This window comes from Lytechinus pictus, chromosome 15 (genome assembly GCF_037042905.1).
Source record: "Lytechinus pictus isolate F3 Inbred chromosome 15, Lp3.0, whole genome shotgun sequence".
NCBI lineage: Eukaryota > Metazoa > Echinodermata > Echinoidea > Temnopleuroida > Toxopneustidae > Lytechinus > Lytechinus pictus.
The window spans coordinates 24,254,827-24,326,915 of record NC_087259.1 but is presented as its reverse complement, the minus strand read 5'-3'; the positions used below and the strand labels follow the sequence as shown (position 1 = coordinate 24,326,915).

Here is a 72,089-nt window from a genome sequence, read left to right as displayed (position 1 = left end):
AAAACTTTTTTTTTTCTTATTCTAACATCCTTGCTTCTGATTGGCTGTATGTGGATTTGTAAGTGAAAAAAATCATCTGAAGAAGCTTCATGACACACCCCGTTAAAAGGGAACGATGTCAAGACGGTCACGTCTTTCGGATGGTGACGTTAAAGGTCTGTCCCAGACGTAAATAATCATGTCTTACCCCCCCCCCCCCCGCGGGCACACGTACACAACAAACAGACTGGTGTGATCGGCAGCGAGAGAAGAGCTGGAGAAAAGCGCAAGGTTATATCAAAATTTCTTTTTAAATTGAAAAAAAAATTATTTGCTTATATGATTATAAATCGTCGATTATGAAGATTTCCTTCACAATAAAATGATATTTGTAATGGAATGTGCAGATAGCCTCGTTGCAGTTTGGATTAACACCAACACTAGCTTCTAGATAAGTGGGGCTTTGGGCTCTAGACCCCCCCCCCCTTCTCCAAGTGATGACCAAGATAGAAGAGGAGAAAGGTGACAGATGAGGATGGGGAAAATGTGAAATATATATAATTTTTGGAATACTATCACAAAATTAGATTTTCTTTCAAAGTGAAAACAATTAACTTCGATTGGATGTAATCTTAATTGCATTTGCTGTTTCTCCAATATAGAAATATCTACCAAATAGCTACCAAAGTTTGCGTTCCTTAAATGATAACTATTATTATCTGATCAAACAAACAGTGCACACAGATATTAATTAAACAAAACTTTGATGCCTGGAGTATGTCGGAATCCACGTCTAGATAATTATTGTAAACTATTTAAGTCATTTACCGATATACATCCAGAAGAGCAATGTGTTTCCTGGGTGAAAATAACAAGAAATATACCTGAAAATACTCGACGTTAATAATGGAGGTGGAGAATAGAAAGTTGTTTTTATCAGTTTTGGTTACTGTCCTTTTTATCACTTCTGGTAAGTTTAATTTTCTTTATCAGCACAAAGATTTATTCTCTTATCGCAAATGGGGAAGCATTTACTGTTTTCAACTCGATTTTTAAATAAAACGTATATGGACGCATGACTACAATTATTATAGTAGTCTTGCTAATTTTCTTTTAGTCCCACTTCCTTCAAAATTTCTACCATCAAAGATTATATGTTTTACATTCCGTTGAATTTATATGCATTCAAATATTGTCATATTTTATTAAGGGTACATTAGATAAAGTGAACTTAACTGATTTAATTAGGAGGTGAGGACATGAAGAAAAAGGAGGAGGAGAAGGAAGAAGAAGAATAAAAAGAATGATTAGGAGGAGAAAGATGAGGAGAACAAGACGTTTGTTTGTCTTCTTATTGTTGTTTTAGTTTTGTCTTTGTTTTTTTTTTAGGGGGGCCGGGTGTTTTGTTCGATCTTGAGCAAGCTTTAATTTCATATCAGAAAAGCTAAGATTTCAAGATCGTATTTCTAATAACCACTGAATGAAGATCGGGTATTTTATTTGAACCAATGAGTTTGATAGTTTCCAAATGTTGCTTTTTGAAAGGATCCTCTATGATACATATTTTGTTAAGTTTCTCACCATTATTACTATTTCATTTGATCAACATTGTGGCAGGGCGACCGCCGCCCCTGTGAGTTTTCATGTGGTGACTGGTGAGAAAATAGGGGCAAAGAGGAGAATAAGAGGGAAAAGGAAATAGGAAGAAAGGTGGAAACAGAGTATAAAGTGAGAAAAGATGAAGTCATCCTTAGGTTACCTCCCCAATCAAAATATCCTGACCCCTGTTTTTTTTTGTCACCGTGTTTAACCAATAACATGTTTATCTTTTGTGATACTAGTTCATTAAAACAGTTACTTTGTGGAATGTAAAACCAAAATTAAAGCTAAGTTTGCCACAGTTCTGTGTGCGTCGTGGAGAATTTTACGGTAGAAGATTAGCACATGATTGTATATCGCTTCCATTCCCAAATCAGGGCTTTGACCCCCCACCCCTCGGCCCTCTACTCCCAGCAAAACAGGGTGAGTATAATAAGGGAAACAAAACCTCTCGAAATGAAAGAGAAGCAAAAGAATCTGCTAAAATATGCCACGTTACAAATATTGTGCTATAGGCCTGTAGAGTTAGGAACAAGGCCCAAAACACATTGACTTCAATTGGGCTAATTATGTATTCATGGGGTCATATCTCAGGCTCCCATGGACAGATTCGCACGAAATTTTGGTAGTGGTGGTATTTCGTCATGCTCTTCCAAAATATAGTATCATTGATGCTGAAATTAAAAAAAAAAATGAAAAATTGATGACGTCACACTTCGCTAATTTAATATAGCGAAATGAAGGATCTGGGAAACATAAGCTTCTGTGTGATTATAAAGTCTAAAGGTGTATGCAGGGCATTTCACAAAACTTTTTTTTTTCTTATTCTAACATCCTTGCTTCTGATTGGCTGTATGTGGATTTGTAAGTGAAAAAAATCATCTGAAGAAGCTTCATGACACACCCCGTTAAAAGGGAACGATGTCAAGACGGTCACGTCTTTCGGATGGTGACGTTAAAGGTCTGTCCCAGACGTAAATAATCATGTCTTACCCCCCCCCCCCCCCGCGGGCACACGTACACAACAAACAGACTGGTGTGATCGGCAGCGAGAGAAGAGCTGGAGAAAAGCGCAAGGTTATATCAAAATTTCTTTTTAAATTGAAAAAAAAATTATTTGCTTATATGATTATAAATCGTCGATTATGAAGATTTCCTTCACAATAAAATGATATTTGTAATGGAATGTGCAGATAGCCTCGTTGCAGTTTGGATTAACACCAACACTAGCTTCTAGATAAGTGGGGCTTTGGGCTCTAGACCCCCCCCCCCTTCTCCAAGTGATGACCAAGATAGAAGAGGAGAAAGGTGACAGATGAGGATGGGGAAAATGTGAAATATATATAATTTTTGGAATACTATCACAAAATTAGATTTTCTTTCAAAGTGAAAACAATTAACTTCGATTGGATGTAATCTTAATTGCATTTGCTGTTTCTCCAATATAGAAATATCTACCAAATAGCTACCAAAGTTTGCGTTCCTTAAATGATAACTATTATTATCTGATCAAACAAACAGTGCACACAGATATTAATTAAACAAAACTTTGATGCCTGGAGTATGTCGGAATCCACGTCTAGATAATTATTGTAAACTATTTAAGTCATTTACCGATATACATCCAGAAGAGCAATGTGTTTCCTGGGTGAAAATAACAAGAAATATACCTGAAAATACTCGACGTTAATAATGGAGGTGGAGAATAGAAAGTTGTTTTTATCAGTTTTGGTTACTGTCCTTTTTATCACTTCTGGTAAGTTTAATTTTCTTTATCAGCACAAAGATTTATTCTCTTATCGCAAATGGGGAAGCATTTACTGTTTTCAACTCGATTTTTAAATAAAACGTATATGGACGCATGACTACAATTATTATAGTAGTCTTGCTAATTTTCTTTTAGTCCCACTTCCTTCAAAATTTCTACCATCAAAGATTATATGTTTTACATTCCGTTGAATTTATATGCATTCAAATATTGTCATATTTTATTAAGGGTACATTAGATAAAGTGAACTTAACTGATTTAATTAGGAGGTGAGGACATGAAGAAAAAGGAGGAGGAGAAGGAAGAAGAAGAATAAAAAGAATGATTAGGAGGAGAAAGATGAGGAGAACAAGACGTTTGTTTGTCTTCTTATTGTTGTTTTAGTTTTGTCTTTGTTTTTTTTTTAGGGGGGCCGGGTGTTTTGTTCGATCTTGAGCAAGCTTTAATTTCATATCAGAAAAGCTAAGATTTCAAGATCGTATTTCTAATAACCACTGAATGAAGATCGGGTATTTTATTTGAACCAATGAGTTTGATAGTTTCCAAATGTTGCTTTTTGAAAGGATCCTCTATGATACATATTTTGTTAAGTTTCTCACCATTATTACTATTTCATTTGATCAACATTGTGGCAGGGCGACCGCCGCCCCTGTGAGTTTTCATGTGGTGACTGGTGAGAAAATAGGGGCAAAGAGGAGAATAAGAGGGAAAAGGAAATAGGAAGAAAGGTGGAAACAGAGTATAAAGTGAGAAAAGATGAAGTCATCCTTAGGTTACCTCCCCAATCAAAATATCCTGACCCCTGTTTTTTTTTGTCACCGTGTTTAACCAATAACATGTTTATCTTTTGTGATACTAGTTCATTAAAACAGTTACTTTGTGGAATGTAAAACCAAAATTAAAGCTAAGTTTGCCACAGTTCTGTGTGCGTCGTGGAGAATTTTACGGTAGAAGATTAGCACATGATTGTATATCGCTTCCATTCCCAAATCAGGGCTTTGACCCCCCACCCCTCGGCCCTCTACTCCCAGCAAAACAGGGTGAGTATAATAAGGGAAACAAAACCTCTCGAAATGAAAGAGAAGCAAAAGAATCTGCTAAAATATGCCACGTTACAAATATTGTGCTATAGGCCTGTAGAGTTAGGAACAAGGCCCAAAACACATTGACTTCAATTGGGCTAATTATGTATTCATGGGGTCATATCTCAGGCTCCCATGGACAGATTCGCACGAAATTTTGGTAGTGGTGGTATTTCGTCATGCTCTTCCAAAATATAGTATCATTGATGCTGAAATTAAAAAAAAAAATGAAAAATTGATGACGTCACACTTCGCTAATTTAATATAGCGAAATGAAGGATCTGGGAAACATAAGCTTCTGTGTGATTATAAAGTCTAAAGGTGTATGCAGGGCATTTCACAAAACTTTTTTTTTTCTTATTCTAACATCCTTGCTTCTGATTGGCTGTATGTGGATTTGTAAGTGAAAAAAATCATCTGAAGAAGCTTCATGACACACCCCGTTAAAAGGGAACGATGTCAAGACGGTCACGTCTTTCGGATGGTGACGTTAAAGGTCTGTCCCAGACGTAAATAATCATGTCTTACCCCCCCCCCCCCCGCGGGCACACGTACACAACAAACAGACTGGTGTGATCGGCAGCGAGAGAAGAGCTGGAGAAAAGCGCAAGGTTATATCAAAATTTCTTTTTAAATTGAAAAAAAAATTATTTGCTTATATGATTATAAATCGTCGATTATGAAGATTTCCTTCACAATAAAATGATATTTGTAATGGAATGTGCAGATAGCCTCGTTGCAGTTTGGATTAACACCAACACTAGCTTCTAGATAAGTGGGGCTTTGGGCTCTAGACCCCCCCCCCCTTCTCCAAGTGATGACCAAGATAGAAGAGGAGAAAGGTGACAGATGAGGATGGGGAAAATGTGAAATATATATAATTTTTGGAATACTATCACAAAATTAGATTTTCTTTCAAAGTGAAAACAATTAACTTCGATTGGATGTAATCTTAATTGCATTTGCTGTTTCTCCAATATAGAAATATCTACCAAATAGCTACCAAAGTTTGCGTTCCTTAAATGATAACTATTATTATCTGATCAAACAAACAGTGCACACAGATATTAATTAAACAAAACTTTGATGCCTGGAGTATGTCGGAATCCACGTCTAGATAATTATTGTAAACTATTTAAGTCATTTACCGATATACATCCAGAAGAGCAATGTGTTTCCTGGGTGAAAATAACAAGAAATATACCTGAAAATACTCGACGTTAATAATGGAGGTGGAGAATAGAAAGTTGTTTTTATCAGTTTTGGTTACTGTCCTTTTTATCACTTCTGGTAAGTTTAATTTTCTTTATCAGCACAAAGATTTATTCTCTTATCGCAAATGGGGAAGCATTTACTGTTTTCAACTCGATTTTTAAATAAAACGTATATGGACGCATGACTACAATTATTATAGTAGTCTTGCTAATTTTCTTTTAGTCCCACTTCCTTCAAAATTTCTACCATCAAAGATTATATGTTTTACATTCCGTTGAATTTATATGCATTCAAATATTGTCATATTTTATTAAGGGTACATTAGATAAAGTGAACTTAACTGATTTAATTAGGAGGTGAGGACATGAAGAAAAAGGAGGAGGAGAAGGAAGAAGAAGAATAAAAAGAATGATTAGGAGGAGAAAGATGAGGAGAACAAGACGTTTGTTTGTCTTCTTATTGTTGTTTTAGTTTTGTCTTTGTTTTTTTTTTAGGGGGGCCGGGTGTTTTGTTCGATCTTGAGCAAGCTTTAATTTCATATCAGAAAAGCTAAGATTTCAAGATCGTATTTCTAATAACCACTGAATGAAGATCGGGTATTTTATTTGAACCAATGAGTTTGATAGTTTCCAAATGTTGCTTTTTGAAAGGATCCTCTATGATACATATTTTGTTAAGTTTCTCACCATTATTACTATTTCATTTGATCAACATTGTGGCAGGGCGACCGCCGCCCCTGTGAGTTTTCATGTGGTGACTGGTGAGAAAATAGGGGCAAAGAGGAGAATAAGAGGGAAAAGGAAATAGGAAGAAAGGTGGAAACAGAGTATAAAGTGAGAAAAGATGAAGTCATCCTTAGGTTACCTCCCCAATCAAAATATCCTGACCCCTGTTTTTTTTTGTCACCGTGTTTAACCAATAACATGTTTATCTTTTGTGATACTAGTTCATTAAAACAGTTACTTTGTGGAATGTAAAACCAAAATTAAAGCTAAGTTTGCCACAGTTCTGTGTGCGTCGTGGAGAATTTTACGGTAGAAGATTAGCACATGATTGTATATCGCTTCCATTCCCAAATCAGGGCTTTGACCCCCCACCCCTCGGCCCTCTACTCCCAGCAAAACAGGGTGAGTATAATAAGGGAAACAAAACCTCTCGAAATGAAAGAGAAGCAAAAGAATCTGCTAAAATATGCCACGTTACAAATATTGTGCTATAGGCCTGTAGAGTTAGGAACAAGGCCCAAAACACATTGACTTCAATTGGGCTAATTATGTATTCATGGGGTCATATCTCAGGCTCCCATGGACAGATTCGCACGAAATTTTGGTAGTGGTGGTATTTCGTCATGCTCTTCCAAAATATAGTATCATTGATGCTGAAATTAAAAAAAAAAATGAAAAATTGATGACGTCACACTTCGCTAATTTAATATAGCGAAATGAAGGATCTGGGAAACATAAGCTTCTGTGTGATTATAAAGTCTAAAGGTGTATGCAGGGCATTTCACAAAACTTTTTTTTTTCTTATTCTAACATCCTTGCTTCTGATTGGCTGTATGTGGATTTGTAAGTGAAAAAAATCATCTGAAGAAGCTTCATGACACACCCCGTTAAAAGGGAACGATGTCAAGACGGTCACGTCTTTCGGATGGTGACGTTAAAGGTCTGTCCCAGACGTAAATAATCATGTCTTACCCCCCCCCCCCCCCCGCGGGCACACGTACACAACAAACAGACTGGTGTGATCGGCAGCGAGAGAAGAGCTGGAGAAAAGCGCAAGGTTATATCAAAATTTCTTTTTAAATTGAAAAAAAAATTATTTGCTTATATGATTATAAATCGTCGATTATGAAGATTTCCTTCACAATAAAATGATATTTGTAATGGAATGTGCAGATAGCCTCGTTGCAGTTTGGATTAACACCAACACTAGCTTCTAGATAAGTGGGGCTTTGGGCTCTAGACCCCCCCCCCCTTCTCCAAGTGATGACCAAGATAGAAGAGGAGAAAGGTGACAGATGAGGATGGGGAAAATGTGAAATATATATAATTTTTGGAATACTATCACAAAATTAGATTTTCTTTCAAAGTGAAAACAATTAACTTCGATTGGATGTAATCTTAATTGCATTTGCTGTTTCTCCAATATAGAAATATCTACCAAATAGCTACCAAAGTTTGCGTTCCTTAAATGATAACTATTATTATCTGATCAAACAAACAGTGCACACAGATATTAATTAAACAAAACTTTGATGCCTGGAGTATGTCGGAATCCACGTCTAGATAATTATTGTAAACTATTTAAGTCATTTACCGATATACATCCAGAAGAGCAATGTGTTTCCTGGGTGAAAATAACAAGAAATATACCTGAAAATACTCGACGTTAATAATGGAGGTGGAGAATAGAAAGTTGTTTTTATCAGTTTTGGTTACTGTCCTTTTTATCACTTCTGGTAAGTTTAATTTTCTTTATCAGCACAAAGATTTATTCTCTTATCGCAAATGGGGAAGCATTTACTGTTTTCAACTCGATTTTTAAATAAAACGTATATGGACGCATGACTACAATTATTATAGTAGTCTTGCTAATTTTCTTTTAGTCCCACTTCCTTCAAAATTTCTACCATCAAAGATTATATGTTTTACATTCCGTTGAATTTATATGCATTCAAATATTGTCATATTTTATTAAGGGTACATTAGATAAAGTGAACTTAACTGATTTAATTAGGAGGTGAGGACATGAAGAAAAAGGAGGAGGAGAAGGAAGAAGAAGAATAAAAAGAATGATTAGGAGGAGAAAGATGAGGAGAACAAGACGTTTGTTTGTCTTCTTATTGTTGTTTTAGTTTTGTCTTTGTTTTTTTTTTAGGGGGGCCGGGTGTTTTGTTCGATCTTGAGCAAGCTTTAATTTCATATCAGAAAAGCTAAGATTTCAAGATCGTATTTCTAATAACCACTGAATGAAGATCGGGTATTTTATTTGAACCAATGAGTTTGATAGTTTCCAAATGTTGCTTTTTGAAAGGATCCTCTATGATACATATTTTGTTAAGTTTCTCACCATTATTACTATTTCATTTGATCAACATTGTGGCAGGGCGACCGCCGCCCCTGTGAGTTTTCATGTGGTGACTGGTGAGAAAATAGGGGCAAAGAGGAGAATAAGAGGGAAAAGGAAATAGGAAGAAAGGTGGAAACAGAGTATAAAGTGAGAAAAGATGAAGTCATCCTTAGGTTACCTCCCCAATCAAAATATCCTGACCCCTGTTTTTTTTTGTCACCGTGTTTAACCAATAACATGTTTATCTTTTGTGATACTAGTTCATTAAAACAGTTACTTTGTGGAATGTAAAACCAAAATTAAAGCTAAGTTTGCCACAGTTCTGTGTGCGTCGTGGAGAATTTTACGGTAGAAGATTAGCACATGATTGTATATCGCTTCCATTCCCAAATCAGGGCTTTGACCCCCCACCCCTCGGCCCTCTACTCCCAGCAAAACAGGGTGAGTATAATAAGGGAAACAAAACCTCTCGAAATGAAAGAGAAGCAAAAGAATCTGCTAAAATATGCCACGTTACAAATATTGTGCTATAGGCCTGTAGAGTTAGGAACAAGGCCCAAAACACATTGACTTCAATTGGGCTAATTATGTATTCATGGGGTCATATCTCAGGCTCCCATGGACAGATTCGCACGAAATTTTGGTAGTGGTGGTATTTCGTCATGCTCTTCCAAAATATAGTATCATTGATGCTGAAATTAAAAAAAAAAATGAAAAATTGATGACGTCACACTTCGCTAATTTAATATAGCGAAATGAAGGATCTGGGAAACATAAGCTTCTGTGTGATTATAAAGTCTAAAGGTGTATGCAGGGCATTTCACAAAACTTTTTTTTTTCTTATTCTAACATCCTTGCTTCTGATTGGCTGTATGTGGATTTGTAAGTGAAAAAAATCATCTGAAGAAGCTTCATGACACACCCCGTTAAAAGGGAACGATGTCAAGACGGTCACGTCTTTCGGATGGTGACGTTAAAGGTCTGTCCCAGACGTAAATAATCATGTCTTACCCCCCCCCCCCCCCCCCCCCGCGGGCACACGTACACAACAAACAGACTGGTGTGATCGGCAGCGAGAGAAGAGCTGGAGAAAAGCGCAAGGTTATATCAAAATTTCTTTTTAAATTGAAAAAAAAATTATTTGCTTATATGATTATAAATCGTCGATTATGAAGATTTCCTTCACAATAAAATGATATTTGTAATGGAATGTGCAGATAGCCTCGTTGCAGTTTGGATTAACACCAACACTAGCTTCTAGATAAGTGGGGCTTTGGGCTCTAGACCCCCCCCCCCCTTCTCCAAGTGATGACCAAGATAGAAGAGGAGAAAGGTGACAGATGAGGATGGGGAAAATGTGAAATATATATAATTTTTGGAATACTATCACAAAATTAGATTTTCTTTCAAAGTGAAAACAATTAACTTCGATTGGATGTAATCTTAATTGCATTTGCTGTTTCTCCAATATAGAAATATCTACCAAATAGCTACCAAAGTTTGCGTTCCTTAAATGATAACTATTATTATCTGATCAAACAAACAGTGCACACAGATATTAATTAAACAAAACTTTGATGCCTGGAGTATGTCGGAATCCACGTCTAGATAATTATTGTAAACTATTTAAGTCATTTACCGATATACATCCAGAAGAGCAATGTGTTTCCTGGGTGAAAATAACAAGAAATATACCTGAAAATACTCGACGTTAATAATGGAGGTGGAGAATAGAAAGTTGTTTTTATCAGTTTTGGTTACTGTCCTTTTTATCACTTCTGGTAAGTTTAATTTTCTTTATCAGCACAAAGATTTATTCTCTTATCGCAAATGGGGAAGCATTTACTGTTTTCAACTCGATTTTTAAATAAAACGTATATGGACGCATGACTACAATTATTATAGTAGTCTTGCTAATTTTCTTTTAGTCCCACTTCCTTCAAAATTTCTACCATCAAAGATTATATGTTTTACATTCCGTTGAATTTATATGCATTCAAATATTGTCATATTTTATTAAGGGTACATTAGATAAAGTGAACTTAACTGATTTAATTAGGAGGTGAGGACATGAAGAAAAAGGAGGAGGAGAAGGAAGAAGAAGAATAAAAAGAATGATTAGGAGGAGAAAGATGAGGAGAACAAGACGTTTGTTTGTCTTCTTATTGTTGTTTTAGTTTTGTCTTTGTTTTTTTTTTAGGGGGGCCGGGTGTTTTGTTCGATCTTGAGCAAGCTTTAATTTCATATCAGAAAAGCTAAGATTTCAAGATCGTATTTCTAATAACCACTGAATGAAGATCGGGTATTTTATTTGAACCAATGAGTTTGATAGTTTCCAAATGTTGCTTTTTGAAAGGATCCTCTATGATACATATTTTGTTAAGTTTCTCACCATTATTACTATTTCATTTGATCAACATTGTGGCAGGGCGACCGCCGCCCCTGTGAGTTTTCATGTGGTGACTGGTGAGAAAATAGGGGCAAAGAGGAGAATAAGAGGGAAAAGGAAATAGGAAGAAAGGTGGAAACAGAGTATAAAGTGAGAAAAGATGAAGTCATCCTTAGGTTACCTCCCCAATCAAAATATCCTGACCCCTGTTTTTTTTTGTCACCGTGTTTAACCAATAACATGTTTATCTTTTGTGATACTAGTTCATTAAAACAGTTACTTTGTGGAATGTAAAACCAAAATTAAAGCTAAGTTTGCCACAGTTCTGTGTGCGTCGTGGAGAATTTTACGGTAGAAGATTAGCACATGATTGTATATCGCTTCCATTCCCAAATCAGGGCTTTGACCCCCCACCCCTCGGCCCTCTACTCCCAGCAAAACAGGGTGAGTATAATAAGGGAAACAAAACCTCTCGAAATGAAAGAGAAGCAAAAGAATCTGCTAAAATATGCCACGTTACAAATATTGTGCTATAGGCCTGTAGAGTTAGGAACAAGGCCCAAAACACATTGACTTCAATTGGGCTAATTATGTATTCATGGGGTCATATCTCAGGCTCCCATGGACAGATTCGCACGAAATTTTGGTAGTGGTGGTATTTCGTCATGCTCTTCCAAAATATAGTATCATTGATGCTGAAATTAAAAAAAAAAATGAAAAATTGATGACGTCACACTTCGCTAATTTAATATAGCGAAATGAAGGATCTGGGAAACATAAGCATTATCTCGTTCTAGAAACATTTATTTATGGTAACTTTGCCATCCAAAGGTTACTATATACATAGCAACGCTCAATACCCAATCAGAATCAAGGATCCGATGGTAGAAACCATTGGATGGTAAAAATTATAATGCACCCTTTTTACATGAACTAGATCCCATGATTCAGCCTTTGACATAAAAAATGATAAGGAACATACCAAAAGACGCTCCTGTTTTTTTTTATTTTTAATGAATAAATTGAATTAAAAAGCTCACAATTTTCTGGATTTTATCAAATCAAAACGATCAGTCATAAGAAGAAATCACTTTAAAAATCATGTAAATGAAAATGAAGGATGGATAAGTTCGATTGCATGGTATAACCTACATTTAAAGGGGTACTCTGGGCTGAAAATGTTTATATCTAAATAAATATAGTAAAATTCACAAAGCAAAATACTGAAAATTTCATCAAAATCGGATAACATCTGATGTCACATCCCCACTCTCCTTTTTCTTATGTTATTACATGAAATCATAATTGTTTCATTTCCATGCATGTGTGAATAATGTGTCTCCTCTATAATGAAATAAGTTGCAGCAATGAATATCTAATGCACTAAATCAGTTGTCAATCCAATTTTTTCACTTCTTGGTAGAAAAAAATTTGAATAAACCTAATTTCATATAATAAAATACAAAAGAGCAAGTGGGGAAATGACATCAATTCGCTCATTGAATTGCAGACATGCCTAGCACTGTTTCACCGGAATAATGCAAATCTTTAAAATGCCATAACTTTGTTATTCGTTGTCCGATTTTTGATCAAATTTTCAGTGTTTTGTGTGTCTGATTTTTCTTTATCTGTTTAAATCATATTATTTTGAGCCCGGAGCATCCCTTTAAGAGTCTACATGTGATATTCATAATTTTCATAATCAAAGTTAGTATTTGAAGTTTTCCTTCTTTTGATTACCAGTACAAAGCTTCATGTGTGACAATGGGGAGGTAATTGACGATGAGAACGTGTGCGACTTCAGGGAAGACTGTTCAGACAGCAGTGATGAAAGCACATGCCGTAAGTATTGCACACTTTCATAACAGACCCTAAAATATATCTGTAGAATTTAACGTTAATGTCCAGAGTTGGACAAATTGAATTTTACGAATTAATGGTGAATCATACATAATATTGCTTCATGATGTTCAATAAATAACAAATATGGATAAATGCTTTTTCCCCTCAACTTAGTATTGTATCACGTGGAAGAAAAATGACAGAATTATCGAGGTAACTTTAAAAGCTGAATTGCAAAGGTCCGCAAAGAAGCCCCTGTGGAACGCCAGAATGGAAAATACGAGTATTGAAGTATCCAGAGACTATTAAACTTCGTAATTGAACATTACTTGAATACAAAGGAACACATCATTGACATTTGATTGATACCATACGTGCCTTAGTACGTTTAGAAGTACCTCTGGTACTGATTCAATCAAGGGTTCTAGCTCAATGATATATTGATGTTAAAGACAAGTGCCAATGCCATATTTGCATGTTCTTTTTTATGAAAGTTTCACCGATACCAATGCTTTGAAGGTTAAACGACTTTTTTTTCCTCATTTATGAACATGGTCCCCATGGTCCCGTAAATAACTTCAAAATGTTCCTTTATATGTTCTTCATTTTTCGTAACATTTATATGTATGTATTTGATATTCATTCCCCTGCCCCTCTCTCTCTCTTCATACCTTTCACCCTCTTTATTTTTCTCCTGTCCACACCAAATCTATTGTAGCTTCGACATGTGATTTTGAGGATGGTCTGTGTCTTTGGTATCATGATTATGATCAGGATTTAAACTGGACAATGTTTAAGAATGATGAATCAGAGGGATATTTCGGTCCTGGGGCTGATCACACCCAAAATAGCGTCAACGGTACGTAATTTAGTCAAGTGATGATACCGATGATAATGATTTGGTGATGTGGTGCTGGTGGTGGTGATGGTGGTGGTGATGCTGATGCTGGTGGTGGTGGTGGTGATGATGCTGGTGGTGATGATGCTGGTGGTGATTGTGATGATGATGATGATGATGATGATGATAGTGGTGTTGGTGGTGGTAGTGGTGGTGGTGATGGGTGGCTATTACGGTAAGGATCTTGATGATGACGACAGAAATGATAGTGATGAAGATGGTGAGGATGATGAAGGTGGTGGTGGTGATTGCGACAATGATGATGATAATGATGATGTTCTTCCATATTCAATGATAATGTACAAGAAAGATATTCAACTTCGAATTCATATTCTTACATATTTTCTAGTCTCAATTCCTTGTGATATTATTTGGGGGGATACGATTTATACCAGTATATAATACTATGTACCAAAATGGAGAAATTGCTTGGCAACTTGCAATCCATAACAAGTGTAAACCAATTAGTTCGGTGATAATACTGTACAGTCAACATTGTTTTATTGCTATTTGCACACTAGTGTCATTTTCACTGCATGATAAGGCCAAATATTTATATTCTGCATGTTAAGAGTCAGCGAACTATGCAATGTGCTGTCATTACCAAAGTACATGGTTTATTATAACTGCACAAAGAAACACATTAAACTTAATTGGCACATCAATCACAAATTCTTTATCTGTTATGGATGAATTAAAGGCGTCAATTGTTGTATAGCAATATAGCACTTTGGGGTAGAAGATGCCAGAGGTACAGGGGTGGTTCAAGGGGCGGGGGCAAGTGGAACGTCCACACGATGTGTTTCATTTTATCAAAGGACAAGTCCACCCCAACAAAAAGTTGATTTGAATAAAAAGAGAAAAATCCAACAAACATAACAATGAAAATTTCATCAAAATCGGATGTAAAATAAGAAAGTTATGACATTTTTAAAATTCCGCTTAATTTCACAAAACATTTATATGCACATCCTGGTCGGTATGCAAATGAGGAGACTGATGACATCATCCACTCACTATTTCTTTTGTATTTTATTATATGAAATATGAAATATTCTTATTTTCCCCTCATTGTCAAGTGAAACAACAATTAATTCCTCCCTGAACATGTGGAATTAGCATTATTTAATACTATATGGTTCAGTCAAGTTGGTCATTATTGTCAAATCTGTAAGAAATGAAATATTGTATAATTCAAACAATAAAACACAAAAGAAATAGTGAGTGATGGACATCATCGACCAACTCATCTGCATGTCACTGAGTTGTGCATATCACTGTTTTGTGAATAATAAAATAATAAGGGAAACTTTAAAATGCCATAACTTTCTTATTCTACATCCGATTTTGATGAAAATTTCAGCATTGTGCTAGTTTGATTTTTCTCTATTCAAATCAACATTTTTTGGGGGTGGACTGGACCTTTAGAAATGAGGTTGAAGAAAAAGGAAGATAAAGAAAAAAAGGAAAAAATAAATGAAGAGTGAAGAGGACTAAAAAAGAAGAGGACGAATGGTGAGGATAAGAAACAGAGAAGAAAAGAAGAAAGAGGATAAGAAAAGGAAGGAGTAGGTGAAGAAGTGGAAGAAGAAGAAGAAAAAGAAGATTAAGTGACGGAAAAGGAAGAAATAAAGAGATTAGAGACTATACAGTGCGTCCCAGAAAAAACGAAACCGAGATTAAGCGATGTTTTATCATATCTTAATCACAAATACAATAGACAAATGACCTACCAATGTAAAGCTTAGAATCTCCTCTTTCATTTTATTGAACTTTCTAAAAATGTGGTTTTCTCTTTGAAACCCAGATACAGCCCGCCAAATGACTTTTTGGTATCCCCTCTTCAAATTTTTTTGCTCACTCATGCGTGAATGAGAAATAATCAAAGTGAATGGGGAATAATCTAAGTAATATCAGATGAAAGAGGAGATTCTAAGCTTTACAATGGTAGGTCATTTGTCTATTGTATTTGTGATTAAGTTATGTAAAATCATCGATAAAACTCGGTTTCGTTTTTTGTGGGACGCACTGTATATGTCTATTTGGTCTTGGACAGAAAAAAAGGAATGACATTTAGGCCTCCTTGGTCCCAAACTACAACAACATTGTGTTTCACCACGATCCACATTATAAAGTATTATTGGAATTGAGAGATTAATTAATTCAGAAGAAAAGTAGCTTACTTGTTACTCAAAGATTAAAGGAGTAGACTAATTGGAAGCAATTAGGCCCAAATGAAATCCACCATTTAAATCTAAACGTTGTTAAGCTCATAACTCTTTTGTGGGGTTGGGGCTTTAATCATTACAATATATTCTGGAATATCATTCCGATTTTGACAGGGCACTTCTTATATGTGGACGACCTCAAAAGTGAGGTTAGCCAGAAAGCCATTATCCGTAGCCCAACCTACAGGATGGCTGCCCGACGTTGCACCTTCTCGATGTGGTACTATGTCTTCGGTGTGGATATGGGGGCGCTTAAGGTGTTCCAGTATACACCATCAAATGGTCGGAACTACAACCTCATGACTGTGGTTGACCTTGGTGAGGACGATGGAATCGGGGATAAATGGAATCTTTACCAAGTCCAAGTGGAAGCGTGTGCTGAAAATTTTCAGGTTGGGCAATTTTACTTCCATTTATGTCTTCACCAAATTCCTTAAACAGTGTCTATATACATTTTCAAAATGTGAAGTATTTTTATTTATCATTTTATTTTCCACTTTCATTTTTTCATGCTTTATAGTACGCATACATACATTTCATTTAAGTTAGATCTATACAGAACTTACAGAATTATGGAATTCGATAGATCGACATGGGTTTGCGTTCATCAAATAAACTCATCATTTTGAAAAAGTATGATTTCTGATTTTCTTCTGATATTTTTAATTCTTTCGAAATGATGAAAATAATACAGAGCCTTCGACAAATAATACTGGATAATTATATAAATCTTGGCATTAACTGGGATTGAATGAAAAATTTCCACTGTCATTTAAAATGCAGGGGCCGCGGAACGGTTTTCAAAGTGGGGGGGGGGGGGCTGAGCCAAAAGTGGGGGGGGGCTGACCATGCAAAAAATCACAATCCTATGGTCATTTTTTACGTTTTTGTACACAGTTTTGGGAAAAAGTGGGGGGGGGGGGGCTTCAGTCCCCCCGCTTCCGCGGCCCCTGAAATGCATTTGATGAAAATTCAACCTAATTTCATGTACTATAAGCGTGTAATTTTACCAAAGTATGGCGGGTTACGAGGCAATCCGAAAATAAATAAGAGGCGATATTAAACTCAACGTGAGCATTTTAAGAGTGCGTATCGCATCTTCACATATAGTCCACTTTGTGAATATTGTAAACATCCACATTGTATATATCTCCACACTCCACAGTATGGATTTATCTTCACACTATTGAATTCTATCACCTTAACAGTGCGAGTGATAATTTCACATAGTACATTTTGTGAAAACACATGATCATTCACCTTGTAAAGGAGTCCACACTCCACAGTGTGAAATTGCATTCACACTGTTAAATTCTAGCACTTTAACAGTGTGGATCGTAGGCCTATATCTGCATAGCATCAGCATCAGCAATATACGGAGGAGAAGGTAGTCCTGTAAGTCTTCCGGTCGCTTCTTCTTAGAGAAATACAGACGATACAGCTTTGAGGGTACGCTAAAGAGTTGGATCACGTGCTACATAGTGAAGATTGGACCAATGAATGTCCAATGTTCTTTTAAATGTATTTAGACTAGGTGCAGTGACCACTGACTCGGGAAGATTGTTCCAGTCATTGACAACTCTTTGACTAAAAGAGTGCCCTCTGAGGTTGAGTCTGTATTGTTGCTTAAAGATTTTCAACGAGTGACTACTAGTTTAGCGGGCTTGGTGCATCGTGAAAAACTTATCAACTTGGCAGAAATCAATACTATGAAGAAATTTGTAAACTTGAATCATGTTTCCACGTTTCCTTCTATATACAAGTGAATGTAGTTTCAAATATTTGAGTCTCTCTTCATATGGCTTGTTGGCTAAGATTTAATTGGCAGTAATATAGTGGCACGTCTCTGGACTCTTTCAAGCTTGTCAATGTCCATTAAAAATCTTGGATTCCAGGCACTATTCCCATACTCCAGATGAGGTCTGACGAGCGATTTATACAAGATGGGAAGTGTTACTTCACTCAAATGCGAGAAGGATCGTTTTACAACGCCAAGTATTTGATTAGCTTTGTTAACTGCAAGGGATACGTGTTTGTGGAAAGTCAAATCAGGATCAACAAGAATGCCAAGGTCTTTCTCTTTGGTGGAAGATTGCAGAAGTTTACCTTCCATGCTATAGCTTGACAGTTGGTTTCCTCGTCCGGGGTGAAAAGTTTTACATTTAGTGTTGTTGAATTTTAACTGCCAATCGTTGGACTACTGGACTGCAGAGTCCAAATCACCCTGAAGGTCAAGCACATTGGATACACTTCTAACTGCACTATAAATCTTTGCATCATCAGCGTACGTTTGAATATTACTTGTTATAGAATCTGGTAAGTCATTGATAAATATGATGAACAGAATTGGGCCGAGAATACTTCCTTGTGGAATTCCACTGATCACATTGGCCCAGGCTGACTTTGCGTCATTAACGACAACTCATTGTGTACGTCCAGTGAGAAATTTTTGGATCCATTTAAGTAATTTTCCGGAGAAACCATATGAGTTCACTTTACTGATCAATCTGCTATGGGGGACAGAGTCAAATGCTTTGCTAAAGTCCATGTAAATTACATCAATTGGTTCTCCCAAATCAAGCATACGGGTCCAGTCTTTAAGTTGGGTGAGCAACTGCGTAGCGCATGATCTCCCAGGAATATACCCGTGTTGAGCATTGGATATGAGATTATTCTGTAACATAATTATGTTCCATAATGACATCCCTCACACATGACTCCATAACTTTGCAGACAATAGAAGTGAGGCTAATAGGCTGGCCGATAGTTCAAAGCAGAATTCCGGCTCCCTTTCTTGTGAATTGCAGTAATATTCGCAGATTTCCAATCCGAAGGGAGAACGCCTTCGTCCAGTGATTTACGAAATAGCATAGTAAGTGGTACAGATAGAACAGATGCACACTCTTTCAAAACTTTAGGATGAATCATGTCAGGTCCAGGTGACTTATTAGCATTAAGATTCTTCAACTTACTAGCAACAGATTCAGTTGTCAATAATACATCTTCGATGAAAGGTCCATTAAAATGTCTTACGACACGGTGAAATATGAGAGACATTTTCATTGGTAAAACATCCTTAAAATGCTGATTCAGGATGTCAGCTTTACCCTGGTCAGAACTAATTCTGGTCCCATCATTCTTCCAGAACATCTTGTGATTAGACTTCACCTTACTCGCGATTATGAGCTCATGTTCACGTGCCAGGGAGCGGGTGGAACTGCGAAGTTTGTCTCTAATGCTAGAATATCTCAGATAATCGACTGGTGATCGGCTCTGAGTGTAGCTTTTCCATGCACGACGTTTTTTCCTGGATTCTGCTAGTGTTTTTCTTGTTATATACAAGTTTTTCCGCTTGTCTTTTTTTGGTACAAGAGTAGGAATACATTGTTGTACTATACTGTCATATAGTTTGAGAAATCTACTCCAGCTTTCAATACATCCATGTGACAGGACATCATTCCAATCAGTGTCATCAAATAATTCACGCATTTTATTGTAGTCACCTATTACCGTGTTTACACTTAATCGGCTTTTGAATCGGCTCGCGGTTCTGAACCGCGAGCCGATGCAGCATCGGCTTTTTCATAGCGTGTAAACGCGATTAACTTGCATCGGCTCGCGGTTCAGAACTGGCAATTTTGCACCACCAAAGTAGTAGGTTCTGAACCGCGAGCCAATGCAGAATCGGCTTTTTTACTACGTGTAAACAGAAAGCCGATTCTGCACCGGCAATTTGTGTGCATTTCAATTACTTTACCATTGTGACTAAATTTTAAGCGCACTGATCCAGTGTTGTCTTTATTATGACGTATATTGTAGGTATGCGTATCATTTCAGGTTTTTGCATCGGCTCGCGGTTCTGAACCGCGAGCTGTAACAACGTGTAAACGCAATCCAAATGCCGATTCTGCATCGGCATTTGGTTCAGAACCAATTGCCGATTAAGTGTAAACACGGTACTTATCGTATAAGTACATGCGCTTACTACTTAAAGGTCCCTATTACCGTGTTTACACTTAATCGGCATTTGGTTCTGAACCAAATGCCGATGCAGAATCGGCATTTGGATTGCGTTTACACGTTGTTACAGCTCGCGGTTCAGAACCGCGAGCCGATGCAAAAACTTCAAATGATACGCATACCTACAATATACGTCATAATAAATACAACGCTGGATTAATGCACTAACAATTACGTCACAATGGTAAAGTAATTGAAATGCGCACAAATTTCTGTTTACACGTAGTAAAAAAGCCGATTCTGCATCGGCTCGCGGTTCAGAACCTACTACTTTGGTGGTGCAAATTGCCGGTTCTGAACCGCGAGCCGATTCAAGTTAATCGCGTTTACACGCTATGAAAAAGCCGATGCTGCATCGGCTCGCGGTTCAGAACCGCGAGCCGATTCAAATGCCGATTAAGTGTAAACACGGTATATGTGAACTCTCTGTAAACATTTAGGTGTCCACAATGTGAATTTCCTTCACACTGTTAATCGGTGAATAAATCGCTGATGTGAACACACTGTCAACATACTGTGTTCTTCATTTGAACAAGGATATCGCTCGAGTATTTAGGATGAGGGCTATATAAGCTCGTTTAGATAAAGATCTTTGACGTAATGACCATTAAATCATGATAACTAGGCAGGCCTATATCACTTGTTTTCTTTAAATTGTATGATGGTACATTATGTGGTTTACTTTGTGTTATTTTGTAATTGTAAGGTTTGTCAGCGAAATACCAAGAAATGAGAAACGTACGTCTCCTATTCGAATGGATTTGATTCTCATAAGTACTGGGAGGGGGATGGTAGATGGCTGCGCATGCGCACTGATGGCATGATCTAATCAAGATGTGAAGTTACTAGTATTGTGAATAGAAAAGAAAAGAAATAGAAAAGTATGGTTGCTGGGCATTAGGTCTGATTATGCAGGCACATGATATGCGTTTATTTCCTACGGCCCGTTGAAAGCAATAATAACTTTGCAAGGACCATTAAAACCGCGATTGATGAGGCCCTGCTAGCATTTTAGTGATAATTATATACCACTGTGACAGAGTTAACGAAGTTGTACTCCATTGGGGATTTAATAGGTCACTAATTATTGGTAGCAAAATGCTATAATAAGATTTTTACGATTGATTTTCACCCAGCCACTCAAATTGCTTGATTTAATTATATGAGTTGGCAGATCAGGATCTTATAATTTATTGTCTCCCAATTTTGTTTCATGAAACGGTGCCATGTGCCTTACTTCTTCTATGGGTATACTGCGCAACGCCCCCACAGTGCAGTAGGCCTATTGGAGCCTTTCAACAGAATATGAGGCCTAGGCAATTAGAATAAAAACATCCGGGAAAGACATGCATGATACATCACGATCATCTCCGAATCATCTGCAATTGAAATTTTGGAATAAGAGGAAGATTAATCCCCCGGATTAATCCCTACTGTCATTCATACTTGCCAGTGAAAAAAAATTAAGTTCCTTAAATTTTTCAAGTCAGAAATAGCAAACGGGGTCTTGATCCATGCCTATTGATGTGTTGACGAATGAATCCAGCATCAAATTAACCATTGCATTGTTGGTAAGTGGTGATCCCACGCACGCACCCGGGTTTCTCACATGCACACTGAATAAACTTCATTCAGCAAAGGACTTCAGTGATTCAGTCCTTTTGAAATCCCATTATCGAATAAGAGTCGGGAATTAGTAGAGGTCCAGATGTATACGAGAAGATTAACTAACTGTGCCTTGTTGTCTTCAACTAAATATCCGAATCTTTCTTTCCATGATTACCCGGTAGATCTCAATTGAAGCAAAGGACAATAATGACTACCTGAACAATGGGGGATATGCGATTGATGATATCAGATTCGAGAACTGCGCATATACCCTCCCGCTACCTCCGGGCGGGTCGTGTGATGCAGATTGGGAGATGTGTGATTCTGGTCACTGCTTCCCCAAGACCGAATGGTGTGACTACACACCGAACTGCTGCGATGGCACGGATGAGTCAACTCAGAATTGTGGTATGTTATCAGTTAGTAGCATTGCAGACACAATCATCTCTGGTAATGCTAGTGCTACATTGTCATCATCATCTTCGACATCATTAGCATTGACGTTATCATCTTCATGATCATCATTGACCTCATATCATCATCATCATTGGAATCATCATAATCATCGATATTATCATCATTATCATTATACCATTGTCATCATCTTCGTCATCATTATTACCATCATTATCATCACCATTGTCATAATCATCGTCACCATGACCACTAGATGCACAACAATCATCACTATTATCACCATCATCATCTTTATTTCCCTATAGATCTATAGACCTTCTACCACAACCATTGCCATAACAATCACCATAAGAACATTCACATCAGTTATTTCTAGTATAGTTTTTATTATACCATTACTTACATCAACAAAAGCCCCTCCCCCGCCCTTGTCAAAGGTGGAAGGGACCAAAACTTATTTTGCTCTCCCTCAATAAGAAAAGGAAAGGGGCCAATACAAAGAAGCAGAAGATTTGTGAAGAGAAAAATAATGGTTATTTTATGGTAATCAATTCTTTTACTTGGCAATTCCAATTTCATATTTTAAAGGTTTGTCAGAGACATTCCAATCCACCCTGAGAAACAAATCATTTTGCTTTGTGACTCGTAAAGGAATCGAAATCCAAATATTCCATAATACCAGCATATTATCAAATTTTAAATAGTGTTCTGATTATTCTTTCCAGCTGATCATAGAATGTGTGACTTCGAGACAGACATGTGTGAATGGGGCCAGCTCACTGAGGACATGTTGGACTGGACGAGGAAGAAAGGTGGTGGCACTGGAACAAGTTATACTGGTCCATATAAAGATCATACAACCTTCAGCTCTTCAGGTATCTTAAGAGTTCTAGCCCTGTTATAGAAAGAATATGGTGTCACACAGTGTGGTCACAATGGAGATATGAATCACACTGTTTAAATGCTAAAATTTAACAGTGTGGTAATTATTTCACACTGTGGACACCTGTTTGTTTACATAGTGGACTGTGTTAAAATATGAATCATATTGTTGAAATGCTCAAATGTAATTATGTTAAAATTGAATTATGTGAAGATATGATTCAGAGTCATTTAATGCTCAAATTCCACAGTGGTAATAATATTCTTATACTGTGTTCACATCTTGACATTGGGTATGGTCACAGTGTGTTCACATATTGGAATAATATCTTAATCTTAATATAATAATATCTTAATCTTAAATGTTATTCACATTGTCGAAATTTAAGTAATGGTGATTTTGCATTGTGTTCCACACTGTGAACAAAAACTGTGGAACACTTGAGTTCTTTCCAGTAGGTTAACATTGTAAGTCAGTAAATGACTTCCATCATTATCATCACTATCAATCCTTCTGCAATTTTACGGCTAAAGCTTGTCTCTATGAATGGACTTGAGAATCCAGGTAGAGAGCATCAAATAAGTAAAACTGCAGGTCCCCATTTTACAAAGAGTTACGATTGATCCACTCAGTCACAATTATGGAAAGCCAGTAACATCAACATCTAAAATACATATTTCTTCAAAATATTTTCTAGTTCTGAGGTATATTCATACATATGCTTCTCTTTGTTTTCAAAGGACATTGTGCAAATTTCCTAAAGAAAAAATTATGACACTGGTAGATTTCCATAGAGTTATGATCAATTGGACCAATCGTAACTCTTTGTAAGACGGGCCCTGGATGCTTTAGGCCAAGTGTCCTTTGGTGGCAATTTCTTTATAGTTTAATGCCTTCCATTTCACATAAAAGTTTCCAGAACTCTTGATTATGATTTTCTTTCATCAATCATCCGTACAATACAAGGAACAAAGAAAAACAACTTATCTTCATCAAGAACTATACAAATTCAGGGGAAACGGTCAATTACATGCTAGAAAAACATATGGTATACCCCCAGAAGCATCTTTTTGCTGCTTCCAGCGACTTCAATTCATCCCATTATTGTTTTGATGATGATGATATTCATCTCTTTGTTTTATCACATTGCATTCAATTAAGCCCTGTGGCTGGAAGTCAGTGAGTAAAAGAACGCTTAATGAAATAAAAGGTGCCGACTATTCCAAAGAGGCATGAGATTATCTGGGGTGACTAAGTATTGAGTAATTTTGTTCTTTTCGATATATTTTCTTGATGGTGCTAGAAGAAATTTACCTTTAATGTTTATATTTTTTATCCCATCAGGTTATTTTATTTATACTGAATCCACTAATGCATTACCTGGTGACTCCTACCGGATAGGAAGTTTTTATATCCAACCAACATCATCAGGATGCGAGGTAATTGCTTCACCTTCTCTTTATTTCCAAATGCCCATTTTAGAATGAGTTACAATCAAACATGTGGCCTAGCTTAGCCGGGTAATAATGATAGCAGGGCCTGCTGGGAGAACAGTTTTTGGAACTGAAGTGGCTACCCTGGGTAAATATACCGTTATTATTATTATTATTATTAAACATAGCTCCAAAAGTCAACAACTTTATTTTTAGCCCATCAGAAGCATGCATTTGGTACTTATTTATTTATTTTTTTTTTATTGCATTATTTAAAATGAAATTGTGCATACAAGTGATAGTTGGATGTAAAGCTTTCCCAGTCTTTTGTAGTGTGAGTGATTCAGGCTCTTGTACCATAAATAATGTGATTTTTGCCTCTGCCATTTTCAACTGAGCCATTTTCACCTGGTACTGTGAAAATGATGTGTCTGATAATATATCGACCATTTTAACAAAATCACATTTTTAAATGCATTCGGGGGAATTTATATCTTTGTCTTTGACGTCACAAAGTAAAATTTTAAAAATTCATAACTCTGTTATTATCCAACAGATTTTCATCATACCTCTACCAACATTTTTCTCTAATTCTACTGGTTTATTAAAACCAACTTATCAGAGAGAATTTCCCATTTAATTGTTCAAATGATCCATATAGTTAGACTCTGTCTCTTTACCTGATGATGCTACAATTTATTCAAGACTGTGAACATAGATCAGTTCATCCCGGGGGGGGGGCCACTTCCATTGACGAGTGGATACCTTGCGCGACCAAGGGGTCTCGAAAAGCACCCTAAACACGTATTTTCCATATTCTGAAAATGCACCCCTTAACAAGTATTGGCGTCTGAAACCCTACCCTTAACAAGTATTGGAAACAAAACGATACTCTTGGCAAGTATTCCCTGAAATGAACCCCTAAACAAGTACAGCGACATTTTATTTTTTGTATGTCACGTACATTTTTACCCCTTACATACCACTTGGTTTAGTACATGTACGGCCCCACCTTCCACACCTCGCGCAAATCGGACTCTAAACACGTAGTATTGGGGAATAAAGTACATCCTTTATAAAACATTATAATTTTGTATTATCATCCCGGCAAATATGACCCTAAACACGTAGCTTTCCTTGCGAAATAGATACCCTTTTTTCATTATTTTAGTGTTTTTGACACCCTTATCACGTTACGTACGTAACGTGCCCTATCTTGAAAAAGACATCCTTTTTACGTGTTTTTTTTGGTCGCGCATGGTATCCACTCGTCAATGTAAGTGGCCCCCCCGGGCAGTTCATGTACTGTATGTTTTTATTCAGCAGAAGCTGAACAAGCAATGTTCAGTCTTTAAAAAGAGCAGTAAAGGTGAATAATAATCCGCTTTTATATAGCGCTTAATACATCGGAACTACGTGTCTAAGCGCTTTACAGATATATTGTTACCCCGGTCATCGGATTCAATCAGTCATTCCCACACACAATTTGTGCACATCCTCCACTCCCTGGGGAGTATTCCAGTCAGTCGCCAGTGAGACGCACAAAGTACTGGAAAAGCCACAATGACTTTCACATCCTACTGGGTACCCATTTAGCACCCGGGTCGAGAGTGGCAAACTGTGGATTAACACCTTGCCAAAGGACGCCAGACCATGGTGGGATTCGAACACACGACCCTCTGTTTACAAGGCAAGAGTCGGAGCCACTACACCACGGCTCCTCCAAATGCAATATGCTACAATCTTCACATGACATTCTTGAGCTTGAGAGCAAGTGCATTTTTCTACGTATCCCTTTTTATTGTAGTGTAATCAATGAAAATTCTGTAACCTTCATTGGAATCAAATTGTGCACATGAATAAAAGAAACAAAAACTATTTAAATATTCTCTCGCTTGTATTACGATTTTGAAAAAAAAACTATTCAATACTACACTGCAGTTTCTGTGATCACACATCTTCCTTTAGATTCGTTTCTATCACCACATGAGAGGGTCAGGGATGGGAACTCTTAACTTGTACACCCGGACTAAGATTGGTGGACCTCTGAGTCGTTTGTGGTACACTGACACAGCACATGGCAACTACTGGCTTTACCAGCGGGTGGAGCTCGCCAGCGATGAAGCTTTTCAGGTATGTGAGTGATACGGGTGCTGGATATCAGGACACTTAGGCAAAAATTTGAAATAATCATAACATTTTAACTTCTGATTTGAATTAAATATGTTCATTGAAAGTAGAGCTCCAGTGAAATATTTGTGCTTCATGATGTAATTTTCTTAAAGGTTTGTGAGATAGTAATTAGGGTCTATATGAAACTGAAGATTTGGATTATGATGTGTTGGTCTAGGTGAAAGGCTAGGCTGTACATTTGGTTCATTTTCTGGATTTATTCACCACAGAAAATGGCACTGAAGCAGATACCAATAGATATAAAATGTAAAATAAAGAGAAAGAAATGGAATTTAGTCTAGCCATGAAACTGTTCACTGCAATAGAAGCCTTCCATATAACCTAACTTTAAGAATGGCACACATGTTCTTGTATAGTTCACTTGTGAACGAAATGAGAGCACCTAATTCTGAACGACCAATTTATGCTACAGTGACACTTACATGTATGAGTCATACAGGCTATTTATCAAGGGATACAGGTATATCAACAAGTTCACCAAATACATTAAGGATGCTCCACAGTTATGATTTTGCGCATTATGATCTGCGCATAGTTTACACTCTGCGTGCTGACGTCACAATGAATGAACAGGTGATTAATTAGCTGTGGGTGTGAGCTGATTTTTCTCATCATCTGCACTCTAATTGCAGATCCGATGTGTTATTTTATGAAGCTAAAAAAATTGAATTATTCCATGGACCACTTTTAAAATATCTCTACAATTTCAAAATACTTTTCTCTGCAGTGCTGCCAAGAATCACAAAAATGATCCCGAGTTCGAATAAATGGTAGAGTGGTTTTGACTTTTTCTTCACACTGATACAAAGCATTTGGTGCATTTTTGGTGTTTTAAAAAGCACATTTCCTCTAATAAAAATGCTGATAGTTTGAAAACAAGCACATGAACCCCTATTTTTTAATGTTTGCACCTCTTAGGTGTACCTTTCTCTACAACTTTGCAAATTTTGGTGAAAACGACATGGATTTTGAATAAAGTGCAGCATCTATTGTACTTTTGTAGTTTGTTATTGAAATTTCACTTTTTTGAGATTGGGTTTTTGTTATCTTTTACGCAACTTTTAAGAACTGACAGTGCTGGTAAACTTAAAATTGCAAACAAATAGCACTATAAATAGATTCTCCATTCTAACGATACAGTTATTAACTCTCTTGTGAAATTTGATGACTTTTTCATGTATTTTGACTAAGTAATAGAGGTTTAAACTCATTGTAGTGATCTTGCGAGGTCTAAAAATGCCCAATTCTTTTGAATGTGCAATTCTTAAGAATATCCATTTGGATGAACTTTGAAGCTCTGTAGCAAAAAATCAAGCACATGGATCTATGTTAATTTTTGCATATTTCAAATATTCAGGTTCTAGGGTATCTATGTGCAAAGTTTGGTGAAAATGACATGGATTTCACTTTAACTGTGGAACGTCCTTAATTGTAACTTGTTCTTTTATCTAGGTGGTATTTGAAGGAGTAAGAGGGTCTAGTGAACAGAGCGATATGGCATTGGACGACATAACTTTCACCCCAGAATGCATAGAATCAAAGAATCCACTTCCTCCAGCAGATGTTATTCCTACGCAACGTAAGTCGGTGTTATCGTTACAATTATAATAAACTAATTCATTAATAACTCTTTATGTATACATGTAATAATGCATTGATGAAGTTCAATTTGATTTTCATATTTCAAAAATTTTACTACAACTACAACATTTAAAAAAAATCAAAAGTGTGGTCAAAGCTAGTGCCCATGGCAAGAGCTCTTCAGTTGCTTTTATTTACAACATGTTTATCTTGCTTAAGTTTCAAGACAATTATCCTGTATTTTTGTCCAGGCGGTAGCTCTAATAAAATCCTTATATATCCTTGTCTCATTATCTTTAATTTAAATTTGGTAGAAATATATTAATAATTCAATTGAATGTAATCCTTTTGCAATCCAAATTTAGAAAAATATGTAAGAACATTTGAACCTTTAATAAATATCAAATGTTTGAATAGTGAAGTAAATGCTAACATTAGAATTCCAGTCTATTGCAAGCGTTTCAAGGAATGAAAGTTATTTGAATTCCACATTGCAGTGACATCATACCAATCTTTCAATCGGCTGTAATTTGAAACTGATTTAAAGTTCTCTCCATCCGCAAGGCTTGCAATAATGCAGAATAATAATTTTTTCCAGTATTACCTGAAACAAAGTAGAGCTATTTTACTTGTTTTAGACTTTAATACTTCATCCAAAATGTTATTTTTTCTGAAATCAGGATTTAAAGTGTGCAATGAGCCTAATGTCGCCAATTGTCAAAGTCAGAAATGTTTTGATCATCTGTGAAAGATGCTACCAACATTACATATTTTTTTTTTTTTTCGTATACTTTTTTTCTTTCACTCACTCTCAGCAAACTACTGTCCATCTGGTCAGCGTCCATGTAACATAGATGATTGTATAGATGAATCCAACTACTGTGACTTTGCATATCAGTGTGATATTGGTCATGAAGATGAAGCATATTGCCGTAAGAAATTCCAAATACTATTGATTGTCTTTCATATGTATATACACTGTCAGTTTATATCTAACATACATGTATGTATGTCTTGTAAACACCTTTTTCAATTTGTTTTCTTTGATGAATTTTCGCTAAAAAAATCCAAATGTTAATTGTCCTGATGTTAATTGAAGGTGAAAACCTTTAGCAAAAAGGTGCTCCAGCTGATTTTTATATTTGTGATATAAATGTCTGCATTTTGTCTCCTTTCATGATATGATATCATATCAAATCTGGAGACAATTCTTGCTACCAATAAAGTTACTAGAAAGTGTTGACAATAAATGTTTCATAATATTTGTTAATCCCAAATCTGGATTCGTTTAGCCCAATTATATGATAAAGTGGATTTATTTACAATTTTCTAAAATTTTCATCATAGCAACATTTTGTGCAGCTCAGCACAAAAATGTAATCCTTAATGCAATAAAAAGGGCAATATGATGATCATCGTTTGCATTTCATAGCTGAAATTCAAACATATATTTTTTCTCCCTCTCTCTTTTTAGCCTCTACTTGTAATTTTGATGCTGTAGACCAAACCTTTTGTTACTGGAGTCAGGATGTCAATGATGATTTTGATTGGTCATTGTTCATTGCTGCTGAGGTGGATGATAGTTACATGGGCCCTAGAACTGACCACACCACAGGGTCACCCTCAGGTAAGCTTGGACTTGTTTCACAAAGAGTTCAATGTAACTTAAGTCGTGCTTAAATACTGACACGCATGTGACTCACAATCTTATTGGATAATAAAGCAATATTGACTGGCCTCGGGGTGATACGACATATATCGCCCAAACTAGATTTATATCGCCCGAGTCGTAGACGAGGGTGATATCAATTTAGTGAAGGCGATATATGTCCTTTCGCCCCCAGGCCAGTCAATATTGCTATTATTAACCAAATCAGACATCTAGAGCAAAAATCGTTGAAAATTTAGATATTTTAAATTTTTAGAATGAGAATCTAGTTTCTCATGTTGAGCAGACTAGGCCTCTGAACTGTACCATCGTGACGTAATTGAAATGACGCGTCCCAGGCCTAGGAACGCGGTATCCAGCGTTGTCTCAACTTGATTACCATTATGACGTATAGCATTGCGTGGTTCAAAGACGCGTACAAAAATGCCTAGAATACCCGGATGTAAGCGCTGCCTTTTATTGCCCGCTACATTTCCACGCATTTTTCTCATTGACTTTCCTGAGCGGGCAATAAATTGGGCCCGTGGATATAAACAATTGGATTTTTATTGACCGGCCACTTGATCCCAGTCTTAAGCAGGCAACAATGTTTCAAAGTTGCCCTGCTCAGATGTCTGATACGGTTAATAATAGGCAGTAGTGTGTGTCGTCCTAGCATGATCTGACCAATGCAGTGATGCCTTTTCTATCACATGCAACTGGGAATTTAAGTGTGACATTATATCACGCTTAAATGTTTGTGAAACACCCCCCTGGTATTCCAACAATTCCGACATGTGTTTGGATACAATTCAATTCTTTAGCAATGGTGGATCCAGGTTTTGCAATGAAGAAAGGCTTTATAGTGGGGCTGCAGAATATTGTTTTCTTAGATTTAATATGTATGTGCATCAGGCAATTCTCAGAATGTTGAGGAAGTGCATGTCCCTGTTTGACCCCTCCTGGATCCCACATGCTTGAATAAGACATCACAACAATCTATTGTGGTGGTGCCTTTGTTGACCAGTTGTGATGAGAATTTCTTTGCTGATGGCTCTTCTTCCAAAAGTGCTGTGGCTATGTGAATAGTAGATGAACTTGAAGCGATATTTGCTGCAGCAAAACACCCCAGGGATGGGGGGTGTCATTCTCCACATGGCCTCTATCCAACCTTGTCCACAAAATTCATTGGAAAGAGTCCTGCTTCATTCACCCAAGAGTTGTGAATTTTTTTTTTTTTCAAGAGTTGACTTTTCAGCACCATTCACTGACAATCAGTACTTATGGTAGTATTTTTTCACACTCACAGAATTTAGGAGTGCATGTTAAATTTTCTTGTATAACAAAGTTATTTAGGAAAAATCCAGTGTTTATGTGAGACTCATTTGGTTCTGTATTTATATGTTCTCAATGAGAAAGACGCATTTTAGCTGAATGTCATTGTTTACACTACTTACATTATATAATAAGGGATTCCCTGCTCACTCCACATTTATAAGGGATATCAGCAACAGTGGATTCCTCTGTTTGCGCAATCCTTGCCTTAATGGAGTTTTGTGTGAATGCGATGGGTGAAGTATATGTGTTGCAAAACTCTTTGTACGCTGGGCCATGAACCCCGCTATGCTGAATTATTTTCAGGGAAGGAAACAATGTATTGATTGTTTGATCATGAAATGTGAAGTTTGTGCGGCACCGAGCGTGCATTGATGTGAAGTACACATGGAAAGGATTAATGCGAAGTTCTCATCGTATTAATTTTCTTACAGGACAATACATTTATGTGGATGGAACGCTCTCCTCCATCAATACATTTGCCAAACTCATTAGTCCCATCTATGCGAAATCAGCGAGGGGATGCACCTTCAGCATGTATTATTATATGTTTGGCATCGAGTACGGAGACCTGGAGGTCCGCCTTATAAATCTTGAGGGGATGGATGTTCGCCTGACCAAAGTCGGCGACGACCTGCTTGATTACAACAAATGGATTCTTAGTGAATCGGTGATTCCTGCATGCACCAAAAACTTCCAAGTAAGAGTATCTATATTTATATTCCTAGCTATGGGTTATTAAGACCAGCCCTCTTATCACATCCCTCACATGTACTCAACCTCACACAAACATCTCCACATGGTCCTGTGATAGATCTTAAGACAACTTCTATTTCTATTTGCCATCATATCCACTTAAACATGGGCTCAGCTACAATCTTTGCCTTTAACGAATCTATTGGGACTACTGAAATATGCTCAACCTAGAACATTTATGTACATGTATGTATTATATAAGAAAAAAATAAAGGACGACTCTTCAAATTCTTGGGGGTCCTCCCCCCTTCATTAAGGAAAACATAAAGTGATTTTGACTGAAAACAATTATAAAATTAAGACAAGCACAATCTAAGCGTATATTATAGTTGCATTATGCGCCAGTTTTGCTGGAGTTAAAATTTATACTTTTATAGCCGTATCACCAGGCTGCGTATCACAATGTGAGAACAATGCAGAGTCAACAGTCTGTTACAGATAATGTACTTTCTAATCCTGTCAGAGACAAACCAGTTTGTCAACTCTAACAAAGATGAGTGGGATTCTGAGGGTTCCGAGGATGAAGGCCCTTTCTTGAAAATTCTTACCTGTACATATGGATATTTGTTGACACATGTGCACCTCTCAAAACAAGTGGAGCAGCACATGCATAGAGTGCCTGCACACGGATCATTCTTGTTGCAGTTGCTGTCATACTCTGGTTCATTCTTCTTTATGACAGATATGCCAGGGATTTCGAAGAAACGATCGATTATCTCACTAGCACATTTCTTCTTGTTGAACTAGTTCCTTCGTAGTACTGTCGCATCTTTGCAGGGATCTGCTGTACGCACATAGGACTGCTGTTCTCATCTTGATGTTTCTGGCCCTCCCTACCTCTGGCCAATATGAAAGCGCCCCTTTAACAACTATTTTTTACATCGGTGATGTGGACCACAAGTCACCACATGCTTAGGGACGATGCAGTCACCACTACTCTGGTACAGCTTGACTTACCCTGCCAAGATCCTTGATAATGGAGCTTGACTTCTGTGAGTTAGAGTGGCTGTGATACATTTCAATCAGGCGATGTCTTTCTAGATGGTCACGACTGCTTCTTGCTCCTCTGGTCTCCTGTGTCATCCACCCATATATCCATTGGCATTTACTGATGCTGAGGGTGTATTCCAGAGTTTTTCTTGCCTTTAAACCATTCTCCTGAGCATCGTTTGCCAGGATTTGGCTTGTCTGGGATAGAGTGGCTAAGGTACATTTCAATTAGGCGATGTCTTTCTGGATGGTCACATCCGCTTCTTGCTCCTCTGGTCTCCTGTGTCATCCACCCATATATGTATTGGCATTTAATACTGATGTTGAGGGTGTATACCAGAGTTTTCCTTGCCTTCATTCCGATCTTTGGAACGTTGTACACCACACAGGATAAGTTTTCTTGAAATTTATCTTTTACCTTTTTGCTTGACCAAAGTTTGCGATGACCTGCTTGATTACAACAAATGGATTCTGAGTGAATCCATGATTCCTGCATGTACCTAAAACTTTCAAGTAAGAGAATCTATATTTATATTCCTAGCTAGGTTATTAAGCCCAGCCTTCTTATCACATCTCCATATGGTCCTTTGATAGATCTGAACACACAACTTCTATTTCTATTTGCTCTCATAGGTGGGCTCAGCTACAGGTAGCTTTGCCAATAAAGATGAATCTATTGGGACCTCTGAAATATGCTAAACCTAGAACATATATATAAGAAATTTTAGGGGCCGTCCTTCCCCTTCGTCAGGCAGAACGTAAACTGATTTCAACTGAAAACAAAGTATAATAAAATCAAAGCAAGCGCAATCTTAGCGTATATTATTGTTGCATTATGCGTCAGTGTTGCTGGGGTTAAAATTCATTCGTTCATAGCTGCATCGCAACGTGCAGAGTCAACAATCTGTTATCGATGCTATATACTCTAATGTTGTCTGAGACAAATCAGTTTGTCACAAGGATGAGCATAATTCTGAGTATTCTGAGGGAGAAGGCCTTTTCTTAAAGATTCTTGCTTGTACATATACCGGTAGATATTTGTTGACACATGTGCACCTCTCAAAATAAGTGGAGCAGCACAGGCATAGAGTGCATGCACATGGATCATTATTGTTGCAGTTGTTATCATACTCTGGTTCATTCTTCTCCATGACAGATGTGCTGGGGATTTGAAGACACTCAGGATTATCTCATGAGCTCATTGGTCTTGTTTAACTAGTTCTTTCATAGTACTGTCACATCTTTGCAGGGATCTGCTGTACATGTATGTGTATAGGACTGCTATTCTTGTTTTGATGTTTCTGGCACACATCCCTACCTCTTGCCAGTATGAAAGCCCCCTTTCAACAACCCAGATTACGACTATCTTTACATTGAGGATGTCGACCCTCATGCCGATGAAGTCACCACTACTCTGGTGCAGCTTGACTTACTGCAAAGATCCTTGATAGTGGAGCTTGGATTCACTGGGGTAGAGTGGTTGTGAAACATTTCAATTATGCGATGCCTTTCTGGATGGTCACATCCGCTTCTTACTCCTCGTCTCCTTTGCCATCCATCCATATAGTTGTTGGCATTTACTGACGCTGCAGATGTTACAAGTGTTTTCTTTGCCTTTATTTCATTCTCTGGAATGTCTTTCACCACACAGGATAAGTGTTCCTCAAATTTCTCTTTTACCTTTTCACTTGACTAAAGTTGGTGATGACCTGCTTGATTACAAGAATGTACCAAAAACTTCCAAGTAAGAGTCTAGATCTATATTTATATTCTTAGCTATGGGTTAATATACGCCCAGCCTTCTTATCACATCTCCACATGGTCCTTTGATAAATCTGAACACAACTTCTACTTCTACTTCTGCTCAAACACACAAGGCATATTTTTTCATTAAATGCCTGGCCATTATTTTGGATATTCTTTTGCGTGCTACTGGTTTGGGACTTATTACCAAGATCCTTGATAATGGAACTTGACTTCTGTGAGGTAGAATGGCTGTGATACATTTCAATCAGGCGATGTCTTTCTAGATGGTCACGACTGCTTCTTGCTCCTCTGGTCTCCTGTGTCATCCACCCATATATCCATTGGCATTTACTGATGCTGAGGGTGTATTCCAGAGTTTTTCTTGCCTTTAAACCATTCTCCTGAGCATCGTTTGCCAGGATTTGGCTTGTCTGGGATAGAGTGGCTAAGGTACATTTCAATTAGGCGATGTCTTTCTGGATGGTCACATCCGCTTCTTGCTCCTCTGGTCTCCTGTGTCATCCACCTATATATGTATTGGCATTTAATACTGATGCTTAGGGTGTATACCAGAGTTTTCCTTGCCTTCATTCCGATCTTTGGAACGTTGTACACCACACAGGATAAGTTTTCTTGAAATTTATCTTTTACCTTTTTGCTTGACCAAAGTTTGCGATGACCTGCTTGATTACAACAAATGGATTCTGAGTGAATCCATGATTCTGAGTGAATCCATGATTCCTGCATGTACCTAAAACTTTCAAGTAAGAGAATCTATATTTATATTCCTAGCTAGGTTATTAAGCCCAGCCTTCTTATCACATCTCCATATGGTCCTTTGATAGATCTGAACACACAACTTCTATTTCTATTTGCTCTCATAGGTGGGCTCAGCTACAGGTAGCTTTGCCAATAAAGATGAATCTATTGGGACCTCTGAAATATGCTAAACCTAGAACATATATATAAGAAATTTTAGGGGCCGTCCTTCCCCTTCGTCAGACAGAACGTAAACTGATTTCAACTGAAAACAAAGTATAATAAAATCAAAGCAAGCGCAATCTTAGCGTATATTATTGTTGCATTATGCGTCAGTGTTGCTGGGGTTAAAATTCATTCGTTCATAGCTGCATCGCAACGTGCAGAGTCAACAATCTGTTATCGATGCTATATACTCTAATGTTGTCTGAGACAAATCAGTTTGTCACAAGGATGAGCATAATTCTGAGTATTCTGAGGGAGAAGGCCTTTTCTTAAAGATTCTTGCTTGTACATATACCGGTAGATATTTGTTGACACATGTGCACCTCTCAAAATAAGTGGAGCAGCACAGGCATAGAGTGCATGCACATGGATCATTATTGTTGCAGTTGTTGTCATACTGTGGTTCATTCTTCTCCATGACAGATGTGCTGGGGATTTGAAGACACTCAGGATTATCTCATGAGCTCATTGGTCTTGCTTAACTAGTTCTTTCATAGTACTGTCACATCTTTGCATGGATCTGCTGTACATGTATGTGTATAGGACTGCTATTCTTGTTTTTATGTTTCTGGCACACATCCCTACCTCTTGCCAGTATGAAAGCCCCCTTTCAACAACCCAGATTACGACTATCTTTACATTGAGGATGTCGACCCTCATGCCGATGAAGTCACCACTACTCTGGTGCAGCTTGACTTACTGCAAAGATCCTTGATAGTGGAGCTTGACTTCACTGGGGTAGAGTGGTTGTGAAACATTTCAATTATGCGATGCCTTTCTGGATGGTCACATCCGCTTCTTACTCCTCTTGTCTCCTTTGCCATCCATCCATATAGTTGTTGGCATTTACTGACGCTACAGGTGTTACAAGTGTTTTCTTTGCCTTTATTTCGTTCTCTGGAATGTCTTTTACCACACAGGATAAGTGTTCCTCAAATTTCTCTTTTACCTTTTCACTTGACTAAAGTTGGTGATGACCTGCTTGATTACAAGAATGTACCAAAAACTTCCAAGTAAGAGTCTAGATCTATATTTATATTCTTAGCTATGAGTTAATATACGCCCAGCCTTCTTATCACATCTCCACATGGTCCTTTGATAAATCTGAACACAACTTCTACTTCTACTTCTGCTCAAACACACAAGGCATATTTTTTCATTAAATGCCTGGCCATTATTTTGGATATTCTTTTGCGTGCTACTGGTTTTGGACTTACTACCAAGATCCTTGATAATGGAACTTGACTTCTGTGAGGTAGAATGGCTGTGATACATTTCAATCAGGCAATGTCTTTCTAGATGGTCACGCCTGCTTCTTGCTCCTCTGGTCTCCTGTGTCATCCACCCATATATCCATTGGCATTTACTGATGCTGAGGGTGTATTCCAGAGTTTTTCTTGCCTTTAAACCGTTCTCCTGAACGTCCTTTGCCAGGATTTGGCTTGTCTGGGGTAGAGTGGCTGTGGTACATTTCAATTAGGCGTTGCCTTTCTAGATAGCCCCTCCCGCTTCTTGGTCCCCTTGTCTCCTGCGCCATCCATCCATATATTTGTTAGCACTTACTGATGCTCTGGGTGTATACAAGTGTTTTCTTGCCTTTATTCCGTTCTTTTGAACACCTTTCATCACCCAAGAGTAATCCTGTTGTGTTGGTATGGTGGTCATTAGGAGGGTTTGCACATCATTAAAGATTGCCATGATCTTACATGCTTTTGTATACATTGGTCTGAAGCTTAGGCCCCATTCAGATATGCAATGGCCTTCATCAAAACACACAAGGCATGTTTTTTTTCTAATATGCCTGGCCATTATATTGGATATTCTTCTGCATGCTACTGCTATATATATGTTGTTCTTTATCTATTACACACACACACACACATACACCACCCACCTCTCCCATACACCAACATTCAAGAGACAACATTACATGTTCACCAATATCTTCTGACTTCCTTTAAAACGATCAATGCATGATTTACTTGCGCCATTGCATGCTCTTTTATTTTATGTGAGCCGACCACCTGTCTTTTATCACCTGTATTCAGTCATGATACAATTGGTATCACAGTATAACTTCAAGAGACCTGCAGTCCAGGATTCCTTGTTTGTCTACTTTCCGTCTGGTCTCATCCCACATGGTCTACTCTTAATTCGTCTACAACAAATTTGTCAACTTGCCATTTGTTCCTCTTGCATTTCATTTACCATCTCTTCAGATTTCCAGTTGGCCTATACTTAGGATTTGACCACTCTTTAGTCTCTTTGGTTAGATGAACTTCTTATTTGGTAAATTGCAGTAGACCAACTTGATATCACATTACACTTTCAGTAAAATAGAACAACTACTAATCAACAAAGTAAATATGAACTTCCCCTTCTCTTTCAGATCATCATCGAGGCCGAAGACCGGCAAGTAGTTCCTTCTGAGGGAGGTTTTGCGGTCGACGACATTGCCTTCAAAAACTGTTACTACAGTCCCGCAGTTGATCCAGGAAATTGTGGTTTAGTGGGTCAGAGTCAATGTGATGCAGGCGAGTGTTACCCAGCCGAAAACCGGTGCGATTTCACCCAAGATTGCTGTGATATGTCTGATGAGGACCCACAAACGTGCAGTAAGTCCGATTTCCAGGCATTCAATTTTGATAATTTTTTAAGGAAAGGCCACTCTTCAAAGGGGCACAATCAGAGAACAAATTCGAAAGGGACAAAAAATATATTGAAGGCCAATGAAAGGGATACTGAGGCCAATCAGTTGGCCATCCAAGGCTATGGCCTCAGTCGCCTTAGATTGATTTATGTCAGATTTTTCCAATTTTATTATCTTAATCTTTTAGTCCATGAAGTCTTTTATAAATAAGTCTTAGGGACCTTTCACTAACCAACCATTTTTTTTGGAGTATGTTTTTATCTTCTATTTCAGAGTGTACCGTATTTATTCTTGTTACTGATGAATGTTAACATGGCGTACGATTGCTTTGAAATTTTATTTTGTAGGAGTAAGGTGAAAGAAGAGAATTTGTACTGTCAGTAATGATGATCGTGTTTCAAATTTCAGATCAAATGGGTTACTCTATCTGTGACTTTGAGAGCGACTTATGTGACTGGGAGCAGCTGACTACCGATGAGTTTGATTGGCGAAGAAATAAAGGAGATACGTCGAGTGAAGGAACAGGCCCAAAAGTGGACCACACCCTCGGCACAGATGAAGGTACACTGAGAGCATTTCATGAAACAAGTATCCAGTGACTTTCCATATTGTTAAATTGAATGAAAATGATGGTTGGTCACTTGTCAAATTTACATTTTAGAAATATAAATCAGCAGGGTTTACTGGCTTGTGCCATCATATTGGGTTATCGCGTATCGTCGGGCAATCGCGCGTAACCCGACCATCCTAGAGAAGGGCCCCTAAATTTGCGGAATGTCGGGTCCAGTTTACCCAATCATTTGAAAAAGGGCCCCTAAATTTCTGGTATGCCGGGTCCAGTTTACCCCACCATTTGAGAAAAGGACTCCTAAGTTCTCAAAATGTCGGTTCCAGTTTACCCGACCATTCAAAAAAATTAAAGGCCCCCTAAAATGCTGAAAAACAGGGTCCAATTTACCTGATGTTTTGTGAAAATCATAACCAAATTCTAGTTTTACTAGGGTCGGTCTCTATACAGCAAACTATTTTTTGTCAGGCCTAAAGTAATTTTGAAATAAGACACTATTTTCTTTTTCAGATCAACAAACATTTTTAATATAGAATTCTCAGAATAATGCCTTATTCGGATTAACAATGCCATTTTCATTTTTGGACTGAAGAACATCATGGTTTATACAATTAGCATGTTTTGGAACTAACAAATCTTTGCAAGATTTGAAGCTTCAGAGTCATGAACATCACCAGAATAGGTTCCAGTAACCATCCTGTCTATTTATACTACTTGTTAAATGGAACATTTCAAACTCGTTTATATATACCCTCAGGTTATTACATCTACACAGAAGCAAGTAACCCCAAGAAACTGGGAGAGAGGGCAAGACTGGCAAGTTTTACAATAGCAGGATCGCGTACCAGCAGATGCTCTGTAAGTCAGGTCCTAAAACAAAGCCCGTAGCAATTTGAAAATTCTGTAGTAAACAAATGTTTGTAGTAGACAGATTAATGGTTTCAAATTTGTTGATATTCCCGGATCATATCCATTCTTTAGTTATTTTGGAGATTCCCAATCTTCTAAAATGTTAATCTTGGAATAAAAGAAAGTTAAAATCCAGGGTAATTTGATCGGGGGGAGGGTGGGAAGTGGGGCAAGATGACCGAAAGAGCACTTAATTTGTTCTGAATCAGCGGTGGTTTTACCTGTTATTTGGTATGAATCTACTTTATCTTTCTCTTAATTGTTAGTATAATTGTATATTTTCAATAAAGACCCTTTGATGAATGTTATCATATTTATAAATTTAGTACTTGTTTATCAGGAAATGCCACAAAGTTTTCACCATGAAAGTTTTGTTTTATTGTATGCTTCATGCTTGAAATGATTTTCATTACGCGATTCCTGTGATTAAAAAATACCCCACCAGCTTATAACACAGGAACCCCATTGCCCTGCGTGTTGTGTCAATGGGAGCTCGAGTGGGGAATCTGAAACCCCAATTTCAGATTTTGGGAGAGCTTCCTTTCTCTCGTTTAAACTGGGGTGGGGTTCATCTGACGGCTGATAATGCCTTGCGTGTTAGTCAATGGGAGCTCAAGTGGGGTATTGACACCCCACTTTCAGTTTTTGGGAAAGTTTCATTTCTCTCGTTTAAACTGGGGTGGGGTCGATTTAGTGACTGCAGCTGATGATAAGAGCCGATAAACACTGCGCATGCCACCTGATGAACAGCATGGAGTGGGATTGCAGCTGTCCTTCTTACGTAATAGTATAAACAAACTCTTAAGAGCTTCCTGGCTGACAGTAATCTTGAAATAATGAATTTGTATTCTATTTGTTTTAGGACATTAGTATATCTAAAAACGATTCGAAATTTAGATGAAGATCAAAATGAAATTTTGAACGATGCAAAATGACCCACAATTGCCGAAATAACAATAAGTTAAAAAAATCACCCCCAGTTAACTCCCCCTTTCTCTCTCTCTCTTGCTCTCACTCTGCCAGGCCGTATGAAGGTCACTTCTCCTTGGGGGAAGGTGGATTATCTGGGAGAGTGTGTGGTTGTTTACTTAATGATTACCATTCCTGCGAACGGGGATGGGGGGGGGGGCGAGTGAAAGTAGCTTGGAATTTGAAATTGGGGTGTCAGATGAGATCCATTCTTAAACACAAAGTTTCGTAATGTTGTACAAAAAGCGGGGGGGGGGGGAATAAGCAAAAAGTTGGAAACAGTAATAGATTACACTTGCATGAAGCAGATGACAGGTTCAAAGATTTATTCAGACTTTTAATTTAATCAGCAGATGCCAGAAATGTTTGTACATAAAACGTATTCATTTTGATACTTAAGTTTGTTTCCCGCTTTTTTTATCTGCCTTTTTATCACTTGCTGTATGTATATCTGGAAGATTTCTTCCAGATATACATACTCATTAACTAATAAGATCCTCCGTTGAAATCTTCACCAAAAACTTAATATGATCCTAAACTATGTATATGCAGAAAATTACTGCTATGGCAGTACATGATTATGATCATGTTTTCTCTATCTAGATGCGATTCTTTTATCACATGCGTGGCATTGGTATGGGAACGTTGACCGTCTACACAAGGACACAAATAAATGGACCTCTTACTACGATTTGGTCAATGTCACGTGATCAAGGCAACATATGGTACTACCAAATGCTTGAAATAGATAGCGATGTCGACTACCAAGTAGGTTTAATCAATTGCACAACATAAGAGTATTTGAACAACCTAAGTAAATTGGTTTGATATTTCAAGGGAAGTGACGCAACATATGCTCCTGCGTCATTTTGACATTTTAATATCAATTTTGATATTATTGTCTATTATCATTATTGATATCATTATCATGATAGTATCATTACTATTGTTTTAACATTATTATTATTATTATTCATATTTGTAACATTATTATTATTCATATTTGTAGTAGTAGTAGTAGTAGGGGTAATAGTATTAGTAGACATAGTAATAATAATAGAAGTATTAGAGATAATATTATTATGATCTTCATTAGTATTAAAATTTCATCATAATTTCTTTAGTAGTAATGTTATGAATATCAGTAGTATCATCATTATCAATCTCCTTAATGTCATAAACCTGTTCATCCTTTACCTTTTTATTCTATTCTATCAGAATTTCCAGTGTCAAAAAGACAGTATGATTATACTCTATGAAATGATTTCTTCTATAAATTGAATAAATAAATTAAAATAATTTTTTGATTTTTTAACAAGAAATACATGCATGGGACCAGTCATAGCTAAATGAAAGGGAGACTCGACAGAACATTAGGCAAGACCACAAAATGACTTTTTCTCTTGCTTGCTTAGGAGAAGCAAAATTTACTGCTTTTCTTAGAGGAGTGTGGTGGAATTGTTAACATCAAACCTGATACTGGAGATGTATGTAATTTAGCTTGTCTATTCATCTTTAGCTTCATAGCAGTGTGTCTTTTATCACAAAACACAATTTTAGGGATCACAGGATACAGTTTTTCATACCCTGAAATTATAGCAGGTTTGTGAATATAATGAAATGTTAACAAACGTTTTTATATTGAATTATTATAGATAATCATAGAGGGTAGTATTGGTACAACAACAGATGGCGATATTGCACTCGATGACATCAGCCTAACACCAAACTGTGCTCCAGCCTCTGAAAGCATCCCAGCTATATCAACAGTACCCCCATGTAAGTGTGAATGGTGGACCTGCATCTGTGCACCTAAAATTTGAGATTTAGATTTAAAAAAAAATTCTTTAGCATTCAACAAAGTTTTCAGTTGATATTTTTCTCATATTCTTGAGGGCGAGAGTGCTGAAAATCTCCTAAAAATTCAAGCGAAATATATAAATTTTCTAATTGATAATCAACAGTCACCTGTAATCATTAGATTGGCAAAAAAAAAAACAATGGGGCTTCAGGTCTGTATGGCCTTTCATCAGGCTTTTTATATATATACTTAAAGATGTAGAAATGATTTAGTGTCCATGTTATATTAATATTAATCCACAAATACATGTATATATTAAAATCTTTCAGTATGGCATGATGCCCTGTGTCTGCACAGCGTCCCTTCTCCGCGCATATGCATATCTGTGTGATTCTAAACAAAGAAGATATTGATCAACCACACTCTTTATATTTGCAACATAAATATACACAAATACAAAGCAGGATTAGACAAAGTGATGATGTTTGTAAATATGCAAGCCTAATGTGCAAATAATGAGGATATTATTGTATATTTAGAATTGAATAGACTTTATTTTTTTAGATACACTTAGATATTACTTAATATTTAGATTTTACTTAATAGTTTGACTTATTCATATTCCATAATTGATGTTTTTCTTTATATGGAAGAGCTGTCATCTATGTCAAACTTCTGACTTTTAAATGACTCCTCCACAATGTATAATTATTCAATCTTGATATGAGATATTATTGACATGTTTTTATGTGGAAATCAAACAAATAAATAAATAAATTTCTCTGAAAAATCTTTATGATTAGGAAACTCAATTTTTCTATACACAGCTCAAATAGCATGCACAGGAGGTCAGCTACCATGTAACTTGGGTTGCATTGATGAGTCATCGTATTGTGATTTCAAACATGATTGTCTCCCGGGTCAGGAAGATGAGCTTACATGCCGTGAGTAATAATATTTTTAATATAGGGTATTTTAAAAGCACACATATCCACCTTGTTAGGTGCTCAAGGCGCTCCTACGTTACCCCAGGTAAGCTAGTCTACTGATTCCGGTGCTCACAGCTTTTTGAAGAAATTCTTCCTGCCCGTACCCATTTACCTCACCTGCGTTGAGTGCAACGAATTGTGGATCAATATTTTTTCAGAAGGGAATTATGCCATGGGTGGGATTAAAACCCATCGCCCTGTTTAGGGAGTCCAGAGACAAATCCACTGGATCTCAATGCTCAACATATCCAGTCAGTTTATAGTTGAAGTTCGAAACATTAGGTTAACATCGATTTGTACTTTCACAATCTGAGCTGAAAGGTTGAATTGTCTACTACTAAATGAAGCCCTGAAAATTTTCAACTGAAAGTCATTATTTCATGCTTCAAAAAGTAGAATATACTAGTGACTGGATACTCAATCCCAACTTTTTTACATATGCTAAAGGTGTTACAATAATTGTGTATGGTTTTTTTCTTTTCTCTAAAATGTTAACTAATTGTTTTAATGACTTGCATTTTAAGTATCATTGTTGTCTATCGACCACTGTTTTATGCTGTTTAGCTAAGTCTGTGGTTAAAAGGCAGAAATTGATATTTGATATCCCCTTGTATTTGTCCATTGAAAAAAGATTTGTGGTGAATACTAAAATACACTAAACAAAAAATGATTTAAATTAGAAAATTTGTATTATTCTTGTTTTTTAGCTGTATTCTGCGATTTTGAAACTGACATGTGCTATTGGACTCAAGCCAGTGACAACGACATAGATTGGACATGGTATAACCATGGTGAAGACCCACTAACTTACAATGGACCGGACGCAGACCATACTACAGGAGGTGCGAGTGGTGAGTTATCTCAGAATGTACATTCTTTGGTTGATATGTGAATCTATGTTTTACCCACGTGACAAAATGGGGTGAAGCAACTGCACTCATCCAGAAATTGAAATATTCTCAAATTAATTGACAAATTCCAATGTTTCATCAATATACTTGCATTTCTTCAAAAAGATTAACTGGTAATCTTTTAAAATTTTGTTTTCAAATTTCCAATTTTACTTTTTATTAAGAGGCCTTTGACCCTATAACACAAAGGTTTACAATCGGTGGATAAATGGAAATAGCCAATCAAGAGGATTCTTGCGTGTGCAATTTGTTTAAACACTGACCAGGAACCAATCAGGAATGTCCTTTCATACATGTATATACAATCCATCACAAACGTTTCTGTTCTTGGGCCTGAAGACCATTTGTGATGTTTCTAAAAGCTTCTAAAAAATGAGTTACACATGAGTATACACACACACGACTGGAACATTTTCTGCTTACTAGTCAGTGCTAAGCCAGCTACATGGGGATTAATCATTTAGCACAGGAACATGTCACCAGTTTGTATAGTCATGAACCTTTGGGTGTGATATAAATCAAATTCTCTTTTTTTTTGGTGGCAGCAGTGGGATGAAATGTATCTGTCTTTAAATAGGTGCTTTATAAATGTATATGTTCATGAGCATTACTATTATCCATATCAATGATACACACCTTTACTAAGCATGTTTTAATCCATTTTCCTCAGGCCACTATATCTACGTGGATGGGTCCATTTCAAAACTGGATGATATTGCCAAGATCATCAGTCCCATGTATAAGAAATCAAAGAGGGGTTGCCTCTTCACACTGTGGTACTATATGTTTGGAATCGAATATGGTGACTTGGAAGTGCGTCTGATGACCGGGGAAGAGGACTATCGACTGACGAAGGCCAACGATGGCGCATCTGATTATGGCAAGTGGCAGATATACATCACGGAGATACCTCCCTGCTCGACTAATTTTCAGGTTAATTCTTCTCAGTCAAATTGATATATTTAGTATTATTGGTAAAACAGATCATCGAGTCATTTGAAGTAGAAAGAAGTAATAAAGCAAAGCAAATAATGCATATTCTGATCCGATCTGAAATGTTCAGTTTGTTTGTGACAGGCTGCAAAGTTATTTGAATTTAAAACAGATTCTAGGTAATATGTAAAAAAAGAAAAAGCATTCCGTATACAATTTGGAAGAAGGGTCACTTAATTTCTAGTTTGATTAAGAATGTAAATGTTGGTTGAATTGGAAGGGAGGTGGATCCATGTGATTGCTTGTGACTGATGTGGAGCAAGAAAGTGCTTTAAAAGCAACATTTCAAGCGTATATTGTCGAGGTGAATTTCAAGCGTTCAAATCTATTTGAGTTAGCAAGAGAATGTTAAAAAAGTGTGTGAAGTGTGTTTAGGTAACCTCTTAATAACATTCCGTCAATCATCGTTGAGGAGTATCTTACAAAGCAGCTTGTCGTTTTCCTGAATTATTCTGCTTTCAGCCAATCCTATGCAAAGACGTCATATGCTTGCAGTAGTTTTAATTGAAATATCACTGATAAGATACCTCATGAAATGCTCCCCACAGCTATGTTACACAAACCTTTACAATCAGTCACAATAAGACAATGGCCAATCATGGCCATTCTTATGTGTGCATAATGAACGCAAACTCAGTTTTGACCAATCAGAATCATTGTTTGTGTAATGGGTTCCAGGTTGCTGTAGAGTCTGAGGACAGACAGAAGGTACCAACTGAGGGCGGTTTTGCCGTAGATGATATGCTGTTCCAAGATTGTGAATACCCTGAGGCTGTCTCTCCTGGGTCGTGCGGGATCGGAAATTCTCAGTGTGCCAGCGGTGAATGCTATCCGACTAGTCAGATGTGTGACTTTACCCCAGACTGCTGTGATCTGACGGACGAACAGAATTGCGGTACGTAGTCTGCGAGATACTGGGTTCTTACTGCTAGTCTATCAATCAGGCCTGATCAAGTGTGGTCCAGTGGTTAGAGCATTGGACTCATAATCGCAAGGTTGTGAGTTTGAATCCCCACTCTGCCATTGCCTCCACTTTGATAAAAAGGCCCGAGAGTAATATTTGTTGTTTATATAAGGTCAGCCACTACGACTGATTAACCTAGACGTAAAATATTTCCTAGGTAATTGGTTACATACCAGCTTGGCGTTAACCAGCAAAATTCTGTCCTGCTGAGTTCCTACGGGAGTTACCATAAACAGAAACAGAAGTAAACTAATGTGCTAGATGGACAAAAAAACCTCCTGATTACTCTACAGATAAATATTGGTATGATTATCAAAATGCCTCCCAGTGATCATGAAATCAAATGAAATCAAACCTTTCAACTATCCACAATATTTAAAGGATAAGAAAGCATCTTTACGTCATTTCTCCACCCTTCTTTCATGTATCTCAATTTGATTCATGTTGATTTTATCAGGCTCCCGTGGCTATACGATGTGCGACTTTGAGAATGGATTGTGCAATTGGCAACAACTGGAAACCGATGAGTTTGATTGGACCCGTCGGAGTGGACCCACCAGCAGTGATGGGACGGGACCAAGCAAAGATCATACAACTGGTTCAGGTTCGTAGGCCTATTCCGGGGCCCCCTTCTTACAAAGAATTATGATTGATCTAATCAACCACAACTATTGAAAGCTAGCAATGTCAACATCTAAAATACATGTTTGTTCAAAATATTTTCAAGATAAAAATTATGATGTATAATCATACATTCATCGTTCTTTTAAAAATTCAGTCTTCTATTTCTTTCTAAACGACATCATGCAAGTTTTCTGGAGGAAAAACATGACATTGTTGGATTGGTTTAGGTTGATCGGATAACTCGTAAATCCTTGTAAGACAGGGGCCCCAAATTTGGCAACAATCCACACATCGCCACTCTCCACCCAGGTGTTCAATGGGTACCAGGTAGGATGTGAAAGCCTATGTAGTATGCCTAGCAATTTGGAACCCTTGTTGGAATGCTCCCCAGGGAGTGGAGAAAGTGCATGCATTGTGTGTGGGCATGCCAGGATTTGATGACTGGGGTAATAATTATTATTTTGTAATTTATGTGATTTTGGTTGATGTGATTTGAATTTACTGCATGAATGTGGTGAGATTTGCTCTTATTTTTTTTGATGTATGTGATCTGATTTGGATGACAATATTGTGAAGTGATTTGTTGCATATCAACTCCTTTCTCTTCTGCCTTGAGCAGTTTCATGTAGGGAAGAGGATTCAAACAAGACTTAGTGTAATAACCTCCATATTATCCGGACTGTTAGAAACAGAGTTCAGTTTCCACTTTCCTGGGTCAGATTCAGTCATTTTCTATATTTTCCCTCCAGGCTACTATCTGTACACCGAAGCGAGTAATCCGCGAAGAAATGGTGAACGGGCCAAACTTGGTAGCTTTAACATCCAATCAACAATTACTGGACAGTGTGTGGTGAGTTCATGTCTTGCTTGATTAATCAAATTTGATTCAAGCAGATCAGGGTATGATGAAATGGGAATTTTTGATGTTCTAGACAGCGTAACTCTCCCTCATTATGAGTAAAATTAACAATTTTAAATAAAGGATATGGAATGGGGTACTGAGGATAAAGAAAGTAATAGCTAGTATTTGAGAAATAGTGGGCAGTCAGGGGGTTACTATCTGTAGTAGATATAGGGGTAGGGGGCTATTGTCTGTAGTACATATTAGGGTAGGGGGTTACTATCTGTAGTAGATATAGGGGTTGGGGGTCTCTATATGTAGTAGATATGGGGGTAGGGTGTTAGTATCTGTAGTAGATACAGGGGTAGGGGGTTACTATCTGTACTAGATATAGGGGTAGGGGGTTACTATCTGTAGTAGATATAGGGGTAGGGGGTTACTATCTGTAGTAGATATAGGGGTAGGGGGTTACTATATGTAATACATATTAGGGTAGGGGGTTACTATCTGTAGTAGATATATGGGTAGGGGTTACTATCTGTAGTAGGTATAGGGGTAGGGGGTTACTATCTGTAGTAGATATGGGGGTAGGGGGCTATTATATGTAGTACATATCAGGGTAGGGGTTTACTATCTGTAGTAGATATGGGGGTAGGGGATTACTATCTGTAGTTGATATAGGGGTCGGGTGTTACTATCTGTTGTAGATATAGGGGTAGGGGATTACTATCTGTAGTAGTTATGGGGTAGGTGGTTACTATCTGTTGTAGATATAGGGGTAGGGGGTTACTATATGTAGTAGATATGGGGACAGGGGGTTACTATCTAGTAGATATAGAGGTAGGGGTTCCTATCTGTAGTAGATATGGGGGTTGGGGTTACTATATGTAGTAGATATGGGGGCAGGGGGTTACTATCTTTAGTAGATATAGAGGTACATGTAGGGGTTACTATCTGTAGTAGATAAGGGGTAGGGGGTTACTTTCTGTAGTAGATAGGGGGTACTATCTGTAGTAGATATGGGGCAGGGGGTTACTATCTTTAGTAGATATAGGGGTAGGGGGCTACTATCTGTAGTAGATATGGGGGCAGGGGGTTACTATCTGTAGTAGATATGGGTGCAGGGGGTTACTATCTTTAGTAGATATAGAGGTAGGGGTTACTATCTGTAGTAGATATAGGGGTAGAGGGTTACTATCTGTAGTAGATATGAGGGAAGGGGGTTACTATCTGTAGTAGATATGAGGTAGGGGGTTACTATCTGTAGTAGATATCGGGGTAGAGGGTTACTATCTGTAGTAGATATGAGGGTAGGGGCTACTACCTTTAGTAGATATAGGGGTAGGGGGTTACTAAGTACATACACATATATTTGTTTTCTGTGAGGAGGGGATGTGATCTTGTGAAAAACGAACCTTATGTGATATTTAATGATTTCGTGCACATTTTAGTGAAGTTTGTGAAACTTCTGTGAGGAGGGGATGTGATCATGTGAAAAACGAACCTTATGTGATATTTAATGATTTGGTGCACATTTTAGTGAAGTTTGTGAAACTTTCCAGTGAGAAAGGAAGTTTTCACTTTTTTCCGGGGGGGGGGGGGGCATTAATTCTGCCCCCTTTCGCTACGTACCAACATGTTATTGATTTATCACATGCTCCCCTCTCCCCCACGGGAGATTTGTATAGGACCAATCGCTTTAAGATTATTGTTCATACGGTACATTCCAAGTTGACTTTGATTCAAGCAGATCAGGGTATGATGAAATGGGAATTTTTGATGTTCTAGACAGCGTAACTCTCCCTCATTATGAGTAAAATTAACAATTTTAAATAAAGGATATGGAATGGGGTACTGAGGATAAAGAAAGTAATAGCTAGTATTTGAGAAATAGTGGGCAGTCAGGGGGTTACTATCTGTAGTAGATATAGGGGTAGGGGGCTATTGTCTGTAGTACATATTAGGGTAGGGGGTTACTATCTGTAGTAGATATAGGGGTTGGGGGTCTCTATATGTAGTAGATATGGGGGTAGGGTGTTAGTATCTGTAGTAACATTCCAAGTTACAATACGAAACATAATTTCTTTCTTAAAATGTCATGAACAATAAACAATAAAATATTAGATTCTTAAAAAGTGACCACTCTTCATTATAATGAATTCAATACTGCCCCCCCCCCCTGCATTTGCGCATGTCCCACCAAACACACTTTCAAAGACTTTCAGATGACATGCAGAGCTTGAATGAATTACTGAGTAAAAACATATCTTATTTGCAACTCGATTCCTGAATGAAATACCGCTGCGACATTATACGTTAAGACTTGCGACGTTATGCGTTAGTAATTTAAGCTAAGACATTATGCGTTGACTGTGACATTATGCCAAAATCATCCAACACATAATGTCGCAATTGCGACATTATGCATCGCTGCGACATCGGTTGTAACAGGGGTTACTATCTGTAGTAGATATAAGGGTAGGGGGTTACTATCTGTAGTAGATATGGGGGTAGGGTGTTACTATCTGTAGTCTCTATGGGGGTAGGGATTTACTATTTGTAGTAGATATAGGGGCAGGAGGTTACTATCTGTAGTACATATAGTGGTAGGGGTTACTATCTGTAGTAGATATGGGGGTAGGGGGTTACTATCTGTAGTCTCTATGGGGGTAGGGATTTACTATTTGTAGTAGATATAGGGGCAGGGGGTTACTATCTGTAGTACATATAGTGGTAGGGGTTACTATCTGTAGTAGATATGGGGGTAGGGGGTTACTATCTGTAGTCTCTATGGGGGTAGGGATTTACTATTTGTAGTAGATATAGGGGCAGGGGGTTACTATCTGTAGTACATATAGTGGTAGGGGTTACTATCTGTAGTAGATATGGGGGTAGGGGGTTACTATCTGTAGTCTCTATGGGGGTAGGGATTTACTATTTGTAGTAGATATAGGGGCAGGGGGTTACTATCTGTAGTAGATTTGGGGTAGGGGGTTACTATCTGTAGTAGATATAGGGGTAGGGGTTACTATATGTAGTAGATATGGGGTAGGGGTTACTATCTGTAGTAGATATAGGGGTAAGGGGTTACTATCTATAGTAGATATGAGGGTAGGGGGTACTATCTGTAGTAGATATAGGGGTAAGGGGTTACTATCTATAGTAGATATGTACAGGTTAATCAGTGACTGACAAAGTAGGTCTATTCACTTCATCTCTTTCACCCAAAAGACTTTCAATTCTTTTTCAGATCCGATTTTTCTACCACATGGAAGGGATAGGAATCGGGACTCTCAATGTGTATACTAGGACCTCAGTTAATGGGCCCAAGACTTTACTCTGGACCAAAGAAAGGGCAATCGGAGGAGAGTGGGTTTACCAGACTATTCCTCTTCGAAGTAACAGCAATTTTCAGGTAGGCCACAGTTACTGAAAGGCCCTAACTTCAGGTATGCCACATAAAACATTGGCCACAGTTACTGAAAAGCCCCAACTTCAGGAACGCAACATTAACTTTGGCCAGTCACTTAAAGGCCGTAATCTATTTATGAATGTTATATCATTGTACTGATTTACCAGACCATTCAGCTTCAAAATGATTGTAAGTTTATGTGGGTGCATGCGTGTGTGGTTTATTCATAACCTGTGAGATGTCTTCAGGGGGTGTCTTCATCATTATTTTCTCGGTCTATGATCATACATTGACCAAACCATAAATTCATTTGATGTGCATCTGTGTTGCTATGTCAGTCAATATACAGTAAATGGTTCCTCTCAGGTCATCATTGAAGGTGTGATAGGCTACACCACTGACAGCGACATCGGACTTGATGACGTCAGCTTCACGCCAGATTGTAAGCAGATCTCAGGCACTCTCCCAGTGGTTGTTACGGAAGTGAACAGTGAGTTATCGATTTGCAACCTAATTAAATTCAGTTAAAAGATACATATAAGGATCTTTTCGAAATAGAATGGGATCCCTCCTGAAAACAGGGCCCTGTATGGCAAAGTCTAGTTCTTGAACAAAAGACTGATTTCTATAATTGATGACGTTGATTATTGATTATTATTTAATCATACCAATCATCCGTTAGTCCGGGTTATAACTGAGCAAGGTGCCACTTGGGGAAGGAGTAATTTTCATATAGTGCCTCTAGACCAGTTTTTTACGCTAAATATGAATATATGAGGTAAACAGGCTGTATCCTGAAAATTAACCTGTGAGGGCGCTTTTTTTCAAAATGGCCGCCATATTTTCAGAGAATTTGAATTTTCGTACATAGATTTTGACATAAGCATTCAATTGCCATAAACTTAGTGTCATATAAAAGCCAAATAAATTTCCTACAATTTGGTACTATTTATAGGGGATAAGTAGGTCATTTGGCTGAGATTTTAAGTAGAAAACTGCATTTTTTGTAATTTTTTCCCAAAAATTAAAAATTTAACAAATACATGATTTTACATAATTCTATGAAAAATTGATCAATTACCTTGAAATGTTTCTGAAAACTTTATTGATATTCTATTATCATGCATATGAAATTCCAACTCTGTATCATTCTTCTTAGCAAATTTATAAGCTATCAAACTTGAATACTTCAATTTCAGAAATGTCGCTTTTTGTATGCATTTCCATATATTAATACGTATAACATGACTGTATAATACATGTATGTATAACGTGTATAATGTATAGTTAAAACTTAAATGCTATTATCTCCGCTAGTTAATCACTTGCAGAGTTAAGAGTAGGCTTTTCTCTATCAGCTACATAAAACAAAATGTTGGAACATCGAAGCCTAACATTTTTAGGGGGTGGGGGTGTCGAAGTCCTCCCCCCCACCCCCCCCCCCCCCCCCCCGTTGCTATATCATGTTGTTGTATATTGCCTATTTGTTAGAAAAATAACTGTTTTTTGGAGCACCCATTGAGGCAAAAGGCATTTCTGTTATACAGTACATCCACTTTAATTGCTTTGAAACCACTTGGCGAGGAAAGAGTAGGCTTTTTTCTACCAGCTACATCTAAAGAAGTGGCACATCGAAGCCTACCCCTCTCGGGGAGGGGGAGCTTTTGCTTGATATTGCCAATTTATTTGAAAATTCACAACATTGAGGCCAAAAAGCGTTTGTGCCTTGTTGTACACCCCATTTTATTGATTTGAGACCACTTAGAGAGGAAAGAGTAGGATAGAGTAGAGTTTACCAGCTACATATAAATAAGTGCTGGCACGTCGAACCCTAGCCCTCTCAGGGCTGTCTAAGTCAACCCCCCTCCTCTATATCATGTATATTGCCTATTTTATTGGATATTTCACCATTTTGGATCACCCATTGAGGCAAAAGCGCGTTTCTACTATTATAGTACTGCCAATTTTATTTTCTTGCAATGACTCGGAGAAGAAAGAGTAGGCTTTGCTCTATCAGCTGTAAAGAAGTGTTGGCAAATCGAAGCCTATCCCCTTCAGATTGTTCGGGGGCTGTAGAATTTACCTCACCAATTTTTGGTATTTGACTTTCTATTGGACATTCACAATTTTGGATCACTCATTAAGGCAAAAGGGCGTTTCTAGTATATAGTACAGCAAATTATATTTTCTTGCAATGACTTGGAGAGGAAAGAGTAGGCTTTGCTCTATTAGCTCCATATAAAGAAGTGTTGGCAAATTGAAGCCTATCTCATTCAGGCAGCTGTAAAAGTTACCCCACTAATTTTCGGTATTTGGCTACTTGTTGAAAATTCACCATTTTGGAACCCCCATTGAAGCAAAAAGGCGTCTCTTATATATAGTTCTGCCACTTTTATTGCCTTGAAACCGCTTAGAGAGGAAAGAATGGGCTTTGCTTTATCAGCTATAAAGATGTGCTGGCAAATTAAAGCCTACCCCCTTCTGGGGTCTGTCGAAATCACCCCCTCCCCCTTTGCATTATTGCCTATTTATTGGAAAATTCACAATTGTTTAGCCCCCATTGAGGTAAAAAGGCATCTCTGATATATAGTTCTGCCACTTTTACTGCCTTGAAACCAATTAAGGAGGACAGAATATGCTTTGCTCTATCAGCTACCTATAAAGAAGTGCTGGCACATTGAAGATTACCCATCTGGGCGGCTGTCAAACCGGTTCCATGACAATTGCTCCGCCGACATCTGCTCCGCCGACAATTGCTACGCAAAATACGACAACTGCTCCGCCGACAATTGCTCCGGACAGTTGCTCCGCCGACAGTTGCTCCGTCGACACTTGCTCCGCCGATATTTGCTCCGTCGACACTTGCTCCGCCGATATTTGCTCCGTCGACATCTGCTCCGCCGATATTTGCTCCGCCGACAGTTGCTCCGCCGATAATTGCTCCGCCGACATCTGCTCCGATTTTACGACAATTGCTCCGCCGATATTTGCTCCGCCAATAATTGCTCCAATTATACGACATTTGCTCCACGACAATTGCTCCGCAGTCTATTGCTCCGCCGTCATGTGCTCCGATAATACAATTGCATGAACATGTTACAAATTGTTTTGTTGTTGTTTTGTTCTTATTATTTTTGTCTATTTATTTCATTCTCCCCTATCATCACAGCTTTCTGCTTAAAAAAAACAAATTGTTCTCCCTGCCGCCGCCACTGTCTTGACAAATAACGCAGAAGGGGAATGACACACTCCCCATTGGAATTGTGAATCTGGATTTTTGTTCATATATTATTATCATTGGTTTCAATCCGGTCTTGAGCGGGGAGAGAATGGGGGGGGGGGTGCTGGACACAATATCTCTTCCATAGGCGGATCCAGGGGAGGGGCCGAGGCCCCCCCCCCCCCCCACTGAATGAACAAAAAAAACAAAAAAAAAAGGAAAGAAAGAAAAAAAGATGGAAAGAGAAGAGTAAAAAAGAAGAGGAGGAAGACGAGTAAATAAAATAAGATGAGGGAAAGACTTGGAAAATAAAAAGAATCTTTCATGTCACTGTATAAAATTTTCCCTCGCGCTTCGCGCTCGCATTGCCTGTTAGGTGATTTTTCATATCTTGTTCAATGATTATGGAGATTAAATATCAAGTTTGGAAGTCAATATACAAAACATATTTCCCCTCGGGAATCGAACTTTCATTATTTTGTGTGATTTACAAATTGATTTGTAAAAAGTGCTCTGTAAAAATGTCAGTTTTATGGTCTGAATTTTACTATTTTCTACTCGCGCTGCGCACTCGCAAATTTTGATATATCAGGTACCTATTATTTTCGTGTATTCCGTAAAGTTTTCAAAATATCCCTTTTCAGGTCTGATTGTCAAAACGTATCAGCTAGCGCTGCGCTCGCATTTGAATGGAGAGTTATGTATTTCTCAATATTGAATATACAAATAAAATACTTAAAATCCCCATTTAATGACAGTTTATCAAAAAATTTGGCTCGCGATTTGCGCTCGCATTCATGGTTAAAAATATATTAACTGATGCATCCTATTTATGACTACGAAAGTAATTTAAATGTCCAGTTTTCAGACCATAATATCATCAGATTTCGTGCCGTCATTAGGCATTAATGAGTAAGATATTAATTTAGAAATTAAATTGTCCCTTTTGTTTTGTGTCGCGCTTAGCAAGAGGAATAGGAAAATAGTCATTATTTTCATATGATGACATGTCCTAAGGATGTCCCGGTCCTATATATGTCAAAACTCAAAGTAATAATAGAACATATCAGCTCTTTATTAAGTGCAATCCATATCCACCTCACAAATTCACAAAGTGCTTGAAATATAGAGCAGAAATTGACTCTTTTTTACGTCGGAAAATCAAATAGTTTATTCTATTTAAAACATTATCCAGTTTCAGATCACAATATCAAAAATGTTCTGCTCGCGCTTTGTGTTCGCATTATCAAGTTAGGAAGATCCCATATTACTCATTCTTTTCATGGTTTACAAAACATGAATAGAGTGTCCCGTTTTATGTCTAAATCTCGATTTTTCCGCCCGCGCTTCGCGCTCGCTTAAATTGGTTAGTTATTTATATATAGCTATCCTGTTCACGATTACAAAAATTGATTGAAATTTTCCATTCTTTATGTAGAAATTTCAAAATGTTTCAGCTCGCGCTTCGCGCTCGCATTATTTGATTGTTGAAATATGTAGCGTCTTCATGGCTAAGTGCAAGCAATCCTTAACAGGTTATCTTTTCGATCACTTTAAAATGTATACGTTAAAAAAATTTCTGCTTGCGCTTTGCGCTCGCATTATTAATGAAAGGAAGATCCCCAATTACTCATCCTTTTCATGATTCACAAAACATGAATAGAGTGTCTCGTTCAGTAGGTCTAAATCTCGAAATTTTCCGCTCGCGCTTTGCACTCGCTTTATATGATTTTTAAAGTATTTAACGTCTTCATGGCTAACTGCAAGCAATCTTTAACAAGTTCCTTTTCCATCAGTTCATTTCTGCTCGCGCTTCTCGTTCGTAGTAATTATTTAATTGCATACACATCTTTCTCAGGAGAACAAACATTGACCAGAATGTTCCAATTTTAGAAAAAAAAACATAAAATTTCCTTTAAAAATTTAGCTCGCGCTTCGCGCTCGCATTATATAAATAAGGATTATGATATTATATATTTATGTTGATTTATAAGAATAAAGCTAAGAAGTGACTTTAGGACTACCCCTTCAAAGAAACCAAAATCATCATCGAGCGGCCGATCGGGGAAAATATGGCTATAAACCCACCCCCTCCTATTGGCGAAGGCTAGATCAGCCCCTGCCCTTCTGCTTTCCAGCAACTTATACACCATACATTCGCGCCCCCTATTCTCTCTCACTCTTTCTCGTTTTGTTCTTCCACAATATTAATTTTCATTGGTTACCGCTTGATTTATTGTATATTTATCAGCATTACAATTATTAATATTTTTATCAATATTTTTTAATACGTCTTGGGCCTTATCTACCCTTGCACCTTTTTTCTTTAAATTTGTTTCAAACGAAAGCATGATCATCACTGGCGTACAGATAGGGGAGGGGCGTGCTAGGGGTCACGGATCCCCCCAATTCTCCCTACCAATGAAAAAAAAAGAATAAAGGAAAGGAAACTAAATGTCATCCTTGTCTGGCTCCCTCCATTTTTTTGTTGGCTCATTACGCTACTGGTGAGTTACTATAAGACGAGGCGTCGGTTGTATTTTTTTTCTATTCTGTGCAATAGCAACAATATAAATATATTTTAATAAATGAATATATGTATGTATCTCTCTCATAACGTATAAACAAATAATGTTGTTTCTAAAAGACAATAATACATATATATATATACCAGTAATAATATAGTTACATATTCATGAAACCCAATAACGCATCGCACTGAATTTGTAATGCGAGCACGAAGCACGAGATGTTATTAACCTGGAAAGGGGACATTTATACGCATTTTTTAATTGTAAACATAAAGCATACCTATTGAATTTCACCTGGAGCAAATATCTCCACTTCGGAGCATATTTCGCCAGAGCGATTTTGACGCTAAGAATTTTTTTTTTGTCCCGTCATAATAATTACATGAACACGCGTATTTTTTTTTTCATTTTAATCACCAGGCACGAAATAAAACAAATGCCCCCCCCCCAAGGAATAAGAATTAAGAATATACATCCCTCCTTTGTGCTTATCCCTTTTTTCTATTTCTTTCTATGTTATGTATCAGGGGCCGCGGAACCGGGGGCTGGGGGCTTCAGCCCCCCCCCTCCCCCTTTTTTTCCAAAACCGTGTACAAAAACGTAAAAATGACCATATGATTGTGATTTTTAGCATGGCCAGCCCCCACTTTGAAAACAGTTCCGCGGCCCCTGTGTATGTCATGTAATCAAATTTACTTTGCAATATATATATTATAATATACACATTTGTAAATTGACGTCTTCATCCTGTGCTGCAATTGTTATGCGCATGAAAGTACGAATTAATTTAAATGTCGCAATATCGGAGCAATTTACGGCGGAGCAGATGTCGGCGGAGCAAACATTGACGGAGCAGATATCGGCGGAGCAATTGTCGCGATGCAATTTTCGGCGGAGCAGATGTCGGCGAAGCAATTATCGGCGGAGCAGATGTCGGCGGAGCAAATATCGGCGGAGCAATTGTCGTATAATCGGAGCAGATGTCGGCGGAGCAATTTTCGGCGGAGCAGATGTCGGCGGAGCAAATATCGGCGGAGCATATGTCGACGGAGCAAATATCGGCGGAGCAAGTGTCGACGGAGCAAATATCGGCGGAGCAAGTGTCGACGGAGCAACTGTCGGCGGAGCAACTGTCCGGAGCAATTGTCGGCGGAGCAGTTGTCGTATTTTGCGTAGCAGTTGTCGGCGGAGCAGATGTCGGCGGAGCAATTGTCGGGTCACCGTCAAACCATCCCACCCCTTTTGCATTATTGTCTAATTATTTGAAAATTCAAAATTTGTGAGGCCCCATTGAGGCAATAGGCACTTCTGCTGTATAAACACCCGATTTCATTTTCTTGAAACCATTTGGAGAGGAAAGAGTAGGTTCCCCTCTTTCAGCTATATTTGTCGAATTGCTGCCATATCGAAGCCTGACCCACTTCAGGGGACTATAGATGTTACCCAACCTTTTTTACAATTTTTTGCCAATTCATTGGAAAACTCGCCATTTCGGAGCCCCCATTGAGGCAAAAAAGGTGTTTCTGGTATATAGTAGAGCCACTTCTTTATATATAGCTGATAGAGGAAAGCCTACTCTTTCCTGTCCAAGTAGTTTCAAGGCGGTAATAGTGGCAGAACTATATATCAGAACCGCCTTTTTGCCTCAATGGGGGCTCCAAAATTGTGAATTTTCAAATAAGTAAGCAATAATAAAAAAGGGGCGGGGTGATTTCAACAGCCCTCTCATGGGGATATGCTTTTATTTTCGAGCATGTCTTTATATGTAGCTGTTTAAAGCAAAGCCTTTATTCTTTTCTCTCCAAGTGGTTTCAAGGGTGAAAAAAGGCAGAACTATACATCAGAAATACCTTTTTGCCTCAATGGGGGCTCCAAAATGGTGAATTTCAAGAGGGGGGGGGGGGTAGTAATTTCAACAGTCCCCTGAAGGGAGCAGGCTTTTATTTGCCGGCACTTCTTTATATGTGCCTGATAAGGCAAAACCTATTCTTTCCTCCTTAAGTGGTTTCAAGGCAGTAAAAGTGGTAGAACTATATATCAGAACGCTTTTTTGCATAAATGGGGGCTCCAAAATGGTGAATTTTCCAATAAATAGGCGATAATGAAAAAGGGATTGGGTGATTTCAACTGCATCCCGGAGGGGTAGGCTTTTATTTGCCAGCACTTGTTTATATATACATGTAGCTGATAGAGCAAAGCCTACTCTTTTCAATCAAAGTCATTGCAAGAAAATAAAATTGGCTGTACTTTATAGTAGAAATGCCCTTTTGCCTCAATGGGTGATTTAAAATGGTGTAATTTCCAATACACAGGCAATAAACATAACATAGAGGGGGAGAGGTTGACTAAGACAGCCCCTGAGAGGGCTAGGTTTCGATGTGCAAGCGCTTAATAATGTGTAGCTGATATACCAAAGCCCATGCTTTCCTCTCCGAGTAATAGCAAGAAAATAAAATTGGCTGTATGATATATAGTAGAAATGCCCTTATGCCTCAATCATGTCAATGGGTGATCCAAAATGGTGAAATTGCCAATAAATAGGCAATATACATGATATAGAGGAAGGGGTGGGGTGACTTAGACAGCACCTGAGAGGGCTAGCGTTCGATGTGCTGCGCTTATTTATGTAGCTGGTAGAACGAACTCTACTCTTTCAAATCAATGAAATAAATAATAAAGCACAAACACTTTCTTACCTCAATGTTGGGTCCAAAATGGTGAATTTCCAAATAAATTAGCAATAAGCAAAAGGGGAGGGGTGACTTCCACAGCCCCCCCCCCCCCCCCCGAGAGGGGTAGGCTTCGATGTGTTACTTCTTTTGATGTAGCTGGTAGAAAAAAGCCTACTCTTTTTCTCTCCAAGTGGTTTTAAAGTAATTAAAGTGGATGTACTATATAACAGAAATGCCTTTTGCCTCAATGGGTGGTCCAAAAAACAGTTATTTTTCTAACAAATAGGCAATATACAACATGATATAGCAACGGGGGGGGGGGGGGAGGACTTCGACACCCCACCCCCTGAAAATGCTAGGCTTCGATGTGCCAACATTTTGTTTTATGTAGCTGATAGAGAATAGCCTACTCTTAACTCTGCAAGTGAAAAACTAGCGGAGATAATAGCATATAAGTTTTAACTATACATTATACATGTTATACATACATGTTATATTATACAGTCATGTTATACGTATTAATCTATGGAAATGCATACAAAAAGCGACATTTCTGAAATTGAAGTATTCAAGTTTGATACCTTATAAATTTGCTAAAAAGAATGATACAGAGTTTTGATACCTTATAAATTTGCTAAAAAGAATGATACAGAGTTGGAATTTGATCCACATGATAATAGTATATCAATAAAGTTTTTAGGAACTTTTCAAGGTAATTGATTAATTTTTCATAGAATTATGTAAAATCATGTATTTGTAAAATTTTTAATTTTTGGGAAAAAATTACAAAAAAATGCAGTTTTCTACTTAAAATCTCAGCCAAATGACCTACTTATCCCCTATAAATAGTACCAAATTGTAGGAAATTTATTTGGCTTTTATATGACACTAAGTTTATGGCAATTGAATGCTTATGTCAAAATCTATGTACGAAAATTCAAATTCTCTGAAAATATGGCGGCCATTTTGAAAAAAGCGCCCTCACAGGTTAATTTTCAGGAAACAGCCTGTTTACCTCATATATTCATATTCAGCGTAAAAAACTGGTCTAGAGGCACTATATGAAAATTTCTCCTTCTCCAAGTGGCACCTTGCTCAGTTATAACCCAGACTACGTGTGATCAAGTGCTAAGCTGTTTGTTGCAGGTGCCAGTTTCAAGAACTATGAAAAAACATTAATCAATGATCCTTTCAATGATATGTACACTACAGGGACATGTGTTGCATCACAAATTACAGAGACTGTTTGATAATTTGATAATATGTAAAACAAGAATACAGAGTGCGGGAGCTTTGTTTTGTGAGCTGAATGTGTGATCACTATAGAATTAAAGAGTGATTTTGAGGAAAATGATAATTAAATATTTCATTCAGTATGTGATTCGTGAGTGGGCGACAGTGCTGCAATTGTACTTTGAATAGTCCATTCAGTCTCTCTCTCTACATTGGGGTTTGGTTGCAGTAAGGTTTGGTATGAGGTCAGGGACCTCTTCCTCAAACTTACAGTCATTTTAAATGACAAGACAAGACAATGGAATGTCACTCAGATCGGTGTCCCACAAGGCTGTTTTTTGTGCCCTTATTCGATCAGCCCAGCCCACGGATCGGACAGTCAGTATCTGCCGATCAGGAAAGGTGTACTGCTCAGCAGATCGTAAATGCATTGATGAGGAGGTGATCTGTGATGGCGTCAACGACTGTTCTGATGGTTTCGATGAACAATCGTGCCGTAAGTAAAACAAACAAACAAAAACAACAGACGAGTAGATAACTAACCTGGGATGAAAACCTCAGACATGTGGTGTATATTGCATAGATTGTGTGTCTTTATCAGTATTAACTTTATTGAATTGTTCTGTTACAATGACTATATATTAATCAACCATAAATCAAGGAAGATTTGTAAGCTTCTTGTTTGTACATGTGTATTATCATATAAATAAAAATAATACAATACAAGCAATGGGACCGACAAATATCTACAGCAACAGCTGTGTTGATAAACAGTACAGTAATATTCGTCATCATGAGAAAGTTGACTATGGTCATTTTATATAATATCCTCTTTATCTACATTCAAGGACTTAAGTGGAAACAAGTCATGATATTCTAAAAATGATTGTATCTGTGGCTAATTTATTGAAAAGTATAATACATCAAAGTTGGTTCTTATGTTGAATTTTTAAAAGTTTTGAATGATGAAGAAAATTATTTTATGTGGTACTCCCTAGACAAGTTTTAATACTTTAAGGGCCGAATATGAAGATGAGTTCAACATCTATTTTAAGAGAATGTTGATACATAAGGAACTGAGACTACATGTCAGTTTAGAATAAACCCAAGTACAGAATATTGTTATCATGCTAGATATTACATATGCCATGGTTTATTATTTTTGCACCCTTATGACTTTTTGCATACCGGTCCATGCTTTTTACTTACCTTGACTAATCCACAAGTATGCCTTCAAAATATGTGAATATCAGGGTTCCCAGCCTATCAGGGAAATCAGAAAATTACTGCTTTTCAGTCAGGGAAAAATCAGGGAATTTGATTTTTTTTCTTAAATACCTCTAATCTGGGAAAAATGCTTCAAATGATGGAAAAATCAGGGAATTTTAATTGGCCCAAAAGTGGAAAGCACGGTAGTCAGTCAGGCTCTATTATAATTTGTTGCATATCAAAACACCATCCATTGACTGACTGGTTATGGTGGTACTAATGTGTTTAACATTATTGTTTTTATACTGAAAATAAATGTCATTCACTGCAACAACTTAGAAAACATGCAAAACTTGGATTGGGTGTAAATAATTATCAGGTAATTTTTAAACTTCATCAGGGAAATGTCAGGGAAAAATCAGGGAATTTTGTTTTTATGAAAAGTTGGGAACCCTGAATATACTGATATAGAAAGAAGACTAAGCCAAGATATCAAAATGAGAGAAGAAATATGTCATATGATTGCTCTAAACTCCTCAATAACTGATTATGTGTATATTTTCTCCCTTTCCCTTTTCTCTTTATATGTGTGCAGAAATCCCAAAAGATGATAGTGAGTATTACATCATGTTATCCGAGAAGAGTTTCATGAATCATGATGCACCTTGTCAGTGATTTTCACTGACTAAATTGTTGTAAGCCAATCAGATGCAAGGATTTCTGTAGCTTTTAACAGTTGTCAGTGAAAATTTATGATTTTTTTTTTATTGATATCTTTCAATAATTAGGACTGCTACTGATTTTGATAGGGCGAATCATGGATTTATAACGATGGGTGCAGAAACTGCATAGATATCACAACGATAAGATTAAATCGTCGGACGGCTGGTAAAAGGGCGCAAATTTCTCGCCAAGCAGAATAGCGCACACACTGAATTCCATCAAACTTTTTAAATATCATCTTATTTCAGACCAAACTTAACTGAATGATGAAATGGAACATGCATAGTAAAGTTGGTCTGAAATAAGTTGATATTACATAGGTTAGATGGGATTTGATGTGTGCGCCCTTCTGCTCGGCGAGAAATTTGCGCCCTTATGCCAGCTGTGCGACAAACTTTTGGTGAATCTTATTCTGGGGGCAATTATTCATTCAAATCATTATTTTGGGGTATAATTTACATTTATTAAATTCCCTCGCATAAACAAAAGAACTTAAATCTATGAAATTAATAGCTATCTTAGGAGAAATTGAATGAGGAAGATTGATACTGTATACATGCAGTTTATAATGTAGAAGGATAAATTTGAAAGCTTCATTCATTTGTGATTCATAATTACATCGTACATCACTATTTTATGGACTTGTTTAACTCCATATTAGAACAATCAAGTCCAATGTCAAGGTCTTGTGTTTTATTCCAGGCAGATGGAGTTTTTTTAATGGTGACAAAAATTTCAAAACAGGAAGTACAACTCTGGGGAACTTTGATTTAAGCTACAAAACTGTTACTTTCTTGATTAATTTCATATGTATATTTATGTATTTCTTAAAATAGCCTTAAAATGGAAATACTGAAGCTTTTTGACAAGCTCTAATTGGAGTAAAATGGCATTTAAGGCAATTTTACGATTTTGCAGTACCAAACACTTCTTTATGTATCTCTATGAGAGTTCCCAAAGCTGTTTCATTTGTCATTTCCTCACAATACTGTGGTGGATGACGTAGCACACAGATACCCCAGGATATAAATACTGTTGTATTAGTAAAAAAAAACATTCATTGAAGTCAAATTCCTTTTGACAATGGTTTACATGTACTTTAACCATTAAAACATTGCTGGTTCTCATATTCAAAAAGTCAAAGACTTTTGATAAAATTTCATAGATGTTTCATTCACCTTGGCTAATGGAGGTCTGTGACCAGAGCATCAACAATATTTTGTTTCCTGCATGGTTTAATTCATTTCAACATTTACTTTACTTGTGCAGATATATATATATATGTGTGTGTATGTTCATAACTTTAACATCTATTTCTTGCCAGATCTTGGTCTAATAATTGGTTTGAGTGTGACATTTGGATTAGCTTTCCTTGTGGCTGTCTCATTGGGAGTTGCATACTTCGTCAGGAAAAACCAAGGAAAGACAAACGATCCGTAAGTAAATTCTTAAGTTCAGAATGTGTGATGGATTTTTGGCAGAGCACCCCCTTCAGGATGTAGACCTTTAGATTCGATCGCAGAAAAAAAAAATTAGAATCAAGGGTGTATATTCTACCTTTTTGCAATTACCAGGAATAAGGGATTATTACTGAAGTAGAATAGTCACACGAGGGACAATTTTCATTGTTGGATTTTATGGGGATTATATCAGTGGCCTAAGAAACCAACATAACATTTTTTCTCAAACTTTTTTGCACCTGTACTGAGGGCGGGGGGGGGGAGGCAGATGTTCCCCACCCTCTGCCTCTCTTTAGGAAGAGAATGATGTTACAAGGACTAGCAAGGACCTGCAATTGTGAATATCATATAGTTAATCATTTTTGTCTGAAATTATCTTTTTAATACTCTTTATTTATGATTCATGCCAAAAATGCTAGCATATTATGTTTATTATGTTATGAAAAATGTATAATACGAATGTTATGGATGCAGAAGAAAACAATAAATCAAATCAAATCAAAATACAAATAAAAAAAGACATTTGATCAAATACTTAAGAAACAATGTAATGCATTTAAAAGACATATACTGGAAATCCTTATCCTTAAAAACTCTTTGAAAACACCTCATACTTGAATCCCACAATCTTAATAGCCTTAAACTTTAAGGGCAAGTTCACTCCAGCTGCTATATTATTTGAAATTATTAATTTCTTCATTTATTGAGTCCCTTCATTTTGAAACAATAGAGGGCAAAGACATTGGTTTTAGTTAATTTTACATCAAACATTTGGTACTTCAGTACAGAAGTCCATCGATGAAAAGTACATCTGTCTGATCAAACTTATCTGCTGAAGTTATCCTTTCTATTCTTGCATCTTTTTTGCAGTGCACTTACGGGAGCTACTTTCACAACAGGAATGTCAAACCCAGGATATGCAAATGTGAGTAACTAATTGTCTGATAGAAATTTAGGTTGTTTATTCACTTGGTCTACAAGCAGTTGGTCTACTTTTCAGATAATACCACATGGGCTTAAACCATTTGGTCTACTATCTTTTATAATTTTGATCTATTTGCTGTTGGTCTGAGACTCACTTAGTCTAACTACCAATTAGTCTAATGCACAGACAGTCTAATTTTCACTTTGCCTACTTGCACTTTGTCAAACGAAAATTTGGTTCATAAATAGTTCATCTAAGAGGTGTTACACCAAAATGGCTAATGGGTTAACTGGTAAATATACCAAATGGTCCGTAGATGAAAAGGGGACCGTTTCATGAAAGTTGTCAGCACTGACAAGATATCTTTCTCCGACAGTCACCATAGTAACAGTCAAGAGGCCAGAGCTTCTGAGCCAATCAAAAGCAAGGATTTCATTGAAATAGTCAGCACTGACAATTCAGTCAGTGCTGACAACTTTCATGAAACACCCCTCTGGTTGTTAACAAACTAGGATTAGACCATGTGGGATGAGACCAGACAGACTGTAGACAAAGAAGTTGTAGGCCAAGTGGCAATTTACCAAAACTTGTACCACTTTTACCTTATTGTTAGGTTATATCTATTCAGAATAGATATAACTGTAGTATTTGAGGAAATATAACTCCATTGTATATGATATATTCAGAGATTGCAATAGCACTCATTGCATGTGGATGATTGTCTTTGCAAACTAGAACTCTCAGTTATATAAACATATTGCCACTTGCTCCAGTCATATGAGGCTAAATAGTTTTTAAAAAATGATGATTTGTGCAGTCACATGTCAAAGTTTTGAAATTATCAACAAGCTTTCAAAACTGGGATTCCAACAGGCAACACATTTATTCAAAATAGCTGTTCTGTTGCCTATGATGTCCAATATATTTTCATTTGTATTTTTACTTGTATTTTTTATTTGTTTTTCAGGAAACTTCCACCAACAAGGAGATTGCTTTTTCGATGAATAGGTCAGATGCTTGATCAGTATCAATGGTTGTTATGGCAACTTAATCTTATGCCCAAGTACACCTGAATGCAGATAATTTGATTTTGAATCTTATAGAACCAATAGATGGACTTGTCTAAAGGATCAAGGGAATAAATATCTCTTTTGTGTTTTCTGATTGTTAAGGTAAATGTTTTTGCTTTAAAGTTTTATGTTCCCCTTTAGAATATCTAACCCCTTTCATTGCCTTTCTTTTAACTGCATACATATTTTTAGTGTTAAAGGTTCATTATTGATTATTCATTTAAATGCCTTATTAATATTTGGTAGGGGAAAATGGAGAAAGTATGAGACAAACCTGAATATCAAGGCTACCTTACGACTGGTCCACGATCCGATATTGGAACACATTGCATTTTGCTCATTTTCTGAAATTGTGAATGAAAAGTATATTTTTATTTGTGGTTCAAATTAATTGAAATAATACTAATGTAACAATTTTGGATGATTAGAAGCCTTTATTTTGGAGTAAAGGCCAAATTAGTCTCAAATCGTAGCCAATCATACGATAGCCATGACGTCATTACGACTATATATGAAATTCACTTTTATTTTAATAAGGGCGATATCATAGCCACAGATTTGAACATAGGTATTAGTATGATGTTATAAAATATTACACAGTAAGATATTCCATGTCTCAATAAAAGCATCAAATTCTACTACGATTTATTCTGAAATCGGGTCGCAGACCAATCGTAAGGTGTGCGGTGGCCTTTAGGTATCTTCCTCCGTTGTATAGAAGAGTAATGTTGAATTACAGATGTCCTGTTTACTTTGAACCCATTTATTTCCAATTAATTAATGTACAGTTATTACCCCAGGTAATAAAGAAACAATATACATGTATACATATTTAAAAAAAAACTGATATGAACGTTTAAATGAAACAAAAAAACTGCATTGATCCTGATGAGATAATTGTTATTTCAGACATTAAAATATGAATTTTTACAAATATATTTTTCCTTATTTTTTTCATCAGAATATTTGTATTATTGAATGTTGTTTTCTTATACTTACTGATAATGGAAATGACTGTTCTTTTGGAAGTTAACAGTAAAACATATTTACTCTTGATTTTGTTTATAACTTTTCATTCAATGTGGAATAAATATAATGTTGATAATAAAAAAATACAAATGTAATGATTATTCTGTTTGTAAATAAAAAGATGTATTTTCCTGTGTGGAAACTGATAGGTTCACTTAGAGCTCAAATTTCAATTTTCTCAAGGTTGCTGTCACCTCCTCTCATTTCTTTTTTCACCGCTCTCCCCTTCTCTCCCTCTCTCCGTCTCTTAGATTGTAGTAAAGGTTACTTACACCTTTCATTTTCATTTAAGGCCATCTTATGATTGATGAATTAATCACAAATACAAAGAGACTACAGGCATACTTCATTGACTAAATGTACTAGTAAATGTCATGGAACTTATAGCATTATATTATATAATTAATGATTGCCAATTTATGTTTTGAAGTTTTAAGCACTGGTCAGCCTACCCATAGATGGTATTTAGATCTTCATTCAATCGGTTGTTTTTTTAAGGTTTCAAACAACACTTGTAATATGATGTTTTGGAAGTATATAATTTCATTAATGCAACTAGAATTTTGTTTATATTTACATCTTGACCAATTTATTGTTTTATGTATAACAAAGTTGTTCTATACTTGTATGAATGTACCTATAACCGTCAATTATTATTCTCTTTGAATGTTTCTCTATCATGAAGTGATACGCTTTCTCATCTTCCTACTTTCTGACTCATTATGTCTTTCCATCTCTCTGTCATTAATGTTTTCATTTTCCTTCCCTTGTATATTTCCTCATATGCTATTCAATCTAATCATGCATCTCTGAATATATTGATTTCTTATGTACCAGAATTTATCATTTATCTGTCTGTTTGTTTCATTTTTCACCATGCATAACAAAAATAAATTGACAGAATATAGTGTTACATTGATATTGATACATAGTACAAACTAAGCATAAACAAAATATGTTTGCAGTGCAGAGTCCCTTAAATAACATAGGAAAGTAATCTGTTTTAACTAAAATTAGCTCGAAATATATTAGAACAAAAGACGAAGATAATGCCCCTTGCAGCACAATAGAATATATATAAATATTTTTGCAGTATATTAATGCATATCATTATTTCACCATGTTAAGATATAGACATCATTTGAATGAAAAAAAAACTTTCATATACCTCAATTGTGAAAAGTACTTGGAAAAAATATCACTTACAGTAATTTGAGAGAAATAAATCCTTCATATTATTCTTGAATGATAAAATATTGTTACGAATTTGTATACAAAAAGGTAGTGAATTCCAAATGTTAGGTCCTTCATGCCTTATAGATTAATGGGCTACGGCACTCCTCGAAGTGTACAAATAAATGTCTAGTTGCTTGTCTAATTGCTTGTTATCACTAACTGTAAATGTTTCTGGAATATTTGTTTTGTATGGACATGCCTTTTACCATGCAGCTGGGGAAGAGAACATCCCTACTATCTCCTGAAAATGATCCTGGTAAATTGATCTCCTGTATTTTTATATGAAATAAAGATGACTTATGTATTTGATTAAATTTATGGATTAATTTGCATCGATTTTTGTTATTATTTTATAAAGATTAGTGCAGTAGCGTGAAGATCAGTGCATAGAAAACAGCGCACATGGCAAGTTGTATCATTGTACCCTCCCTGTCTAACCATTATCTTACATAATCATTTAAGAAATTCAGTGGGTATCAATTTCTTGACGATATTCGTAAAAGTGTGACACATCTAATTATGAAATATTGAATCTATGGTCTGAATGGAAGGCTTGGAAGCATACATTTTTTGGTGATGTTACCTTAAACCTAAAAATAGGCTCAACCTTTGGATAAATAACGATATCTTAAAAATTCCACGAATCTCAATTTATTGACGTTATTCGTAAATGTGGCATACATGTAGTAAATCAAAGGCATTGCCTGTTGAATGAGATTATAATATGCTTCGATGATAACATGGTGATCTAATTATTTAGTTTTAACGTCAATGTACACACGTTATTCTACTCGTGATTCGAGTTTTCATTGAATGAGAGAGATACGCATCTTGTTCATTATTACAAACACTGCTTAGAATGTTCTTTTTTTAGGTTTGAATACATGAAATATCAATAATTTGAGTTCGCGCTTCACGCTCACATTTTTTATTTCGACCTTAGGACTATCCCCACAAAAACGATAAAAAACAGCCTTTAGCGACCGCTCGGGGAAACTGTAGATGAAAATATTTTATCCGCCCCTGTGTCCCCGTCTAATTTATACCCCCGCCAAACGAAGTTTGAAGGGGGTATAATAGGAATCAGCGTACGGTCGGTCCGTTGCAAATCTTGCGCATCGAACTACCTCCTCAGTTTTTAACCAATTCTCATGAAACTTGGACACAACACATACTGGTGTTGGGGTGAAGATGCGCAAGATACATTTTTCGCATGTGTTGGAAATTGTGTGGCCGTGGTAACGGTATATTTTGGCCAAAATAGGTAAAAATCTTTCAGTTCAAAATTTAAACTACTTCATCAGTTTTTAACGAATTCTCATGGTATTTGGCACATATATTGGCAGGGGCGGATCCAGGAATTTTCGAAAGGGGGGGCACATTTTCCCGAGAAAAAAATTGACAAGCCAACCGCCTTTGTATGTATATATATATATACATATATATATATATATTTATATATATATATATATATATATATTGTAAAGAAATGGATGAAGAGAACAATGGTAGGCGTAGCTTAAATCAAGGTTCCCCAGAGCTATCTACCCTTTGGAAAAATTGGTGATGCCGAAAAAATGTCTCTGCCGGGAATCGAACCCAGGCCCCCAGCTTTGAACGCAGGTGCCTTAACCACTAGACCACAGAGACGGGTTAGTGGCTAGGGCGACCCCGATCCGATTGACCGTCAGATAGACAGATTTTCGACACTATACCAATTATAATTTCCTTTGTCGGGTGAAGGTGGGTTATATATATATATATATATATTCATTCATATATACTATTTTATGTATGCATGAATAAAAAATGCATGGGCTGATGTTTAGTGTATATGCCTACTACATTTAGAGATACGAGATGACTTATTTCTCGATGGAATAAGGTGGTATCAGTATATTTCAGTGAACACGGCCTCTTTTCTATTTCACAATTAGACTAAATTCATAGTAGACCAAATGGGTTTAATCCATGTGCTAACTGCAATTATACCGAAGTCATAACACACCAAGTGAGTTCAGTCTTGATGGTTTTGCTACAAACCACAATTCCCTGTGCCCTGGCTCGCTCTTCCGCCCCCTCTCGCTTAACGAGTGTATCGGCGAATGAAAAACGATGTCATGTGATTGGACGAATATCGCACGACCGTCATGTAACGTCATCGAAACGAGAACCAATGATAGTTACGCTTTCCCTAACGATGAAAAGGGGTGGGGGTGGTGTGGGGATATGAAGCGCTGAACGTGTTAATGACAGCTTGATAGCTGATCGCCAGAAGCCGAAATATTATGACGTTTATTATCTTCAAGGGAATGTTCTCCTTGTACTATATCATGGACCCAGTGGGTCCATGATCTAACATTGAAGCAATAAAAAAGAAACAGTACATTTCCATTCTACTTTAGTGTTTGTATTATCAGTGATTTCCTCATTTTATTCAAAGATCTCTATTTGAAATGGAATATTTTATGGAAAAAATACATGTTTGCACATTATTTTATCAGTTGTGCTATTGAATGAATTATGTTTTGATTTTCTATATTTCTTCCGTTGGAAAAGAATTTGAATTTAAAATTGTAAAGTGATATTAATATTTCCCCCATCCTCCCCCCCCCCCGAAAAAAAGAGATAAGGAATAAACCCCCCTTCCCGGTCAAATGCGTACTCACAACCCAGGCCCTTTAAAGATGATAAATAAAATCTACCTCGCAAGCAAGTACGCTACATTACTAACTCTGCACTAATATTCTTAAATTATTTGTTTATATTCAATAAAACAATCAACACTTTTTATCGTTATCTCAATTTTTTTAATTCACTCTTAGTTTTATATAAATCATATTTTCACTTGTTTAACTTTGAATTAAATACCCGTGCCTGGATTGTGATGGTGTGTGTGCGCGCTTGCAGGGGCAAGGCGATTGATAGCGACTCCGCTTTCATCTCGCTCGCGCGCTGTCGAGATAGTCTCGCACGAAGAGCCTTCAAGAAAAAAAAAGAGAAAAAAGAAAACAAAAGGAGGCGCCCCTTTTTTTTCATGCTCGCAGAGCGGACTAGTCATCTTCCACGTCAAAATCTTCATCACCATCTCCGGTTGGACACGAAAGCTTGCGTTCGAAGATCCATCTTAATTCTTCGCTAAGCGTCTAAGGCTAAACGCATAATACCTTTTTTTTCGGGAGCATTTTGATTTCCATATAGTTTGGCCCAGACCTCCCTTTCTGTCTCTCCCTCTGCTTCATCATTAATAGTCTGTCTATTCGGTCTGCTCTCCTCGCGAGGTCGGAAGGAACGGATTCCAATCCAGGCGAAATTTGATCATAGCTTTTATCAGATTTGCACAAATTTAATCAAAACGATATCCATCTGATTTTCGGGGTCAGCGATCGGGGACATCAACAAATGCAAGTTCATCACCGGTTTTGTCTCAAGGAAATGACATTCGCACGCCGGTACAACATCTTTGCGTGATAATTACGTAACT

General features: G+C 37.1%; 2 protein-coding genes across 2 annotated transcripts; one reads left to right on the top strand and one right to left on the bottom strand.

The window, feature by feature from the left end:
- The first annotated feature begins 16,193 nt into the window (after nt 1-16,193).
- Nucleotides 16,194-68,922, top strand: LOC129277477 (MAM and LDL-receptor class A domain-containing protein 2-like). The gene is made up of 27 exons (XM_064110526.1): nt 16,194-16,464; nt 21,883-22,108; nt 22,843-22,992; nt 24,345-24,439; nt 26,402-26,566; nt 28,079-28,205; nt 29,023-29,139; nt 29,682-29,834; nt 31,625-31,890; nt 38,056-38,281; nt 38,725-38,877; nt 39,642-39,742; nt 41,366-41,530; nt 42,418-42,541; nt 43,391-43,507; nt 44,260-44,403; nt 45,134-45,396; nt 46,135-46,351; nt 46,878-47,024; nt 47,794-47,894; nt 51,136-51,300; nt 51,664-51,787; nt 61,312-61,449; nt 62,758-62,775; nt 64,210-64,321; nt 65,216-65,270; nt 66,238-68,922. The coding sequence occupies exons 1-27, from the start codon at nt 16,261-16,263 to the stop codon at nt 66,289-66,291; spliced, it is 3,927 nt and encodes a 1,308-aa protein (XP_063966596.1). The 5' UTR covers nt 16,194-16,260; the 3' UTR covers nt 66,292-68,922.
- Nucleotides 34,135-37,475, bottom strand: LOC135156860 (recQ-like DNA helicase Blm). Its single transcript, XM_064110601.1, has 2 exons — nt 37,230-37,475; nt 34,135-34,302 (listed from the first exon to the last, which is right to left on the bottom strand). Exons 1-2 carry the CDS (start codon nt 37,473-37,475, stop codon nt 34,135-34,137), a joined length of 414 nt encoding a protein of 137 aa, XP_063966671.1.
- Nucleotides 68,923-72,089: the final 3,167 nt, after the last annotated feature.

Coding starts and splice junctions, on each gene's coding strand:
- LOC129277477 (XM_064110526.1), top strand. CDS start 16,261: ATGGCTGCCCGACGTTGCACCTTCTCGATGTGGTACTATGTCTTCGGT. Junction 26,567..28,078: donor CCAGCGATGAAGCTTTTCAG/GTATGTGAGTGA, acceptor TCTTTTATCTAG/GTGGTATTTGAAGGAGTAAG. Junction 45,397..46,134: donor CCTGCTCGACTAATTTTCAG/GTTAATTCTTCT, acceptor AATGGGTTCCAG/GTTGCTGTAGAGTCTGAGGA.
- LOC135156860 (XM_064110601.1), bottom strand. CDS start 37,475: ATGGCCAGGCATATTAGAAAAAAAACATGCCTTGTGTGTTTTGATGAA. Junction 34,303..37,229: donor TGTATACACCCAGAGCATCA/GTAAGTGCTAAC, acceptor CTCAATGTAAAG/ATAGTCGTAATCTGGGTTGT.